Below are 62,327 nucleotides of genomic sequence, written 5' to 3'. Positions count from 1 at the left end.
AGGGAGAGGGAGAGGGAGAGGGAGAGGGAGAGGGAGAGAACGAATATGGGAAGTCTGATGTCTCCTTTGTAAGAGTTTGGGACACTGGAGTGGAGTGGGAAGTAGGTAGGGAGGCCACTGTAGTACAAAGAATCACAGAAAATGGCAAAAACAAACAAAGCCAAAATAGGTACAAGGTGAATGGTCTGAGTGCAAAGTGTAGCTGGTGCTCAGCCCCTACGCTTGTCTTGCATGTGGAACCCCAGTGCCTGGGGCAACCTGAATAAAGTCCCATTTCAAGAGATGCTGGAGGGAAGGCAGGACCGTGTCCCTTGAGGGGGAGGGGAGGGGCTAGGCAGGGCTGGGCTTGTAGACTGGCTGAGACTTAGGAGATCATACAGCACAAAGGTCAGAACAAGTAAGCAGAAAACTACAGGATTCGGGGAGGTCACGGAAAGGCTGGCTCCTCAGGGTAAATGGAGCAAGACTCTGACTCACACTGGGGCTAGCTGGGAAGGTGGTCGCAGTCCCAGGGATGAGGCTTCTTCTAGTCACTAGAGCCACAGCTCTGTGAAGCCTCAGGAAGCCAGACAAAGAAACTGAAACATGAGAAGCCATGGTCCAGAAGAGGGAGGGTGGCAGTGTGCCTGCAGGCACAGTGGAGTGGGCCGACAGGACAACTCCTGTCTCCAGCCCCAACATGTCATCGGCAGTGACACCTCTCAGTTTTCCTATCTGAAAAATGGCTATATAATCACACACCTTCGCAAGGCTTCAGACAGAACGAGGCCATTGTGATGATTTTGGGGTACACGCATCCACATAGGTGAATCTATTCTATGATAATTCACCCCTGGGTGGGCATCAGAAGCATTCCAGGAAGTCTGTGGGAAAAGCCTGTTCCTTGTAAGAAAGGGGAAAAAAAATCACAAAGGCTGTGACAAGACAGAAACTCCATTCGAGTTCTTCCTCCGCCACAGCCTATATGTGAGTCCTTCAGCCCTGTTTCCTCTCCTGCCCAGGGGAGCTGTTGATAGTAGACTTTCAGGGTGGCTCTGATGATTCAGTCAGAAGGCTAGGCACTGTCCCATCCAGGAAGTGCTTAGGCAATTGCTACTGCCATGGCCTAGGTGGAACCATGGGGTACCGGAGAATAAATGGAGCCCAGGGCTCACCTCCTGCTCTCCTGATTGAAGAGCACTAGCAATGGGAATATTTCTCCTCCTTGCAGAAATGGAGGTAACAACAACCAAGCTGGGGGCATATAAAAGGTCCCCCAAAAGCTCACCCACATGCTCTCTGACAGACCCCTCCAGCATGTAGGAGTTGACTCAGAAACCAGGTGAGCCACATCTGGAGGTGAAGAAGAGCAGTGACCTCCAGCTGGGAGGAGCTAAAGGAGGGAGGGAGGAGAGGGGAGGAGGTACTTGCATTGGCTGTGAAAACAAACAAGTGATTGGAGTCTTAGTCAGGGTTACTACTGCTGTGATAAAAACATCGTGACCAAAAGCTTGGGGGAGGAAAGGGTTTATCAGACTTATGCTTCCCTATATTAGTCTGTCATAAAAGGAAGTCGGGATTGGAACTCACACAGGGCAGGAATAGAGGCAGGAGCTGATGCAGAGGCCACAGAGGAGTGCTGCTCACTGGCTTGCTCCCCATGGCTTGCTCAGTCTGTTTTCTTGTAGAGCCCAGGACCACCGGCCCAGTGATGGCACCACCCACAATGGGTTGGCCTTCTCATATCACTCAGTAACTAAGAAAATACCCTAAGGGCTTGCCTAGAGCCCAGTCTTAGGGAGGTATCAAGTTGAGTCTCCCTTCTCTCTGAAGACTCTAGCTTGTGTGAAGTTGACCTAAAACTAGCCAGCACAACTGTCATGTGCACTTTCTATGTAAGAGGCTCAGTAGATGGCACTCAGTAGAAACAAAGGCTTTTACATCTTCAACACAGACTGGTAGGGCAGCAAAGGGAGCCATGGGAAGATCATCCCATGGCCAGGTGCTGCTTGAAGGAAGCAGGGAGGAAGTGGGGTCGAAGCCTGTGCAAGGAGATTGAAGGCAGGGTGCTGGCCGCCAGGATAAACCTGTACCCCGGGGTGAGATCCTTCCGACTGATCTAGCAGGTTAATTTTCAGGGTCTCTAATTTCCTCCTTCTGTAAGATGGAATTAATGGTGTGTGCCATGTGGGGCTGTCAGTGACTGTCGGGTGATACATGGGGGTTTGTCCATTCCTTTTCCTTTTCCTTTTCTTTTTCTTTCTCTCTCTCTCTCTCTTTCTCTTTTTTCTTTTTCTTTTGGTTTCTCTGTATAGCCCTGGCTGTCCTGGAACTCACTCTGTAGACCAGGCTGGCCTCAAACTAAGAAATCTGCCTGCCTCTGCCTCCCAAGTGCTGGCGCCACCACTGCCTGGCTAATTGTCCTATACATGATAGCTGTCACTAATAAGGGTATTCACCGCTGAGAGTTGGAAGGAATGATGGGATTTGGGAAAGATCTGACTTGATGTGTACTGCTAGCATGATTGAGTGAATCTTCTGGGGGTCTTAGCTAGAAGCTGCACTGGAGGTGGACACCATATCACCTGAGCAAGATGCAGCTCAGAGTAGGGCAGCCTTTGAGGCTGTTACTAGGTTAAATGTTTTCACCTTATTTTCTCCAATTGCTTTCCAGACAGAAGTTGTATGGGCTCCTAGAATTCCACAGTCTTAGCCAGAGATGGGCTTGCCCTAGTCCTTGGCTGTCATGACAGGTCTCCAGTAGGAACACACACAAAAAGAAAACATCATCACCAGTTCTTTTGATGGAAAAAGAAGAAAAAGAAGAAGGAGGAGGAGGAGGAAGAGAAGGAGGAGGAGAAGGAGAAGAAGAAGGAGAAGGAGAAGAAGAAAAAAAAGAAGAAAGAAAGAAAGAAAAAGAAAAAAAGAAGAAGAAAAAAGAAGAAGAAGAAAAAGAAGAAGAGAAGAGCTGAAAAGAAGAGTGAAAGTCTCAAGAAGCCTGGGAGGACGCAGGAAATGCTGTGTGCCACCGCCAGCCTGAGAATCGACCCCCAAAGCTGTGCCCACTACATCTTAATGAGGCGAACTCAAAAGCAGCTTTTTCTGTAATCTGACAGTGGAGAGGAGATGATGCTAAGAAGACCTCACTCCACCCCGTGAGTTGCCATGACGACCCAACTTCTTAAAACAAGCAGGAACTACCTCACTCAGCATTTCCTTGTAGTACAAAATAAAATTAGTGCAGGCTTATAGGCAGAGAGCTACAAGGAAGGAAACCTGTTACCATAGCAGGTTCTTTCTAGAGGCTGAAATCTGAGCCTGGGTGGGTGGGCCTTGTGCACCCCACCCCCTCTGCCTGCCGGAGCCCTGCCCACACTCTTTCCTCAGCTGGTCTTCATTTGCTCCTGAAATGATGAGCAGTAAAAGAAAACACATCCCAGGTCGGTATGAGAGGACCAGGGGTCTAGGTTTCAACGTAGTAGAGCCCCCAAAGGAAGCAGAGGCAACTAACTGCCCACGGGGAAACCTACTGAGGCCAAAGATCCACGTGGCACGCTGCACCTGCCCTTTATGCTTGTGGATAGGAACTGGTGATCCTAAAGCAGAGACTCTGTCAAGTAACAGAGCAAGTGCTGAAGCAATGGTTCTCAACCCATGACCTCCTAGAGGCCTACTGACTCACGGGATTGCAATTCAGATATCCTGCATATCAGATATCTATACCATGATTCACCACAGTAATAACATTACAGTTATGAAGTAGCAGCAAAAGGATTTTATGGTTGGGGGAGCCATCACAAGCTGGGGAACCACATTAAAGGGTCACAGCATGAGGAAGGCTGAGAGCCATTGCACTGTCATCTCGGAGAACCTCCTCTTGCAGAGCCCAGGCCTATGCTGCCAATAGTGGCTGGCACACAGTGAACAGCGAACAGTGGCCATAACACAATGATCATCACATTACGGCCATCACAAAATGTCCATCACACTGCGGCCACTTCACTGTGACAATCACACTATGGCCATTACCCATTTGTCTTCAAATTGACGCCACTACACAGTGATCACCATCTGGTAGACATCACACAGTGATCATCATCCCACAGTGACCATCACATACTCAGCCATCATTCAGTGTCCATCACAAAATTACTAACACACAATGACCACCATTCAGTGGTCATCTGACAGTGATCATCACTGAGTGGCCATCGCATACTGATCAACAGTGGCCATAACCCAGTGATTATCACACTGTAGCAATCACAAAATGGCCATCATACAGGGACCATATACAGTGTCCGTTCCACTTCTTTTTTCCAGAGCTCTGCTTTCTGGACAGAAGGGGCCACCTTCCTTTAGTTAAGGGGGGAAGACAATGGAAGGGGCCCACCTTGAGCTTCAACCCTGGCAAACACACTCATTTATTGAAACAACATTGAAAGTCCAGGAGCTGTTCCAAAGGACACTCAATGCCCTACCAAATCAACTATTCATTCACACATCTACATTTATTTGGGGTCTGTTCTGTGCAAAGAACTTCTCTTTGATTTATTCTATTGAAATTCTGTCTGAAAGGAAATGGCTATTTCCCTCTTTCCAAGCTGTGTTCCCTAGAAACCAGGTAGAAAAATGGAGAGTCTTCCAAGAGAAAGGCCCCGGGCCACTGGGCAAGTTTTGGAGATGGGCATACAGATGCTTTAGTTAGGTTTCTATTGCTGTGATAGTGTAGGACTCTGATGAGCCTTAGCTACTGGGGACCCTCTGAGTGAGCCACAAGGAGCTGGGAATTGATGCAAAAGCAAGAGGAATTTATTGTTCCAGCATGCTGGGGTCGTCCCAGACCCAAAGGAGAGGCGGCGACCCCTGGCAGCTCATTCAGCAAGTTTTTTATACAGTTTTCAGGGATAGAAAAGAGCAACAGCCACTAGGCACAACGTGATTGGCAGAACAATGTGACTTTTAAATTGATTGATCCTTAGGGAATGAGGTAGCAAGGGGTTCCTTTATGAGTGGCTAACGGTTGGTCCCCTCTGTGGTCTAAGGAATGTAATTAGCCTCTCTTCCCATATTTATTCATTCTCTCTCTCTCTCTCTCTCTCTCTCTCTCTCTCTCTCTTTCTAGGGGAGGGGTGCCTATGTGCTCTATGACCTTTCTCTTCCAGGAGGAGAGGGGTCTGGTGAAATTTTCCCAAGTTTCTGTGCTGACCTCTTCAATAGAGCACCATGATCAAAAGCAACTTGGGGAGAAAAGGGCTTATTTTGCTTATACTGCCATATCATTGTCTACCATCGAAGGAAGTCAGGGCAGAAACTAAAGCAGGAACCTGGAGGTAGGGACTGAAGCAGAGGCCATCGGGGGAACACTGCTTGCTCTCCTGGCTTGCTCAGCCTGCTTTCTGATGGCACTCAGGACCAACAGCCCAGAATGGAGCCAGGGCCTCTCATGTCAATCACCAATCAAGGAAATTCAGCACAGGCCAATATGGTGGGGGCATTTTCTCAGTTGAAGTTTCCTCTTTCAAAATGACTACATCTTGGGTGTCAAATTGACAAAAAAACTAATCAGCACAGCAGGCATACATGATGGTGGGAAACAGAGTCACAGACTAGTGGAGCGACGGGGTTCCAGAGAATGCCGGCTTCATTCTTTTCTACATGTGGACACTTATGCAGGTTGCAAAACAATTGAGACTCGGTTTCCTTCTTTGAAAAAAAAAATGCTAGTGAAACCAGGACAAGCGTGGGGAGTTGTAAAAATAAATGAAACAAAATCTCCTCTAGGAAGTCACCTAGAGAACTGTGTGCCAACCTCGCTGGACCAGTGAACCCTTTATACAGGACCTCCTTTTCTTCAGAACGTTTCGTAAGATTGTCTTTACTAGGTAGAAATGAAATATATAGGTAGCATAACATATGCTTAAAAATCAATATACTATCACAACTGGAAGAGAGATAACTCAAGGGCACTAAGAGAGTGAAATGACACATACTGTAGCTTGTGAGCGAGTGTTTCTCTACCAGAAAAGCTATCAAGGCAACCAGGCAAGGTGGCCACCCCTTCCTTCAAGCAATATATTTGAATGAAAGAATAAAGTGATATTTATTGTATGAGTCTTTGTATTTGACGTTCTGACAAAAGACTAAATAAACACCATATATTTGGAAAGATAGTTAAATTACTACTATCTACTCACATGGGGGGATAGAGGTGTAATTACTGTCTATGTGCACCCATGGAGGAATTGAGGTGCGCTGCTTGGGTAAACCAAAAACTGTGATCGATTTGCTTTGGAAGTTTTGTTTTCTGAAATGAAGAACAACCCCTGGTAAAGACAAGATTTATAAGATAGTTCCAGTCATAAAAAGTCAGTGTACTCTAAAACTATGAATAGTATGTTGTATTTACATACAAACCAGAATTAGGTTCTAGGTACAGACCAATATAAATAAGTCACTTAGTCAAACAACTGGTGTGGTACCAAGATGCCACATGAACTACAAGACAAGACTGGACCTACTTATTTTATTTTAAGATATGTGTGTGTGTGTGTGTGTGTGTGTGTGTGTACACTATTGCTCTCTTCAGTCATACCAGAAGAGGGCATCAGGTCCCATTGCAGATGGTTGTAAGCCACCATGTGGTTGTTGGGAACTGAACTCAGGACCTCTGGAAAAGCAGTCGGTGCTCTTAATCGCTGAGCCATCTCTCCAGCCCCCTTGTTTTGGTTTTTTGAGACAAGGTCTCACCATGAAGACTTGACTGGCCTGAAACTCACTATGTAGACCAAGCTGACCCCAAACCCATAAAGATCCTCCTGCCTCTGCCTCCAGAGTGCTGGAATTAAAAGTATGTGTCACACAGCCAGCTAAAGGCTGCCCCATTTATGACATCACTCTGTACCTCCCTTCAGTGGCACCTCAACCAGACACAAACATAAATATGTCACACGCAGCTAAACTGCCTTTAGGGGGCAGTAGAGCTTCCCCTGTAATCAGCAGGACAGCATGTTCAAGTGGTTTCCCATGGGTAGAATACTAAGGGTGGTACTCACACAACCTCCAAGAACACAGCCTAGGCAGCATTAGGGACTCTATCAGCATGTCACTCCAAGTTCCCACTCTTTGTTGTATCTTGATACATTTCCATTTGTTTGGTGACACCATGGGCAAAAGCTATATTCTAAAGTGAGGTCTCTGGAAGAGGGGAAGGGCAGAACATAACAAAATAGTGTGTCCAAGAGCATCCTGGGCGGCAAAGCTGGGACCCATCCCTCTACACATACAAAAAAATGTCACCTGAACCTCCAGCAGGTCTTCTGTAAATCCTCTGGACAGTTACTGACCTCTTTAAGAGGAGGACCAACAGCATTCTTTACATATTAATCTTTGATTTGCTTGCCTTGATTCAATTGTAAATCCATGCTACCAACTATCTCACAAGGTTGAAACATCTAGCTTCTCAACTGAATGCATCTTGAGAAGGAGTTTGTCTTCTGTGGAAATAGAGTACACTTCTGACAGGACCAGTCAAGGCACTGGGTTGAGAGGTCAACTGGTGTGCATCCAGCCCAATAATCAACTAAATCTTGCTTCAATCTCATATCTTATTTCCCACAAAAAAGAGCAATCATTTCTAATGACTCCAGAAAAGCACACATGCTTGTCAGGAAACGAAGGCTAATACCCACACCACAAAGGAACTCTAGCCTCTACTGTTTGATTCCTTTACTGAAGTGGGCCCATTTGAGCTTCAAGGTTGCAGCTTCTGCTGCTGCAAGCCTTTGGTTGCTGCTGTCCTGACCACACAGGAGCAGCCGCCATCCAGGCAAGGCAGTCCTGAGCGTGCAAACCCAGCCATAGCTTGCAAAGGAGATCTGATAAGACTGTATTTCTCTTTCGGTCTGTTGCTTGTTTATTCTCCCCAGCAGAGGTAAAAGGGTAGTCTGACGCTGCCTGGTGTGGGGGGTGTGGATGATGGGTGAGAAATCCAACCATATCTTTCACACAGATTTGCCTTCTCTGCTTTGCTTGGTATAGGCAGTTTAATTCTTTAGGTAAAATTAGGTGACTTTGCCCTCAATGGTAAACCAGGGAGGTTGTATCTTAGACAAATCAGGAAAGACATGGGGAAGAAGTCTGAGGCTTGCGGATTAACTCCCTCGAGAGAAATGTGAGAGCCGATCTTGTAGATCTTGTAGGAGATTTGCGGTTCACACACAGCCCCACAGAGCACATTTTGTATCCGTTTTGTTAAGAGACAAAGCAGTCCACCAACAGCTGGTACCTGCAAGCCTGTCTCTAAGCAAGTGGCTCCATCCATGTATCAGGCTAGTCTGGACACAAAGCAGACTTGACATTTGTCACCTGCTTGTGTCTAGGGGGGTGAGAAGGGGCCAAAGAGAAAGAAAAAGGAGATACAGAAACAAAACAGGAAAGTCAAGACAAGTTCTCTGGGTCACTTCTCATCTCTTCTCAAAGGAGTCAACATCAAGTCCCTGGAGTCAGGAAGAACTGCATCATGGGAGTGTCTGGGACTGTTGTAGCTTTTAAAGAGGAGCTGACCTTTCCAAATGTACAGGAATGTACCTTTCAGAGGTATATGAAGTTGCTTTCTTTAGCAAAGACAGCCACAGCCACAATGTCCCCGATACCTCTACCAGCTGGCCTTGGGCTCTGCACAACCTTCCCAACATGGGGCACACTTCAGGAGAGGCCCAGAGAGGCAGACCTCTCTGCAGTGAATCAAACTCACAAAGCCAGGGTGCTCATGGGTGGCTATAGGTCCTATGTGCACGTGAGAATCACCTGCCAAGGATTTAAACACCCACACAGGGTCGCACAGCCAGAGAGTTTGGTTTAATTGCTCTGGGCCAGGCCCCAGGCACAGGTGTGCTTTAAAGGACCCCAGGAAATCCTAATCCAAGCTAGAGCTGAGAATCCCTTGATTACAATAGGAGAGGGTCTCAGCCACGCATTCACCTCTCAGCTACCTTTCATTTAAACATATTCCTAACTGTCCAGTTGTCTGGCTTTCTGGCTGGTGTGAGATTGAAAGCTGTGTATTCAGAGGGAGACAGGACACAACACATCCGATCTGATCACAAGGTAAAGGCAGAAAATCCATCAAAAGGGAAACAGAGCATTCAGCCCACACACCACACACACACACACACACACACACACACGCACACATACACACACCACACACACACACCCCACATACACGCACGCACACGTACACACCAGTATATCCTATTTACAGTAAGGCCTGAAGAAATCATTTCAAAGGGAGTCTGGAGAGTGAGGGCTATAGTGTTCCATGGGAGTGACACACATTGTCCATGATCTGTAAGGCATATGCAGACAGGTGCTACCAAGATGCCTTCACTGGCTTACCACAGCCCTCCTAGACGCATATTAGCCCATTTTACAGGTGAAGAAACTAAGGAGGATCCTTAACTTGATCAACTTTGAACCGGCAGTGAACTTTAAAGCCAGAATCTGTTGTTTTGTTGATTGTCAAACAGGGTTTCAAGCTGCTGTCCCCAAACCCTAGTCACACTTCTTCAGCTTCTCAAACGCTGGGCTTCTAGGCATGTCCCATCATGGAGGACACAGATATGAGATTAAATGTCAACTGTGGGTCCATTTGATTCGAAAGCCTGTCTGTTTGATCCAGGGCTCACACGTGTTTGAATGTGCCATATCTGTTTTGTACTCTTCATGATGACCCAGTGTCTAGCACTGAATCATGCTGGAAGTCCATCTGCTTAAGATATTCACTCAGAGAGCAGCCACACACGTGCACGTGAGCAAACACATACAAATACGCTCTCCTTCACAGTGATGAAAGAACTGGCCATCCATTTGGGAAATAAATAAATAATACAAGTTATTTCCCAACTCACACCATCCATCAAAATGGATACCAGATGGCTAAAGGCGGAAATGAAACCATCAAGGTACTAGAAGAAAATATAAGTGAATATTTTATAATCTTAGGATGGGGAAGGACTTTCTAAACATGTCAACAAAAGCAGAAACCATAGAGGGAAAGATTGATAGATTTGACTACATAAAAAATTAAAAACTTATGTACATCAAAAACCAGCATAAATTGAAAAAATACTCAACCTCACTAACATTCAAAGAAAGGCAAATTAAAACAGCAACGAGGGGCTCTTTTTTTTTTCTTTGCTGATCAGATCGGCAGTGATTAAAAAGAATGATAATGCTGAGCGCTGGGGAGGGAAATCCGAGTTCCCACATGGGTGGAGGCAGCGGGAATCTCTCCATGTTTCTGGAAGACATTTTGACTCAATGTATAAAAAGAGCCCAAGAAGGCACACACTTCTGACCTAGTAATAGAAACATATTCCATAGACAACTCTGATTCACTACACATGCGCGCATACTCAAAATGGTACACTGAGGCCAGACGGTCCAAAAAGAAAAAAAAAAGTTGGGAGGGGGGATGCTGAGAATCTGGAAGCTAAATGTTTGACAAAACTGAATTAGTCAGATAAATTGTGATATACCACCCAGTAGAGCACAGCAATCAACCATGATGCTGACAAGAAGGACAGACCAATGCTATAGAACAGAAAGCCCCCAACCTAAACACAGGTGAGACTCAGTGTCAGTAAATATCAAACCAGTGAGGCAAAAGTGGGTCTTTAAATAAATGGAGCTTGGCTAACTGGGGTAAAAAAACTGAATCAATATTTCAAACAGTACAAAGGCTAACCTGCAACTAAATCAAAGATATAAATACAGAAAATAACCAGAAGAGTCATAGAATTCCTTTATAGTCTCAGAGTAATGAAGACATTTCTAAGTGATTCAACATCTACATGATGAAAAAAATTAGATACATGTACAGACAGATTAAAATAAATTAAATATATTTTAATTATTTAATTAAATATAATTTTAAAATGCATAAAAATACAAAATCTATAATTAAAATATATTTAGAAATATTAAAATTCTTGCTTGGGAAAAACACCAAAGAACAACTAATCCTGTGATCTAGCTCTTGGGATGCAGAGGCAAGACGGATGTGAGTTTGGGGCAACTTAGTGAAACCCTGACTCGTAAAATAAAATAAAATAAAACTCACCAGCTGGGAATATATGAGATCCTGTCAGAAAGGAAGGGAGGAAAGAGGGAGGGAGAGAAGAAGGGGTAAGGGAAGAAGGAAGGGAGGGAGGGAGAAAAGAAGGGAGGGAGAGAGAAGAAGAGAGAAAGGAGGGAGGGAGGGAGGGACACAGACGCAGCTCTGCTCCCTTGTAAGTGATTGCTGTACACAGGTATTTGTCTCCTCATCCATCCATCCCCACTCTGGCCTCTGACAGCCAGACCTGGAGGTGGGACTCAGTCAGGACACATTTGCATTTGACTCTATTGTTCAAAGGGAGCAGTGGAGCCTTGGAGAGCAACTGCCTAAGAGAGGAACAGTCAGAGAACCTGGTGACATGGACAGGAGGCAATGATTTTCAAGGCGTGCTATTTTCTTTCTCTTTTCTTTTTGAGTTTTACTTTTTGAACTATGTGAAAGTAGTTTGTCTTTTTAGAGTGAAATCAATTTAATATATACCTGCAACTTCTTTTGTGTTATCACAAGAAGCTTTCAAGATTCTGTCTCGTGCAGAAAGTAGGTCACAGGAACAGAAGTATATGTCAAACGATCCCAATTTTGTCTTTTGCAATTTTGCATTTAGGATTGAGGATGTAGCTGAGTTGGGACAATGTCCATGGCTCCACCACCCATCACCTCATGAAACCAGGCATGGAGACACACCCTGTAATCCTAGCACTTGGGACACTCAAGGCAGGGGGATCAAAAGCTCAGGTCATCCTTGGTTGCACAAGTCTCAGGCCAGCATGGGTATCAATAGAGCCTGTCTCAAGACACCAAAAAAATTTAGAATACCATATTTTTGTGGTCCTACTCACATATATTAGAAATAGCAAACTAGCTGGGTGGTGGTGATGCACAACTTTAATCCCAGCTCTCAGAAGATAGAGACAGATGGATCTCCATGAACTCATGGCCAGCCTGGTCTACAGAGTAAGTTCCGGGACAGCCAGGGCTACGCAGAGAAACCTTGTTTCAAAAAAGAAAAAAAAAAGAGTATCTATAAGAAGATTCAGGAAGTATGGTATGAACTATTAGTTCTCTGTGAGTGAGAGACTATCAGTGGCCCCATGTGGATCTCTCTCTCTCCTCAACAATAAACAATATGTTCTTTAAACAATTAAAAGACAAAAACAAAACACAGATCCTCAAGAAACATTCTGACTTTTTGATAATTTCCCCATGCTAGGTTGCTGCATGTGTATGGGGTACTGGCTAGCTGGATCAGCGCTCTGCACCCACTATTCTAGGGCCTCAGTAAGCATGACCATGGGCCTCAGCAGAGGTATTCAGCCTCTCCTTTGTTCCCTTGAGCACCCGAGTGCTAGGGTATCAGTTGCCATGTTGACTATATCATAAGTACCTATATATAAAAGCCAGATGCTGAGGCAAGGCCAGCTCCCTAGGAACAAATGGTTTAACCATTTGCCTTGAAGCAGGAAGGTTACAGACCTGTTGGACCAGCAGTTGGTTCAAGGACATCATGTATAACCAGGGCAGCAAAGTTGTCTATAAGGACCTGTTCCTTGCCCAGGAGCCCCCCCCCTTCCTCCGCACCCCTACCTGCTTCCCCCACCCCTGCAACTTCTGCTACAGCCTGCTTGGTCATCCTAGTCTTGTAAAAAGACTTGTTAAAAGAAAGCTTGGAGGGAGGGGGTGGTTAGCCTGTGAGATGGCTCAGAGGGTAAAGGCAGTTGCCACCAAGCCTGGTGAACTCATTCTTGGGACCCACAAGGAAAGAGGGAGTCAGTTCTCAAAACCTGTCCTCTGGGGCTGGGGCTCAGTGGTTAAGAGCACTGGATGTTCTTCCAGAGGTCCTGACTTCAATTCCCAGCAACTACATGGTGGCTCACAACCATCTGTAATGGGATCTGACGTCCTTTTCTGGCACGCAGATGTACAATTTGTTAGAGGACTCATAAATAAATAAATAAATAAATAAATAAATAAATAAATAAATAAATAAATTTTAAAACAAACAAACAAACCTGTCCTCTGATCTCAAATCATGAGATTTTTGCATACATTCATCCTTCTCCCACACAAATCAATAAATTAAAAGGTGGAAAATTAAGTTCAAAGTAAGACCCTCTCATGCAAAAAGGCCAGGCCAGGGGTGAGTCCTGAGGTCCACGAAACTCCCAGGTTCTTCATTGTTTGTGAGAATTTATGGCAATACCCTCCACCTTGGCCTCTTGCCCTTCAGCTCTGCCCTGTCCAGCTCATTCTCCAAGTCTCCCAGCCTCCTGAAAATACAGCTAATTATTTTATTCCTGGATCAAACATATTGTCCAAAACAGTATTTCTATAACTCTACCACTAAAAGGCCACGACACAGTGGACAACAGGAAGAAATGTCTTCAGTATTCCCAGAGGACTTTGTAGCCTGAAGCCCTGGACAGCAGGCCCATGCTCTCTTGGAAGACTCCTGTGTTCTCTTAAAAGATTCATGAGATTTTTGCATTCTGTTACACAGTATATCTGAATTTCTTTTCTTATATGAAATTGTTTGAAATGATTCACCTACAGGAAAACTGATGTTGCTGAAGGAAAATTGTGTTTATGAGGCTTCAAGTGTCCCCTTGGGAGACCACCAGTGGGGTGAATGCAAGCTCTGCTGAGCAAGTTTTTATGGTTTGACCCTCATACGCTTCCTGCACTTGTCCACATCACTCATCACTGGGCCACCCAGACTCCTGTCCTTGCTTCTTCCTCCCAGTCCTAAGGGGACACTGCCTACTTGTTGACAACCAACCCTCTACCCACTACCCCAAAGCCCTTGGGGGAGACGGAAGACCCCACTGATGTGCTCCGCCTGTGCTCCAGAAACAGTAGCTCGGTGATCAAATCCTGACTCCATTCTTCACACCAGACATCTTTACCTAACTTCCCCATCACATCTACAAACTTCTCAAAGGGTTGTTATAGAAGTGATGTAAGGTTCAAGCTGCCCAGTGTGCAAATCAGGCTGCTCTACCTTTCTCTAGTTCCTACTGCAGGTTATGTACAGTACGCATGCTTTACACGGATTCACTACACCACGCATGCTTTGCATGTATTCACTACATCATGCATGCTTTGCATGTATTCACTACACCATGCATGCTTTATATGTGTTCACTACATCATGCATGCTTTGCATGTATTCACTACACGATGCATGCTTTACACATATTCACTACACCACGCATGCTTTGCACGTGTTCACTTGGCCACTCTTCTATAACTGCCAAATGTTTCTCCAAATAGATCATTGATTTCTCACATCTCAGAACTTTATTATATTTTTACCTATGATCTCTTGATTTAGCTATTATGAAATAAACAGATATATCTGGATTTTTGAATTTGTTTTTGTTTGTTTTGAGATAGGGCCTCTCTGTTATGTAGCCCTGGTTGTCCTAGAATGTGCTATATAGACCAGGCTGGCCTGGAACTCACCTGCTTCTGCCTCCTGAGTGCTGGGATTACAAGTGTGCACTACCATGTCAGGTTATAAAATATACTTTAAATAATAGTTCCCCTTACTAACGTTTCATTCCTTTAAAAAATTAATTAGTTTAGGGGGCTGGAGATATGTTCTATTGGTTAAGAGCACTTCCTGCTCTTCCAGAGTTCAGTTCTAGCACCTGGTGGGGATTGGTTTTAATGCTTTGACTTTGTCAGGAATCTGTGTGTCCAAATGCTGAAGGCCCTTGTCTCCAACTGGTTTTTGATCGATCAATAAAGAGCCAACAGCCAACAGCTGGGTGGAGAGAGAGGAGCAGAACTTTTATATTGTGAGGGCTAGGAACTGGGAGAAAGGAAGACAGAGGATCGATCCCCTTGCCTGGGGTGAGAAGGATGGGATGTAGGAGCTGCAGGAGAGAAAGCCTGGCCACTTCCGCTATTGGGCCTAGGGTAGCAGGGGGGAGGTTTAGGAGTGACCAGCCTTTGAGCTAGTCACAGCATATCATAAATTAACTGACATGTGTCTTTCATTCCAGAATCCAGATTGTTCCTAGGTGGGTGTGTGACCCTCTGGGAGCCAAAGCAATGTGGCTTAGCTAAACTTGCAGCTACAAGCCTACCTGGGGCTACTTACCACTGCCTGTAACTCCGGCTCCAAGTGATCTGAAGGCCCCTTTTGGGTACTGAAGTCCCCCTTCCCCACAAATGTACAAATAAAGTAAAAATTGAATTTAAAAAAAATTAATTTAGCGTGTGTGCATACACCTATGCAGGTCCACTTGCCTTTGCATGTGTGTAGAGGCCAGAGGTCAGCTTCAGGAGTCTTCCTCTATCACGCTCTACCTTATTTATTTATTTATTCATTCATTCATTCATTTATTTTTGGAGATGGGCACTCCAGGTTGGCCAGCACTGGAGTGTGTGCTACTCCTTGCACAGGGGTGTTGGGGATCTGAACTCAGATCCTTGTGTATTCTCTTTGAATACCCAGAGTGTTCTCTGCCATGCCTTTGCCTCAAAGTTCTGCAGAAGCTAGCTGGGAGCCACCCACCAAGACCGTAAACACCTTGGGAGTGCAGCCCCGCCTCCCTGCCTCCCTGAGCTCCTTACTCAGCCTCATGCTTAGAACACACCTGGTAACTGCTTGTGGCATAAACAAAAACTTCACATATGCGATGTGGGCGGGGAGGGGTGGAAGGTGCCGGGAGAAGCCCTCTCCAAATGAGCCGTTATGCAGAAAGGGTCATTGTTACAGGAGGCAGAGCTGGAGGCAAGCCCTTCTATCCACGAGGACCAGCGCCCCCAATTACTCCAGCTGGCCTCAACTTCTGTGTGAGCCCGATTAAAAAGCACCCTCTCTACAGTGTCTGGAAACCCCTGCAAGGAAAGTTTGCTGCCCAAAGTTGGCTTTTGACTAGAGTCTTAATAAGAGGCTTCAGCAGGCTGCGTGGAGAGACAATGTCACTTTAGAGGAGCAGCTGGAAGCGGCAGTTAGAAGAATTATTTTAATGAATACATTTCCTTTCAATTGTATGGGAATATCAAGATCCCATTAGAATGGGGAAGCAATTAGAACTAATAAAGATGAATGCGCAGTGCTCAGTGCATGTGGAATAACAAGCAGCCAACAAAGGGACTCCCTGAGCAGGCTCTAATCCAAGTGAGGCCAAAGCCAGCAGAGGGGGAGAGGCTCTGCTCAGCCACTCAAAGCCACCTTGTCCCCGCACATTCTGATCACGGCCTGGCCCACAAATGGTGTGAGTTGTGGCCTCCGAGATGGGGGGCGGCCCCCACCCCATCCTGGGTCAGTCTCTTGGGGGTTGAGATGGACTGTTGGCAGCCCCTTAGCAACAGCCATTCAAACCGGGTCTCTGGCTCCCAGCCAGCTTCTGGCTTGTCCCTCCAACGAGGCCTCATTGTGTCCAGGTGGCAAACGCCTTCTCGTGAACGTTCCTTAGAGGTTTGGAGAGGGACTGGGACAGTGAGGAGGGAAGAAAGGGTGAATGAGAAGGGGCCTCTGCCCTGCATCCCTCCTCTCCCCTCCTCCACGCCCACAGCCTGTGCCTCCTCTGAGTTTGGGGTTATGTTACAGTCAGTGGTGAGTCACAGGCAGCCAAACACAGAAGTACTGTTGCTTACACAATTGCTCTTCAAACAGCAACAAACAATTTTCATTACCCAAGTCAGATCAAATCATTCGCTTGGCCATCCTGCCTCTTCATAGCCACGCAAACAGGCCCAGAGCCTCATGCTTTGCCCATTCCACTCTGACAGCACTGGGCTACGGTCTGCATTGGGCTCTGAGGACAGACAGAGCTCTTTCTCTCCTTCATTTGAGCTGGATCTGCTGCATGGCTGTCAAGAAAGGAACAAGGGAGACACAGTCACCTCTGCAGTGAGGCCCTGCTCAGTTGTGGGTCAGCCTGCTACTACCATCTGTGTAAAGCAAGGGCTGCCGGACTCCTGCGTCTGAGTTTAGAAGGTGTCCAACAAGATAAGTCTGGCTCGCTACCAAAGTATTCACTGGCCCCTAATGCAGTGTCTGTACTTGACATTTCTTTGTTTAATTTCTTTTGGCCAGACATTTTTTTGAACCAGGAATGTGTAAACTCATTCCGAAATGTCTGTATGAGAGGCCAGTTGCACGCTCATTACTAGTTTTTTTTCTATTCCTTCTCTTAAAAAAAAAAAATCTTCACAATCCCTTTAGGACCTTGAAATAACCCCATGGGATAGACAACCAGGATTCACTGAGCCCCATGATGAGGAAAACACAGGCCCCACACAAGGTCCTACACAAGGTCACAGATCCACCAGTGGATAAGAACCTGGCTCAGTACAGACTGACACCTTTCCCACACCTCCACAAAGTACAGACGTTCCAGGAGACGTCACCCTGAGATTCTTTGCTTCCACTGTAACTCCTTATCCCTACCCATCCCTACCCACCCCCACCACACTGCACTAAGCACCAAGGGCTAGAAAGGGTACCTAGAGGATTTGTATCCACAGTCACCAAAGGGCTTGCTTTGCCACCAGCCCCTTTCCTCCCTTTCCATAGCTCAGATAAAGAGTGTCTGAAAGGTTTTCAGGACATGGTACATATGGTAAGAACTGGGAAAGATTGCCGAGTCTGCCTCCTTCAGTACGACACTGGCAAGGATAAAACCGCGTCTGTGCACCTGCCACGCCCCTGGCCTCCCACACCCGAAGGCCTATTCCTTGAACTTTTGATGTATAATTTTGGAGTGTAATTTATATGCTATGAGGTGCATGGATATATAGTTTGGCAAGTCGTAACCATTGTAGTCCTATACTGGAGAAACAGAGAATGTACATCGACACAAAGTTCCTGCTAATCCTTTCCAGTCAGACCCACCACGGCTCTCCAGGGTCCCAATCATATCACATCGGTCAGTTCACCTGCCTTAAATACACAGGACCCTGTCACAGGTGTCACCCTGAACAGGTGAGATCCTATCGCTGGTACCTTTTGTGTCTCTCGGTTGGTGTAACGGCTGCGAGGGTCACCCATATGCTTCCAGTACTTTGTTCTTTTTCAAAAAGTATGTATTGAAAAGTGAAATCATGAAAATTTCTGGTTAAGGGGATGGAGCTGGAAAAAATTATACTGAATGAGGTCACCAAGGCCCGGGAAGACAAACCAAACACTGCACATTCTCTCCCATCGGCTGATCCCAGTCTCGAGTCATCTGTTGTGGAGTTTAACTTGGAACACAAGCGGAAGCCAGGAAACTGGAAGGAGACACTGGGGTGCTTTAGGGAAAGGGGAGATTATAAATAAAACAAAAGTAGACGAGTGGACCAGAGGGGGGCAGGAAGGCTTAGGCAGGGAGGGAATCGGAGGGTAAGGAGGGGGTAACCCAAAGGAAAGGGCCACAGCCAACTAAAAATGGTAATTGGAGGGACTGGTAGAACACATGAAATATGAAAAAAGACGGGGAGGGGGGACACTAGAGGTTAAGATTTGGCCTGGGACAGGGCTTGGGGGGAGGGTGAGGACAGGCACTAACTAAAACTAAGGGTAGATGGAAAAACTTTGTGGAAACCCATTAGTAAGTTAATTTCAAATTTCATTTTTAAAAAGGTGTTCAAACGTAAATACCATAGATGGACGGACAATGTCACTCTCAGAATCCATGGGCTGTTAAATAAAAATCGTAGTACATGGGCATGGAGTACTCCCTAGGAGTGAATGTCAGGCAGGCCCCAGAGGTCTCAAGCTACTGCCTTCATCTTGGTTAGCTATCATAACTCCATGGTGAGATCCTATTGCTGAAGACACAACACACTTAGCTGCAGGGCAGAAAACCAATCCTAAACCAACCAGGAATGATCCTCCTTCCTGAGCAACACTGCTGGAAGATGCTGTGCAGGCTGCTGGGGAGAAAAGGCAGCAACAGTTCCAGCCAGCACCAGATCCACGCTTTGTTTGTTTAGTTAATTAATTAATTAATTAAATTTTGGATTGTCTCTTTATGTGGCATCGGCTGTCCTAGAACTCACTATGTAGACCAGACTGGCCTCAAACTCGGAGACCCAACTGCCTTTGCCTCTGGGATTAAAGGTATGCATCACCACGCCCAGCCTAACTAACTGTTTTTATTAGACTTGAGGCCTGTTCTGCAGTAGAGAATTCATACCTGCTTCTGTAGTTCTGATCAGAAACCCATGGCTAGAGGGACAGTAGTAGGCTGTGGAGTAAAACTTGCTATTAAATTGTCTTGCTGTTAAATTGACTGCTGAATACTTATGTTTACATCCACAGACCTGGGCTGCTCTCAACCATGGTCAGAGAATCTTCTTTTGGCAGTGGACAGCAGTCAATAGAGAGTAGCATTACTGGTTAAAGATCTGGAAATAAATGACTGAGTTCTCAGCCCTAAAGGAGATGTCTGTATCATTGCCTGACTCTGAAGGCTCAGGGTATCACAGAAGAGGGGGTGGAAAGAGGAGCTCTGTGAAGAGCACACATCTGAACATGACTTCTACTTCCTGTACATCTTTCAACCCAACGGCCGCCATCTTCGGTAGTTCGGATCACCACAGCTGGTCTTGTTCACTGTTGACCTCTCATAGAAGAAGTGGTGGGAAGGGGTGGGGGACCCTCACCTCAGTAACTAGCCACTCCTCCAACAAGTCTGTACTGATTGAATGTGGCCTCAGGGGAAGCCTAGAAGCTCATAGGCTAGGAAGAGGTGGAGAGAGCCCCACTCTGGTGCCGTGGGGGGGAGCCCTCATCCTAGTAGCATGCACATACTCCATGCTCCGGTGCAGCATTGCTCTGTCAGTAAGCCTAATAGACTCACAGGATTCCCAGAACAAACTTTGGTGGAATTGCACCTCCGGTCACCGCTGAGATCTTGGGAGAAAGAGCAGAGTGTGTTTACCTCTCCCTACAGGTAAGGAATTTCAACAATACTGGAACACTCAGCAACTGACAGCATTTGTGGTTTGTGTGCCCAAGGCCAAGCCAAGAAAAATTCCAGCATGGATGAAGGAGATACTCAAGAGCCCCCACCTCTCCAAGTTACTATTGACAGCTGTGAACTGCTGCAGAAGGGGAAGTCATCCTTTTTTTGGGATATGGGCAGTGATAGGTTGTCCATGTTCTAGTGAATAACCCTATTCCCATGTACACATGGCAACACTAATTGGACTAAATGGTTATATAAAAGAAGAAGGAGGGGAGAGGGAAGAGGAGCGGGAGGGGGAGGAAAAGGGGAAGAGGAGGAAGAAGAAATTAAATAGGGAAATTAGTGTTTTGAGGGGGATCCAGAGGGAGACAGAAGGAGTAAATAGGAGGTGGGTATGCCCATATTTCACTGTATATAAATGTGAAATTCCCAAACAATAAATAAAAATTGAAAAGGGATTTTTGTTTCTCAAATGACTTGAGAGATACAGCAAGGACTCACAGTGACACTGTACATTCGTTTGGAAAGTGGACAGGAAACTTTGAATTAAGTAGATTTAAACTAGCTGATATTTTAATAAAAATAATAGTTCAGTTAAAATATTTTTAAAAGCCACCTAAATTATTGCTAATTAGTCTCTTAAAGTGCTTTCCATTCATCTTATCTCCTGTGTACTTCTTTCTGCAGCTCTCTCCTGACTCTTTCCTTGACCAATCTTGCTGTAACAGGTGGATTATTTTATCTTCATTACTGGCCCCAACCCCTTACCCTCTTTCGAGATGGGGTTTCTCTGTGTCACCCTGGCTGTCCTGGAACTCACTTTGTAGACCAGGCTGGTCTCAAACTCACAGCGATCTGCCTGCCTCTGCCTCTTGAATACTGGAATCAAAGTTGTGCGCCACCATGCCCAGCTTCAGCAACTGTCCTTCTACAAAGGGCACTAGCAGGGCAATTCGGGCGATGATCATGGAGACTGCAAAGCTTCAGAGATCTGGGTTTGCATTTCCAGTCTAGCACATGACAGATGAGTGGTTTGAGGCAGGTAATTTAACCTCTCTGTGACTGTCTTCCCATTTGTAAAATGAGGATAATAATACTTTTGCTAATAAGGATTTGGGAGGACTAAATTATATTGTACATAAAACGTTTGGCACAATGCTAACTAACAATTGCCTCAAGCTAGACTATAATAAACATCCTCCTGCCTCATTTACACACCTCAGTGTTCCTAAGTCATATGATATTAACGACTAAATATTTTTCAAAGATAATTTTCGAAGCAGGGTCACACTAAGTAACCCAGGCTAGATATAAACCCTTAATCCTCCTGCCTCAAATGTAGGGATTATACATAAGGCATCACAGAGGACTTCATTTCTGAAAAATTTTAGAATATTTCATATTTAAGCCTAGAAAAGACTGGCTGCTGTCTACTTTAAATGAGTAACTGTTATTTCCTAAGGGGCAGGGGGAGCCTTCCATCATTCACTAGATGTGGACTGTGAGCCCTGAGAGACTTCAAAACTAAAGTCACCCCTCCTTTAGGGTGTTTCCTTAGGGAGACTAAAGAGGACAAAACTGAAAATAATCTTAATATAAAGCAAAATATATGTCAGTGCATCTATCAATTCAGTAAAGAGTGTGGTCTCTAAACTTGTGGTATGCAAGTTCAAATCTCAGCTGTGCAACGTTTGGCAAGTTATTTAACTCTTCTGTGTGTTACCTCACTTTTAAAATGGGGACATTTACCCAGCAGGGCGCTGTATCAGTGATTAATAGCTAAAGTGCTAGATAGTCAGTGTGTGCCAAGCACAACGGTAAGTGTTCATCTGAATTACATAATCTCCACAATGCTGCTCCTACTGTTATACCCATTTTTATCACTAATGTCACTAAAGGGTAAAAGCTTTTGTTAACTTGTCCATGATTATGTAGTTGGAAAATAGCAAACGCCACAGGAAAAAGTCAACCATTTGTAAAATGTACGTGAGAATCAAATATAGGAGAAAAACGCTTTTACAACAAAGCCTAGCACATGGATGTTAAATAAACGTAATTGCTGGGGTGATTCAGAAATAACAGTAAACATCGAGCACTTGAATGTTAAATAAGCATAGTAGCTGTGATGATTCAGAAATAACAGTATATAAATTCTGTGCATGACCTCCAAGGGAAGACTTTTGAAAGGTGACCTTTAAGCTTAGCCCTGAAGAGTGAAGATGATTTTAAAAGATGGGGATATTGGTAGGAGAGAGAACTTCAGAGTGGGGAGGAGGAGGGATACGAAGCGCGAGGCAAAAGGGGTTAAAAGGTGGTATGAGAGTAATTCTGATTGGAGGGAAATGTTTCCTTCCCTCCAGCCAGTCACCACCGGCTCCTGTGATGCGAGCGTGGTATGTGCTCCCTCAGTGCATCTCTTAATGCGCTGTCCTCACCTTGCAATTAACCACTGAATAGCATTTCACACTGACTCCAAGAACCTGTTACGCACTGTAATAAGCATCCTCTCCACATGCCTCTGAGGCCGCAGACAAAGACTGCAGTCTTTTCTTCATTGTCCAGAAAATTTTTATTTTCCCTAGTCTCCTGTTGGGGCCCTTCTCTTCTAACTCACCCTCCCAGCCTTGTCTCTGTGCAGGCATAAGCACTTACTAAAAGAATATACCCGAACTCGGTTCTGTGCTATTTCTTGAACAGAGGAGCTTCCTCACCCGGAATGGCTGCTTGCAGCGTTTACCCCGAGGTGCACGCACACACTCTCCGCGGCGCCTGCACCTGCAGGAGCCTTTGCACGCCGCCAGTCTAGGAGGAAGCGGAAGGGCTGCGAGCGACACTGCCCCTGCCATCTTGGCCGAGCAAGCCGGAAGTGGCGAGCCCAGACTGCGGCTGCGCGATCGTGGGCGGGTGTGGGACTCGCCGCGACCTCATGATGCTCCCGCCGCTGTCTTCCCGGGCCTGTTCGCGCAGTCTCAGGGGTGGCATGCCGGGCACCGCCTGCCCGAAGGCATGGGGCAGAAGCCTGAGAGTGGGACAGTCCTGCCGCCTCCTGCCGAGGGCGAGCTGGAAGGCGAGCCCAGGTCCTGGCGGCTTCCCTATGCCATCTGATAGGACTGCCGCCGGCTCAGTGCAGTTTCTGCTGGTGAAGGGCAGGAAGAAGGGCCTAATCGCATGCTCCAAGACGGTGAAATATGTTATCGGAGACTTGAAGGGTCTGCACCGGAAGATCAGCTCAAGGGTCGCAGAACATCGCTGTACGTTTTTGCTTTCCAGCTGAAACAGCTCCATCGCAAGCACCACACTTATATCCTGACCAACAGGTTAAAAACCTCTTGAGGGGTTGGAGGAGGATCTGGGAAGAGATGGCCCCAGATTAGGTCTCTTAGTGATGATCATGGGTCTTATCTACATGAAAGGTAATAGCACAGTTCTAGGAGATGCTGAGTTGCTTGTAGGGTGCTTCCATCAAAATATCTTCTTTGGTTACCCCAAAAGGCTTATTATGGAAGGTTCTGTTCAGCAGCGATGCCTTAGTTACAGACAGGTGCCTCAATCCAAACCATCAGAATATGAATTCTCTTGTACTTCCCGAAGCAACCTGGAAAATCACCAAGGTGGAAGAAGTGGGGCTCGTGTCCAGGTTTCAGAAGAATGAACCGCTTATTGGCCGGAGCCGTAGGAGCCAGAGCCGAGGCTACATAGGGCCCATTTTATGGCCACCCTCCACGGCTGGTGAGGGTGGGGGAAAAGATGGCCAACGAGGGCCTAGTATCCACTGTCTTTGAGTTGTAAGTAATGTCATTTCTGAGAAAATGGTGAAGCTTTAGTTTTTAGATCTTATCTATTGTTATCTTTTGTTACTTTTAATATATTAAATTGCTATTTATAAGTGAGGCCGTTCTTTTTCTTATAGAATTTTGTTGTAGTTTTGCTGATTTTTGTAAATCGAGTAGTAAAACTTTGTATTTTATTCTGTGGTTCTGAATGCATTGTGCAGCATTGTAATTCTGGTCCTTGATTGGCATGAAGGGACTCAGCATATTGATCAGGTACCTCTGTGTGTGTGTGTGTTTGTGTATGTGTGTATATTTGTAAGCTTATTTGATGCCGAGCCTCTGACTTTTTTTTGTTTTATTACAAAAAAAAAAAAAAAAAACCAAAAAAACCCAGTAGGTACTTCTATTTTACTTTTATTATAGTGATCTAAAAAAAGTTAAAATGCAGTAAATGAGTAATATATCCTGGTACACTTAATAAACTTGTTGAGCACCTTAAAATTTGTTGCACAGTTAGTCATTATTTGGGAATAGAATACATCCTATGTTTGGTGGGAATAGTAAATAAACCGGAAATTACGGTACAATGAATGAAATGTCACAAAGGGATATGTGATCTAGCTGAGGTGGTTGAATGAGGCTCGCTTAAGGTTACCTTTAATCCGCTCAGTCTTTGGGGGAGCTCGGGGGAAGGAATAAAAAGAGACGGAGGAGTTGGGAGTGATACTAAAGAACACCGATCACTTTCAGTCACAGAATCTTCTTTGGGAACTCTTACTCTATGGGTAGTGTGTTAGAGTGCACAGTGACTGTGGCTGTGCTCAGTTTGGCTCTCACTACCTTCCTTCTCATGACCCCTATAAGGATCTCGATCTTCTATCATGGCCTTCAGAAGCGAAATAGTGCCTGAAATAAATAAATAGTGGAAATACATCTTCCCACCAAGAAGCTCTACTTCAAGATCCATCCCTGGCACCAGGAAGCCCAGGGCTTGTGTCCCGTGGTTCAGTCTGCTGCTTTCCTACTTAGTGGAGATATGTAGACACCCACATCTTCTCAGTACCCATGGAGATTAGCTCATGGCCTCTGCAGTGCAGACCACCTCCCTTCACTCTGGGAAATTACCAGCAGGGGACCAAGAAGGAGTGGAATGCACTAGAGATGGGCATCAGGGAGCCGTGTTCTTAGGGTGGCCATAATAGAAAGGCTGTTTTCTATTTATCAACGACTTTTTCTGCTACTTTTATGCTCAAATAGTATTTTTTTGAGTATAGTAAGGTTGTCAAGGAACATATTTTAGGACAGGAGCTCAGGGATTCAATGATTCAGATCAAAGAAATCAGAACAAAATCTTTCAGTTAATAGGCAGTTTAGTAATGATTAAAAATGGCTCTTGGGTAGTTTGTAATTCATATGAAGATGACCTTATGGGTAGCAAGTTAATTAAAATGGGAATAATACTTTTGCCTTTAAGAGCAATGCCTTCTCTCAGGCAGTGGTCAGAAGTGTGAGCATCAAGGATCGGATTACCTGATTTTGACTCAGTCACTCAGTTAAATTATCAAGACAGAGCCCAGGTCTCTTCCACCCACACCAGGGTGTTCCATTCTAGCACCACGTCCCCATTCCTGACTGAGTATACTGTGTGTGATTTCAGTTATCACGTCTCCAAGAACAAGTGAGTCTCGAGGAATGACCTTCAGTTGCCTCTCTGTCTTTAAAGGAAGGTAGAGAACACTCTGAATTTTACTGGTGACAAAAACCGTCTTTGCTCAGGGTCACACATGTAAAGACACGGCGGAGACAAGATATTCATTAAACATTTATTACAAGCCAAAGGCATTTTCCACTACTTTTTACAAGCACACTGAGAAGTATTACTAAGTATCTACCTTTTAGGTATACTAATGACAGTAATGCCACTTACTTAATGCCCCAAATGAGCCAGCTCTTCATGTTTTCACATTTGTAACCATCTTAGAGGGAAGATAGGATCTTCCATTTTTACTAAGCCAACAAGTGCAACGACTCGCTCTTGCAGCCAGACAGAATGGGATTAGAGCTGAACTCTTCCTGAGTTTACACTTTGTGTTATTATAGCTGTTCTTAGAGCTCCTTCCAGCCTTGGGGTGTCTGTCACAGACTCATCTTTCTTCAAATACAGCAGCATTTCTCAAGATACAAATGAAGACTCTGTAGCTAATGTAATTACAAATAAGACAGTGACCCACAGAAATACAAGAGCAGGCAGCATAAGGTTGGGGTATTATTGGTGAACTTTGATCCCAACTATGGATATTTTCAGGGCTCTCGGAGTGTTGGTTACACATCACATATGTAGTTTGTTCAGACTTAGCTTTACTGTTGAAGGCCATATCTCCTCAGTCTTCAGTCTCCCATTTCTAGTAAGTCCAAATTAGTCTCCTGTGCCACTGAAAAACAGAGGAATATTTTTGACCTGGAAATGTGATTCCAAAGTGTGTTGTAGATCCCCAAGTGGTAGTAGAAAGGGTAGCAGAACTTGAAGCCTTTCCCTCAGGATGAAAGACGTCCCATGTCACAGGTGCCATCATTAACAGGAGAAGGACCGAGAGTGTGGACTCCAGGTACATGTGTGCAGCAGACACTGACCGTGGTAAGGGCGAGACAAAACCCCCTGTTGTTCATGGCATTCACGTGAGTGGGAGGACAGGCCTGCCAAGTATGGCTAGAAAGCATAGGCAGTGGAGGAAATGGTAAAGATAGTGACTTTCATGTTGGACAATGGGAAGATATCTCAGCTATAAGAACTCTTAACAAGGATTTATTTAGTGATGCCAGCGATTGAACCCAGTATCTTAGGCTTGCCAGGTAAGTACACTATCGCTACATCTACAGTCCACAGAACTACATCTCCAGTCCACAGAGACAATATCCCACGATGCAGCCCAGCCTGGCCTGGAATGCTACATAGCTGTGCTAGCTTCAAACTCCTCTTCCCTGTTGGGATTACAGATGTGAGGCAACACCCGGCTCTTCAGGGATTTTGATGCTAGAGTCGGGACTCGTGACCTGCTGGCATGTGGATAGCAGGTGTTTGGAAACAGCCTTGGGTTGCAGCCTTCCCAAGATCCAGCAGGCACACGGTGCTCCAGAGGTGGCAGCTCATTTGTAGCTCATACAAATCAGGCCCAACTCCATGGGCCCAGCCCCAGTTTCCACTTGAGGTAATTATTTTTCATGCCTTGGTCATGGTGGCAATTGATACTTATGTAAATTATACCTCAAATTGTGCAACCCAGCAAAGATGGCAACAATTACCTCCTGGCAGAATCCAGCATAATAAGGAAGTTGGGCATCCTGAAAAGTATCCTGATCAAAGCCTTTTAGAAGTCATGGCTATGTGACCTTGAACAAGGATTCCTAGTCTCAGTGCAGGTCCAGGAAACAGCTTAGTGGGTGACTGAAGTAGGGGTCAGTGAAATCCATACCCCACACCCAGGTCTACCAACTAAAGTCAGACTTTGACCACCTCCCAACCAATAACTACAGCAGCTAGCGATTGCCCAGCCTCTGTGCCATGCACAGGGCTGAGAATGATAACCACACGGCCTCCTGCGTCTGCACAGCAGTCCTGTGAGGCAGATTCCACAGGTCAACATTGAGGTCCCATAAGAAAACCCCGGGAAACACTATTTCTACTGTTCTCTCAATATTCAAGTTGAATGCCTGGGCTTTTTAGCGAGACCCTGCCTAAAGAAGGAATAGAAAAACAAAATGGGGCTGAGAGGGAAGGAAGAGAATGCTGAGGCACTGCCCATCTTATTCCACCCTGAGACATCTCCAGGGGGCCTTGTGTCCATGTGGTGGGGGAGGAGCATCCAGTACCTGAGCCATCCCTGAAATTAAAGTAAAAGGCAGACCTGGCTCCCAGAACACTTACATCGATCCCCAACCCTGCATTGTCTGTGGATAACAAGATGGCCTCAACTGGGATTTTAACCTCTCCGATGTTGGGGTCTTTGACACAGACAGTGCTGAAAAACACCTGCAAGACTAGACTTAGGAAGAGATCTACCAAAGCTCCTCCCACTGTATCTGCTACATAGCGAACACTGTTATCATGACATGTATCACTCACTCAACAGATATGTGTTGAGCAACTTCTAGATGGCCAGCGTGCACCCAGGTGATAAGGTTACAACAGAGAACAAAGTGGATAAACATCCTTGTCCTCAAAAAGCCCATGAGCCAGAGCAAGGAGGATAAGCTGGGTTTACACAGCATGCAGGACAATGACCTATGTTGTAAGCCGGGAGGAGGTAAGGACTGGGGAGAGTGTGGGAGAGAACTCACAGAGAATTCCTAAGAGCTCTAAGAAGTAGCATTTGAGTCACAAATGAAGTAGGAAGTACAGATGCTGACTACAGGTGAGGGTGGGGATCCTTGGCAGAGGGACTGCCAAGGTTGAAGGCCCAGGAGGCAGCAGGCCAGGTGTATCCAGAAACAGCTCCAGCAGGAGTCAGTAGGAGGGCTGGGTGGGAGAGGTTTCTTAGCTAAGGGGGCAGCAAGGCTGGCATTTCTTGGTCTGCACTGACTGCTGGTCCAAGCCTGAACCCCAGAGCTCCTGTAGGACCCACCTTAGTTAGGGGCACAGCTTTGGCTGAACCTGGAGCAGACAGATGATGAATAGCTCTCTATAGCTTTGGCTTTTCCAATTCTGGATGCTTAATGATGGGGAAATTGGAAAGTTTCATAAAAATACAAAAAAGGGGGTTGATAGTGGTATGTGTGTGTTATTTGTAGTAAATTGCCTCAATTGGTAGCAGTGGGAAGCAGCCATGATTAGCAGTGTGTAATGTTTCTCCATGTCCAGCATGCTTAATTTTCACTTACCTGAGTATAAATGACCTGTACGTTTTGTTGTTGTTTTGTTAGATTTACTTATTTTTTAAGCCTTTTTAAAAAAGATTTTTATTTATTTGAGTTTTGGGGGGGCTTATTAGATATTTTCTTTATATACATTTCAAATGCTATCCCGAAAGTTCCCTATACCCTCCCCAAGCTCTGCTCCCCTACCCACCCATTCCCATTTCTTGGCCCTGGCATTCCCCTGTACTGGGGCATATAAAGTTTGCAAGACCAAGGGGCCTCTCTTCCCAGTGATGGCAGATTAGGCCATCTTCTGCTACATATGCAGCTAGAGACACGAGTTCTGGGGATACTGGTTAGTTCATATTGTTGTTCCACCTATAGGGTTGCAGACCCCTTCAGCTCCTTGGGTGCTTTCTCAAACTTCTCCATTGGGGGCCCTGTGTTCCATCTTATAGATGACTGTGAGCATCCACTTCTGTATTTGCCAGGCACTGGCATAGCCTCATGTGAGACAGCTATACCAGGGTCCCTTCAGCAAAATCTTGCTGGCATATGCAATAGTGTCTGGGTTTGGTGGCTGATTATGGGATGGATCCACAGGTGGGGTAGTCTCTGGATAGTCCATCCTTTTGTCTTAGCTCCAAACTTTGTCTCTGTAACTCCTTTCATGGATATTTTGTTCCCTATTCTAAGGAGGAATGAAGTATCCACCCATTGGTCTTCCCTCTTCTTGATTTTCTTGTGTTTTGCAAATTGTTATCTTAGGTGTTCTATGTTTCTGGGCTAATATCCACTTATCAGTGAGTGCATATCTAATGACTTCTTTTGTGACAGCAGATGCTGGTGAGGATGTAGAGAAAGAGGAACACCCCTCCATTGCTGGTGGGATTGCAAGCTTGTACAACCACTCTGGAAGTCAGTCTGGAGGTTCCTCAAAAAATCCAGCAATACCTCTCCTGGGCATATACCCAGAAGAAGTTCCAACTGGTAATAAGAACACATACTCCACTATGTTCATAGCAGCCTTATTTATAATAGCCAGAAGCTGGAAAGAACCCAGATGTCTCTCAACAGAAGAATGGATACAGAAAATGTGGTACATTTACACAATGGAGTACTACTCAGCTATTAAAAACAATGGATTTATGAAATTCTTGGACAAATGGATGTATCTGGAAGATATCATCCTTAGTGAGGTAACTCAATCACAAAAGAAGTCATTAGATATGCACTCACTGATAAGTGGATATTTATTTGTTTTATGTGAATACATTGTCTCTGTCTTCAGTAGAAGGAATCAGACCCCATTATAGATGGTTGTGAGCCACCACGTGGTTGCTGAGAATTGAATTCAGGACCTCTGGAAGAGCAGTCAGTGCTCTTAACCTGTGAGCCATCTCTCCAGCCCCTGGCTTACTTATTTTTAATTTTATGTGTATGAGTGCTTTGCCTGCATGTATGTCTACCATATGCATGGCGTGTCCCCAGTGGCCAGAAGAGGGCATTGGATCCCCTGGGACTGGAGTCACAGGCCATTGTAAGATGTGGGCTCAGGGTGCTGGGAATCAAACCCAGGTCCTCTTCAAGAGCAACAAATGCTCTTTCTCCTTTTCTTTTTTCAACACAAGATTTCTCTATGTAGACCAGTGTTGGCATTGAATGCAGAGAGCCAGCTGCCTCTGCCTCCTGAGTGCTGGGATTAAAGGCATGGGGCCACCACCACCCAGCAACAAATGCTGCTAACTGCTGGTCATCTCTCCAGCCCTTGACTCGAGGTATTAATTGTGAACTCCAATTCACAGTGTCATCATATGGAATATTCTCTCAAGATTTCTGGAGGCTTGCTGTTGCGTTCTGTTGCATTTGTTTGTTTAGGTTTTGAGACAGGATCCATGTATCCTAGCCCAGCCTCAAACATGTATGTATCTAAGGATGATCTTGACTCCTGATCTCCCTATCTCAACTTCCTACATGCTGATTTTAGCATGCCTGGTGATTCTATTTCGGACAGACCCCCGAATGGAGTAGCTTGCATGGTGGCACAAAGTCATCTGTACGCTGCACTTCTGACTTGGGATGATCAGGAGATGCCACTTGGGTCTCCAGCTTTCATGAATGATGTCTCCCGGGTGGTATGACATCAGTTTTCTAGGATTTGGGTGCCAGATTCAAGAGCTTCAAAGACATGTTAGGTACTATGCAGTGATGGACACAGTATCCTCAACACCCTCTCTCCATGTCACAATATGTTACCTAGACCCCAAGGTAATGGCGCTGGGGTCCTTCCACCCTCCTCAGAAAGGCACTCATCTCTGCTTGCTGTCTCTTAGAACAACTCACCTGATTTCTGCAGAAAACAGCCGTTTTCATGGAAACAGAGTTAGGTTCTCTTCTACTTCTCAAACTTCAGGGAAGGGAAAGAGAAGAGAAGGCAGTGTCTTCTCCCAAGGCATGGCTGTGTGCTTTGCTGAACCAGAAGTTAGCATCAGGCCAACAGTGACAATTCAGTCATAGTCAGCTTGTGATGATTTCCCCAAAACAGAGCAATCCACCTCAGAGTTGGATTTAGTAGTAATTGAACTTACTAGTCCTAGCAGACTGCTAGCAACTTGGAGCAGCTCTCCATCCTAAAAAAAAAGCTAAAGCTGTAAAAGCCACAGGATGTGATGCAGCCAGAACTGACACACAGCTTAAAGACTGGAAATTTAGATAAAAGGCTGGGATGGGAGAAAGGGATTCCAGGCAAGAGCAGCAACGTCATTTATTACAGTTAGGGTGCAGGGTGTCTGGTGTCCTGGAAACAATGAGGACACCCCTCAGGATTGAGCCTCAAGTCTGTGGCTGGAGAGAGCAGCTGGGAGACAGTGGAGGAAGAGAGCACTGGGTGTTTGATGGTGCTGGAGGGAAACTGATGGGCTAATGGCTGGGCTGAGAGGTAGGGAGGTCAAGTAGAGAACTTTGCAACTGTCCAAAGGAAAATAGGTGAGAGCATTACCGGGGTGACCATGGTGACAGAAACTCTGTGGGAAAGGGCTGTTGGGGGCAAATAACTTGAGATGACCTGACAGTTGGTTAAGTGTAGGAAATGTAGGCTGTGAAGTTGCAGCCCAACGTTTTCCAGCCAGGGCGAACACAAGGTTGCAGCTGTTACAAGCATAAGAGTCCACGCTTATGAAGAGCTATCTGGGGAGCGAGGAGATGGGTATAGTTGTTTGGCACATTGACTCTCTTGCTCGGTTGGACATTTAGCGAGTACTTAGAAATAAGACAGAGGAGGGATACTGAGCCCTGGAGAATGCTCAGAGGCATCTTATCAGGGCACATAGTCCAAACCATGGCTCTGTCTTAGGGAGAGTCTGGAGGATGGTGAGCAGGAAGTGGGCCCATTCTCTTTGTTGCTCTTAAAGGAAGAAAGGGTCTTGGGGAATACCAGCATGCTTGTCAAGCAGTGTGGTCCTGCCCCCTGCCCACTGGGGGCTGGTCCTGGATTTCCCTCCAGACCCACTTCTACAAATGATCCGGGGTTAGAAGGTCTCAGAAAGAGGCAGTGTGGCCAGGGCTTTGCAGAACTGGGCAAAGAGAGGCTGCGTTGTTTTAGCAGGGTGTCAACAAGGGAGTGGTCAAGGATTATTTAAGGAATGAAAGACAGAACTGGTAGCCAGAGTGTCATTGCAGCTGGATGGATGTCCAAGGCCTGCCAGGGCTTAAATGGGTCAATTCTGAGAAGTCTCTGTAAGCAGCATTTCCTTCCCACAATTAGTCACCATTGTCACTTGGAGTGGAACTGTTAGCCAGATCTTGGTTATTACCACAACATGAGATATATATCCTGAGCAGAGGAAGTTCTCACTGGAGAATAATGCACACGTCCCCACCCCTTGGACACGTGTGGCACCTTACCCAGACACAGATCAGAATTCTCTCCAATTCTGGGGGAAAGTTGAAGAAAACTGGTCCTTTGGCAATGACTGCAGCCATGTACTTTGCTCAGAGATGTTGAAGTGTTTGCACATTTTTAGTCTAGCAACAGTGATATAAGTAGAGTTTGTTTTCCGATTTTATGGATTACTGAATTTCAGCAAAGGCTTTGCCTAAGATCACCTGGCTGGAAGATGGCAGGTGGCTCCTAACCCAGGTCTGCGTGTTCATGTCCATGCCTCTCTTCATCCTGTGTGTAGAGCGGACTCACACATGTCTACATGTCTGTCCCTCCAGATACAAAATCTCTGTAGAACAGAAGGCCCTGCGGAATTTTGGTTTCTTCGTGGGTGTATCTCAAACCACTAGAACAGGGTCTGGCATATGGTACACACTCAGAAAATCAATTCTTGTGGTTGGACAGAGTAAGTAAATGCATGCAGAGAGACACTCATCTGTACCCATGGACACCTGCATGTGCTCATGTGTAGATCTAACCTGCCTGCCAGCTGGGGGGTGGGGGTGTGCCTGCTAGGGGATGACCTGGTGCCATTAGCCCCATGTGATCTCTCACTCTGCTCCCCAAGCAGGCTGGACTGGCCCACCAGCCTTTTTCCAAACCTTTGCATAGCATGCTTCCTTATTTCTTTTGCTCAGTCAAAACAAAGAAAGTTTCTAGAAGATCTTTACTGAGAGAGAAAGCAGCAAGCGATTCCCAGCTCCTGCTTGGCCGTGTTTACAGAATCAGCTCCCCATCCCTGAATCTGGCCAGGCCAGGCTTTGAATCTGGTCCTGTGGGGCCTGGCACAGCTGCCCTAACTGGGAGTGGCTTTCTTTTCTTCCAGATTCTGATTTTGCTGCCAATCTCAGGGCTAACTGCCAGTTCATACATCCTCACCATCTACTGAGCCTTCGGATTGGGCACCTTGCTGCTCCAACCCAGGCCACTCCGGTTCTGCTGTGCCCATTGTTTCTTAGTTAGAGCAAGCCTTCACTGTCACCCAGCCCCAGACTATGCCTGGAACAGCTCCTGCCCCACCCCTTGGCCTTACATCACTCCACCCTTTAGGTCTCCAGTCTATTTGTAAAGCCATACTGAAGGATATGCCTGAGCCCAGGAAATAACTCAGTCCTTCCCAGCTCTGGTCATTCAAATGCTTACCACCTTCTCCTCCAGACCACACACACCACTGCCGCCACCATTAACTCTGATGACTGCATATCAGACTCTGGACTAGTCTGTCAATATCCCTATGGACTCTGTCTTCAAATGGCAATCCCTAAGACCACCCACGACATGCTGAATCGTAATTTCTGTGGGTGAGGTTCAGAAACCAGCACTTTCAACAAACGTTCCAGAGTCCAAGAAGTACCACCCCAAATTGAGATTTCCACACCTTCATGCACATATAAGAGTTAAAACATTTACTGAGCACTTACTATGTGCCAGGAAGTACTTTCTCATACTCACTTGTTTAACTCTTAAAACAGCATCCATCCGTGAAGGAATGGTGGGAAAGTCAGGAATAGAACCTTGGAACTTCTGAACCTGCCACACTCTCTCTAGGACAAAAGTGTATACTGGCTCTACTCCCTACCACACACAGCACCCCCAATATAACCTCTCACCAATGAGGAGACGGAGACAGTGTTTGGGGAGGGGCTTGGCATCTCCTATGCCCATAGTCTGTCCTAGACACATGTGAGCTAAGAGCCAGTAGCCACAACCAGCAAGACCAGGAACTTGGCAAATAGCAGTACTGGGGCTCTGGCAACCTTCAGGCCTCTGTGGTCTAGCCCTGGCTGCTACGGTGAGGATGTCATGGCAGACCTCACCACCAAAAGCACTGGACCCTGCCCATAGCCTCTACAGCCCAGCACGTGCAGCCCTGGGACCTAAGACCCCTGACAGGACCCTCCTGGAATGCCACAGTCAGAGAACAGATGTGCTCAAAGCCTGCTCCAAAAACTAGTCTTCTTAGGAATCTGCCGCGGGGGATGGGAGGGATGGAAAAACAACCCAAATACCATAACACAGAAAAGTGATCCAAATAAAAAGCAGCGACTGTGTATCTGGAAGGAATAAACTGAGGAGGAGAGGCGCAGAGTTGTGCAGCGTGGCCATAAGGCTGCCAACCTTGGCGGCCTGAGGCAGGGGCTGGGTGGCGCCACCAACTGGCCACAGGGCTGCCCCAGCCAGGGCTGGGCTGCGGGAAGAGCAGACCCTGGCTGGCTCTCTGCCATCCTCCTTCCTGGGAATCCACACACAGGGCATTCGGCAGCACCTGAAAGGCTTTGGAAGAAGTGGGGTTCAGCAAGGGCTTTGGAGCCTCAGCCTCTGAGCAGCCTGCCGGGAGGGTTCTCCCCGCAGTTCATTTAAAGGTCTGCGGATTTCTGAGTTCGAGGCCAGCCTGGTCTACAAAGTGAGTTCCAGGACAGCCAGGGCTATACAGAGAAACCCTGTCTCGAAAAACCAAAAAAAAAAAAAAAAAAAAAAAAAAGGTTCTTAAAAAAAAGAGAAAAAAAAAAAAAAAAAAAAAAAAAAAGGTCTGCTGGGACCTGACGCTTGCTTGTGTTTACCAGCACATGGGTCATAGATAGGATGCATTTTCAGATCCGAGTCAGGGAAACATGGAGAAGATAGGACAGATTGACTCTGTGCTTTTCCTGGGTACTTCAGGGTCACAGAGCTGGTGTCAGCTGTGGGAAAGTTGTAGTTTGGACTTCCCCTTCTCTTCAGAGCCAGGCCTCCCATGCAGGACAGGGTGTCTGCTCACACTGGCGAGCCTACCTCAGGTGCTTAGCATTGTTGCCATTTCACAGAAGAGCAAAGTAAGGAGAAGGGAGTCAAGGAATCCTGAGAGGACTTGAGCCATGTTGCTATGGGATATAGTCAAATGGACATTTTATCCCAGTGGACAGGGATGGGCAGCATTATGGTGGGTTAGCCCAGTATGGGTGTGATGTCTAGACATCCTATCAGGGAAGACTATACAGAGACACTGGCTGCAGGTGGCAGGGACTCTACTTAGGCCCCAGGTGGAGCAAGAGGTTCAGAGTGAGCTGGCCTAGTCCTGAAAGAACTGAAGCCCTCAGGGTCTGTGACAGCCTAGAGGAGACTAGAATAATCAAGAGCCTGGGGGTGCACCGGCTTGTAATCCACCCTAGGGTCATAAAGGGAACCAGGCAGAAGCTCAGCAGAGCAAAGAGATAAACTTGGGAGGAAGCTGGGCTGAGAGGCCTAGGCCTCTAGATTAGTCCAAAGATAAACCTACAGTTATGTCTGAGTCCTCCTCATCTATGGCCCAAATGCTCCCTGATGCTCAAAGGGCTTCTAAAAGGCTTGACTGGGGCAAGAGAGTTAACTCAGGCTAAGAGCATTTGATGCTCTTCCAAAGGACCAGGGGTTTAGTCCCCAGCACCCACATGGCGACTCACAACTGTCTGTAACTCCAGTTCCAGGGCATGTGACACACAGAGATACACGCTGGCAAAACACCAATGCATATTGAATAAATAAATAAATAAAAGTTTGACTCAGGTTTAGAAAGAGAGCTGGGGAATGGGGTCCTGGGGTCTATTACTAGCTATGTGACCTCAAGGTAGACACTTACCCTTGCTCTGTTCAAGAACCAAACTTAGGAGGAGGGCAGAGGGCCACTCCCATGTCAGCCCTGTTCAGCCCTGTCCTGGCACTGCCTCTGTAAAGCCTAGGTCTATGTGGGTGAGCCGCTCGCTGGAGTGTGCTGAGCCCTCATAATACCTTGCTTTAAAGACCAGCAGGAGTGGGTGTTGCCCTGTCTGGGTTGTGGGCTTCTTCAGGGGCTCACAGAAGGGCCGGTGAGTGAGAAATGAAGACCTAAAAGAACAAACCTCACCAAGACGGCTTCCTAAAGTGTCACCTGGCCATCTGGGTCTTAAGGAGGGCATGTCTTTATTGTATTTTTTTCTTTAAATAAATTGAAGCTTTTCTTTTTAAAAATTTTTCAGTGTGAAGGGTGTCAGATCCCCTGGAACAGGAGTTACAGACGGTTGTGAGTTGCCACATGGGTGTTCTTAACCACTGAGCCATCTCTCTATCCCTTGATGCTTTTCTTGGCTCCTAATGCTTGGGGCTAGCCCTGACAGTCTCCAACAGAACTGAAAGAACTCTCTCAACAGCCTCTGCTCATTCACTCGTTTAAACAACACGGCATGCTGGGCTGGAAAGCAAAGGCTATGAACTGTGAAGTGGCCAGACTTGGGCATTGATAAGCACATTGCTATTCTGAGACCATCAAGAGAATTCTGCCGATGTCATTGAGAAGGCACCAGCTCAATCCAGGAAGGAACAAGGAAACACACAGTTGCCACATTTGACTCTGCTCACACACTACACTACCAGTGTGCCTAGCCCTCTAGGCCAGCAGTATCTGTAAGCCTCGTGGCAGTCTGCTTGCCAGCTCCAGTCCACCTAACTTGTCCCAGAGAATCTTTGTCCTCTGGCTCCTTTCCTACCCACAAATTCCTTTGTCCAGCATTTCCAGAGGTTTCTTCAGGAAAAGCTCCCCACGAGTTCTAGCTGTCCCCCTCCCTGCTGCCAGTTCTATAAAGCAAGCTGACTCCTGTGGGAGGTTTACATTTTGGGGAAGTGTGATTCATGGGGAAAGAACTCTTTCTAACCTCTGCTGTGACCCCCAAAACCTGTGGCTAATCCCGAGTGATCTAAATCTCACAAAGCTCATAAGTAGAGGAGCCACCCGGCATTGAGCTGTGAAGAAGGGCCTCTGGCCAGCCAGCCCCTGCCTTCCCACTGGCACCAACGGCCTTCCCCTGAAACCCTGCACTCTGTTGGCAGCTCCTTCTAGGACCCGCAGCCCAGAGCCCCTGGCTGGAAGGGATGTTTGCCAGACCTCGGGTGGCCAGCCAGTCCATAGCTAGTCCCAGAATCCCTGCCTCTCTGGTCCTGGCAAGAAACACCTCGGTTGAACAAGCAAGAGAAAAGCTGAGAAACAGGCATCTAAAAGACTGCATTCTTGATGGGAGAAACAGTGGGACAGAAACACACTTGTGAGTTAAGATGGGCAGTCTGAAGAAGTTATGTCCACTGTAGACATGACTGCCACGGGCCTGACTCAGACTGAGACTGAGACATCTGGAAGTTTCCCTGCAAAATATAGAAGTCAAATTCATTTCTCCTCCCCATGCAAACAATGTTTTGAGGAACTAATGTTATGAGCAACAGGTATGATTTGATTGTTCCCTACACAGCACGCCTCTCCCATAGTAACCAAGGAGGCGATGTCTGTACAATGCCTTGCACGGTGCCTGACATTTCATTTTATAACTACAGTCACACTAGGATAGGAAGCAGCAGGGAGAGAACTGTACTCAGTCCAGAACCTTGTCTGAGAGGTCTGCCTGTTGCACCCCGGGGCCTGGGAGACCAGGCACTAGGGTTTCATGCCAGGAAGTTGACTGGCTGTGCCGGACATTTGTGTTGCTGCTGCTGAAAATAGAGCCTCTGTGCAGCTGGTCCCTGGGCGAAGGGAAGGGCAGTGGCAAAATTTAACTGATGGTGGCTTCAGAACACACAGATGGGTATATCCCCCATCCCCCACACATCCCCATGCCCGCCTCTGCCACTGCTTCCCATGACAATTTGGAAATCAGAGGCTCTTAAAACAAGTTTTCAGCGCCCTCCCCCCTCACTTCTACTCCATTGATAGGTAGGCAGCCCTGAGCCATTTCTCCCTGAGTCAGTAGCGTAATGAAATAGACTAGGGGCCATCGGGTCCTCTGATTTTAGCCAGTCTGCACTGGGCCACACATTCTATCAGGGTGCTAACAAGGCCCCTTGGTTTAGACTCAAGACAGAAGTGGGAGAGTGGGAACTCTCCCACTGTGTGCTCAAGAGTGTAGGTGGTAAACTACTTCCTGGTAAACCTTTCCTGAGATTTCCCCCTCCCTCCTCCCACCCCCACTCCCATGACTGGGCTACACAGAAGAGAGATGAGGCAGGGGACTTTGTTTTCTGTTCTGAAGGTTGAGTTTAGCTTTTGGAGAGGAGTGAGCTGTGTCCTGCCAAAGGCCACCTAATGGTGCAGGTGCAGAGCTAGCAAAGCGCAGCACTCTTGAGCCAACTCCCTTAGCACCAAGGCCTCTCCAACTCACACCCAGCACATGTGAAATGACCTATTTCTGTCTTTTATCAAGTGTTCTCTTTCTCCAGTAAAAGAGTCAAGGGAAGCTGCCTTCAGTGTGTACAAGGGCTTCGGGCTTCAGGCGCCAGGGACTTTACACTGCTGGGCCTTCCTATGCCTTCACATTTTGGCTAATTTTATTTTGGTGCTGAAGATGGAACCTGTGGCTTCACACACACTGGACAAGCATTCTGTTGCTGAGTTATATCCTTGCACACTTCATTTCAGGACTGGGGTTAGGTGACAAGGTTTAACCACTGATTGTGTCATCGTTTATCCTTCTGAAACTAAGTGGTCTCATTTGTCAACTAGAGATATTATCACTCAAAGGCTTGCTGTGCTTTCCAAACTGTGGAGTGCCACATGACAAAAATTATTATCATCAGTATGTTGTTCAAGTCTATAAAAATAGCCATTATACCTGGAAGTACGCTGCCAAACTCGTGTGTGTGTGTGTGTGTGTTTCAGAGAAATGCCACCAGGATCTCCAGCCTGGGGTCTGGCTCCTAGATCTGATGTGAAGCAAAATGGCTAATGTACTTTTTTTGACCTTCAGAGGCCAAGAGAGAGGGCCAGTGGGATGCGATTACAACCCTCACCCAGGAAAGAACTAGTTTCCCTTCCCAGGGAATGATGCACCTCACTCCTGAGGGATTAGAAAATGTCCCTCTGAGGCAGGCTTTGAATTCTTGGTCCCCAGCTTCCTGTCCTTTTTCTCTGCTGTCTTCTTGGACACACAGTACCACATAGTCTTATCATGATGTTCTACCCAAGCACATGAGGCCAAGTGACCATGGGCTGAACTCTCTAAAGTTTAGAGTCTAAAACCATAAAGCCAAGCAATTTCTTCCTTTCTTGTTTCTGTCAGCCACTTGATCACAGTGTAACACACCCCCACAAAGACACACAAAATTCTGAAAGGTGGGAATGGCCAAGTAGCCAGAATGAATCATCATGGCCCTCCCAAAAGAGGCCAGTTCCGAAAGTTGAGTCCAGAGTCTTCCTCTGCCCAAAAGGTCAGAGGGCCCTGAAGACCAAAGCCCAAGGAGTAGCTATTGTTTGTTGAGCTTGTGCAAGGCTCTTTACAACTGTTGTCTTTCACAGGTTGCTTATCACAGCCCTGTGAGATGGGATGTTAAGCTCTCTGTTGGCTGAGACACATTTCTGATGTGATTTTCTCAAGAGCCCTAATTTAGTAAGTAGTAAAGTTGGACAGGACTCGAACCAGGGTGTAAGTCCAAAGCTTATAAGCACTCTACCTTGTTGTCTGCTTTATCTGGAGACTGGCCCACTTGGCAGATTAGGCTGGGTAGCTTCGAGGTGGAGTCCCCAACCACCCCCAAGGGGAGAGAGAACCACAGAGGAAAGGCATGTTTACTCTGGACAGCTGTAGCTCTGGACATCTGCCAGTCATACATACAACAGAGGAGGCTTATAGGGCTGCCCTGTCCCTGGGCCCACTGAAGAAGTGTCGGGGTGCTGTGCACTAGCACTTCCGTGGGGCCCCCAGGAGGGCGCTGTCATCTGCAGCCTTGGCTTCCTATCTCCCTTTCTGCTGCATGCAGAGTGACAGGGGGCTGATTATGAAGTTCACAGATGCCTGGCCCTGGGCAGAGCTTAAGGACAAGGAGGATGCTTGAGTCATCACCACAGGGCAGCCTCTGTATCTCTTCAGCAGCTCCATCAGGCCCGCCACCTCTTCCCTCCTCATCACTTAGGAAAGCGTAGCACACAAGGAAAGCCGAATACTCTCAGAGAACACAATATGGGCCAAACTTTGTTGTTGTTGTTTTTTAGAACGGGCCCCAGAGGAATGTCTTCTTATATTGCAGAAGTTGGTATAGAAAATTTGGCAAATGGAAAAATAATTCTGGCAAGACGATGGGAGGACACAGTTACTTGTCGCCAAGCCTGACGTCAATGCCTGGGACCTGCAGGGTGGACTGGGAGACCTGATTCCCATGAGCTATCCTCTGACATCCACATGTTCCAGGGTGCACATGTGCCTACACATAAGAGTACTTAGATAATTAATTAGTCAATCAACTTATTTTAAACAAGAAAGGATTGGCTGTAGTTTCATGACATCCTGGTGACATTCTCATGTCCCTCCCTTGTCTCTCCTACTTCCTTTTCTTCTCTCTCTCCCCCTTCTTTATTTTTAAAAACTGTTCTAATAATTGTAATAATTCTACTTCTGAAAAGGAGGTCCAGAGTTCCCACTCCTTTGAGTCTCTCTCTGTCTCTCTCTCTCTCTGTCTCTCTCTCTCTCTCTCTCTCTCTCTCTATCTCTGTCTCTCTCTCTATCTCTGTCTCTCTCTCCTCTCTGTGGTCTAGGATGACCTGAAGCTCACTCTGTGGCCTAGGGTGACTTTGAATTTCTGACCTTTAGGCCTCCACCTCCTTAATTCTGAGTTTACAAAGCATGCGCCACCCCAGCAGACTTCAGTGATGCTGGGGAGTGAGTCCAGGGCTTTGCACATGCTATGCAAACCACTAACTAAGCTCCATCCTCAGCTTCGAATCCTGCAGGTAACTCCAGTGATGGCAGGGGTAAGTGCGGTCCCATTTAAGAGCATTTGCTAATGGCATTGACAGTAGAACATTGAATCCCATTTACCAAGCATATAATAGAACCCCCCTTTTGTTTTGGTTTGAGATGGGGATCTCATTTTGTGGTCCAGTTTGGCCTGTCAATCCTCCTACCTCAGCCTCCTAACTGCTGGGATTACAGGCATTCAACACCATCTATTTTGACAAGAATAAAATTACACGGACTCAGAGCTGGTCCAGAAAATCCAGACAGCTCTTGGTTGCAACAGCTTAGGAGTGAAGCCTGTGGGAGGGGTGGGCACAATTAATGTGTGGCTTAGGCACCTGCCACCCACCCAGGAGCCAGGAGCCCCCAGAAGCGTATCCATTTGCCTATATGTTCCTACAGAACCTGGGCTGCCAACAGAGCTCATCCCATCCAGGGCACTGTCAGGAGCCCCTTCTGAGAGGATGTTAGGTTAGAAGCTGTGGAGGCTTGACCATCTGTCTGCTGTCCTTCTGAGAACAGTCCTGCATCTGAGAGAAAACTGGAGGAGAGGCAGCCTCAGGTCCTGGCCACTGCTTGAAGAGTGGTCTCCATCCCCCGGGAGCCTGCCATGCCCACTGGCCTGCTCAGCAATCTTATCAACAGATGAAGTGTGATGAGGTTTGCTCACTCCTTAACCAAAGTCTACTGACCGGATCTGAGACTTGCTGCAAACAAGAAGGCTCCAGATTTGTCCCCAGAAGTTTATATTTTGTTTACTCAAGAGTTTGAAGCCAGTACCACCGGGTCTGGGACCGATAGCTCTCATTCTGGGGTCAGACTCACCTGAGGTCCGTTCTTCCTTGACTCTGTTCCACTTATTGACGTCAGCCCCTCCTACCTCTCTAAGCTTGGCTTTGTCTCTAAGCTTAGCCCTCACAGAGCTGGTGAGGTGTACTCTGCAGAGCTGTGGAACAGAAAAGAACAGAGATGTAGGGCTGGAGAGATGGCTTAGCAGGTAAGAGCACTGACTGCTCTTCCTAAGGCCCTGGGTTCAAATCCCAATCACCGGTAATGAGATCTGACGCCCTCTTCTGGTGCGTCTGAAGTCAGCTACAGTGCACTTATTTACAATAATAAATAAGTCTTTGGGCCTGAGCGAGCAGAAGTCCTAAAAATTCAATTCCCAACAACCACATGAAGGCTCACAACCATCTGTACAGCTACAGTGTACTCACATAAATAAATAAATAAACAAATAAAATCTTAAAAAGAAAGAAAGGAAGGAAGATGTATTAAGAGCCATACTTTGGGCAGCTTTCACAAATTCTGGCTATCAGTAAAGTGGTACAAAAACGGAAATACGAAGGGCCTTGCACAGTACATCAGAGCACTGAGGGGTGATGGTGAACAGCGTGCCGAGGGCAGTGAGTTTCCTGCTTAGCTGTACTCAGAGTGTTAGAGTTTGGAGCTGCCCAGGCCTACCGTGACCAGAAGGATCCTAGGCATGGGCAATTTAAAACCCTACCCAGATGACACACTGTCCTCGGGCTCAGGAGCTACTGTGTCAGGACATGTTTTGAATGTCATTCGAGAGGAAGGACATGAATCTGTGTTATAATGGGCTTATGCTGTTCCCTTTCAACCCTCAGCTCCCCTGGTACTCACAGTGACCAAAGCCACTTTCACCTGAGATGAAAGGAAAGGAAACAGGTTTGCCAGGGGATTCACAAAGTATTACTGAAAGGGATCCATCCCCCCGGCCCAGGCTCACAGGGCTGCATGGAGCCCCAGAGCACACCGTCTACTAGAAACACAATGCAAGTCACCAGTGGGAACCACATTATAGAGCTGCTGCACATAGATAGATAGATAGATAGATAGATAGATAGATAGATAGATAGATAGATAGATAGATAGATGAAACAAATAATTTTAAATTATGTATTCAGATGATATATTTTATTTAAGCCAATCTCTCCATAACATTACCACTTTAACATGAAAAAATATGTACATACACACACACACTTTATTTTGGGTTTTGAGTCAGGTTTCCTTATGTTACTTGGGCTGGACTTGAGCTTACTAGCCCTGCCTGGCCTTGAACACAAGATCCTTCTGCTTTAGACCCTAAGTGTTACCATTGCAGACAACATAAAAATCAACAAGCTAACTTACGTTACTTTTTAAAATACCAGATCTTCAAAATCTGGTATGTATTTTACACAGCGTATCTCAATTGAGAGTCGCTCTAAGTGCCTAGTGGCTATCATATTGAACTCATAGGGTAGCTGAGCTGGTACATGGCTGGATAGACCATAAGAAGAGCTGGGAAGGACCCATGCATAGGGACTGAAAGGTTTCAGTGGCAGCGGCAAGTAACCACAGCTTCTTGAGAACGCCCTGTAGCATGTGAGGGGGCACTCCTGGCTGAACAGTTTGGAGGCTGCCCACAAGCTAGACCAAAACATCTCAGAATACTGGAGACCTAAGAAGGAACCCCTGTCAGGAAGGACTGGGAGGGTTGGCCTCCCGCCTCACTTGAGACTACAGGTCACATAAAGTAGGGTCTACAGTGTGAATTTCCCTCACCAGAGAGGTGGACAGGTCATCCCAGTTTTGGTTGAAAGAAAGCTGGGGGACCCTGAGGCTGTTTTATGGGTTCTTCTGGCTCCTCTCTCTGTGGCAGTCACACCAGATTCTTCCTCTGCTCCCCCACCACTCCCTCAGCCCATAAAGGGTAATGAAGCTGATGTTAAAATAGTTACATGAAACCCACTCATTTGAAAGGGCACCTGCTTTAAAGGCCAAATTTCCTGAGCCCAGGTTTAGACATTAAGCTACAGAAACCCCTAATTAATTCAGACCCCACTCACTTCTGACTTTGCCTCTAGCTGGTCTGAAGTCTTTCCTTTCCCTCTATCTATGAAGAAACAGTTTGCTAAGCAAATAAATAGTTCAGGCAGGATCACAGAGGCAGGTCTGGCACACTTCACTGTTTTCAAGAACTTTAAAAAGTTGCTTGAGCAGTCCTCTTCCCAGAAAGTTAATGAGGTCATTACAGCTGGTCCCTATCTTTAAACATTTCTATTCCCAAACTACCTATGAACTGATGTGGCCTTTGGAGGGGGAAGTCCCACTGCGTTCAAACAAGAACTGAATATATAACTGAGCACATAGTAGGTGCTCATTGTTTGCTGAATGAATGGAAGTAGACACAAAAAAATACTTTCTCTCTCTCTCTCTCTCTCTCTCTCTCTCTCTCTCTCTCTCTCTCTTTCTCTCTCTCTCTCTCTCTCTTTTCAGGTGAGAAAGCTAAGGCTCAGAGAGGTCATTTGTAAGGCACTCTCAGAGTCAAAGGGCTTAGGGCATCCCTAGAGCTGGACCAGCCAGGCTGCCAGTAAAAAATGAGTCCAGGATTTGAGGCCATGCTTGGTGCAGGGGACCCTTCTACTCTGTTGTACTATTATAGTGTTAACCCAGCAACAATGGATCAGCTGAATTCTTGAGGAGCAACACCACCGAAACCCCTGATTGTCCTTTTATAATAGCCTTTCCCCTGGTTACAGGTATCAGCTCTGAAGCCCATCTCTGAAATCCCTGACTGTGACCCCGATCTCCAGCCAAGGGTGGACTTTAGGATGTCAGGGACAGAGTAGATCAGTTGTCCCCTTGTGGGAGAAGGGCTGAGAAAGGAAGGCTGCTCCAGACAGATCTGGACCGAGTTGCTCCTGGGTCCTCGTTCCCCAGGAAGGATGGGTTTTGTTCTCCAAGCGTTCCCTGGCTCCAGATCAGGGCGGGGTGGAGGGGGGGCGCAAATTTTGTCCACTGAGTCCTTTCCCTTGATGAGGGTCGGGTGGAAGCGAAGGAAAAAGGGGAAGACAGCCTTCGTGCTCTCTCTGCCCTTTGTTCTGACGGCTCTGCCCGCCTGGAACACCGCACAGGGAAAATTCCCTGACCGTGAGATCTGCAGGCTGCAGGGTCCCCGGGGAGGGCCGGGCCCCAGGCTCTTTGGAGCTGCAGCTGGAAAGAGGGGTTGGGTTTCAAGGAGTGGGGCTGGGGGAAGGCAGCCTGCCTTCCCGGCGGTGAAGGAGTTGGCCCTGGGAGCCAGCGGTGCCGACAGCTTCCTGTCGAGAGCTGGCGGCCCACGTGACCGCTCCCCACTCAGTGGATTAGGGGGTGAAAGGCCCAAGAGGGAGGGGACGGGAGGGGTGCCCAGGCGCTATCTGCTCGTCTCGGGGAGTGCTTGCAGGGCAGAGCACCAAATCCGCTTTTGCTAAATGAATTCGGCTGGCTCCTTGTCACACGGTCCAGCGAGCTGCCTCTGCCTAAAGAGGGAAGGAGGAGAGTCTGGGCTCTGACTGGGACTACGGGCCGCTAGTTTAAAGTCCCCTCCTCCCAACCTGGCCACACACATCCCCACAGTGCTTGTCAGGGAGGAAATGTAATAGTTACAGACCTGCTGGTGTTGAGGAGATGGGATCCGGCTGCAACACAGAGAAGACTATGTGGCAAGCTTGAAAAGCTATCTAAGTGTGTAGCTCTGATCTCCTGACCTCCTGACCTCCTGAACCCCCACTCTACCCCCACCTCTGACAGGTTCTTCCTCTAGGTCAAGTGCAGCCGTCCTGACAAGGACATCTGGCCTAATCTTAGAGCCGTTTTCTGTTTAGGGAGTTCTGTTATTGAACTCCTACTGTGTGTGGAACTGGGCACAGAAATATGCTGGGTACTGATCTGCCTTAAGGAGAGAGACTTAGGATGAAGTTTGAGCATAGCAGGGTAACCCAGGGTGCAGGCTTAGAGTTCAGAGAGAAATTAGGGCCCAGTCTAGTAGACAGTTTGCAAGGACAATTGCCATTCAGCCTGATTGATAGTGCTCCTCCCCTGTGCCACCTCTTTCTTGTTCCCAAAGCAAAGAGGTGACCCAGGACCCCACAGATCTGTGGAGGTTTCTGAGTCAGCTGAGTTCACTCTCTGGTTTGCCACACTCTTTTCATTCTTTCTGGATGTCATAGAGTGGGTGGGGGGGAACGGAAGATGCCACACAGTGCTGGCCTTCTCAAAGGAGGACTCACAGTCCCAGGCAAAATTTCGCCTGACCCAAGAACACTTGATCCACCAGCCCTCCGTTAAATGCTGCCTTAGGCTGGAGCAGTGGCAGCCTCCCCTTGGGGACCTCTGGGATGGCTTCACATGTCCTGTGGGTGGTTTCTGTTCCTGATTCCATCTCTATGGTTGATATAGCTCAGAGTAATGTGAAGTCAGAAAACCATGCTTTCCCTTCCACTAACGGTGATAGGAAAAGCAGCTGGGCCCCCTGGAGCCAGGAATGGTTGAAGATGGGGACTTGCCTGTCAACTTCATTTTGATGAGCATCTGCTTTATAGAGATTGACCTCTCACCCAGGATCCTGATAGGATTATGGAGTGGCAACTGGGTGAACTGTCTAGGATTTGAGTTGTCCTGGAGGGGAGGAGCCTTCAGACCTAGGAGGCTTCTTTAAAATCAGCTGCCAGTCCTGTCCTGTCCAGAACCCATCCCTCCAGTACACCTAACATTTCTCACTGGCTTCATTTAAGATGTGCTCAGGTACCATGACCGAGATCTGGATGAGGACGCTGATGGCTATCCTTCAGGATCTTCTATTAAGAATTTGCTCAATGCTGGGCATAGAGGCACACAGTTTTTAATCCCAACACTTGGGATGCAGAGGCAAAGACAGGCAAACTCTGTGAGTTTGAGGCCAACTTCAGTTACATAGTGAGCTCCAAGGCAGCCAGAGCTCCACAGTCTTCTCCACTCCCTGTCGGATACTCTTGCCCATCCATCAGCCAACAAGCAATAATAGGTCAATAATAGGTCGCTTCACTTCTCCTGCACTCAGTTTCCTTGCCTATGAAATGGTGATTGTAGCAGACAAGTGTGGTTGCCTGGCAGTCTTGAGAGCCCCTACCAAAGACCAGAAGTGCCTTCTTATGGGTGCCCTGGTAAGCCCCATTCACCCAAGCCAGCCTGCAGAGAGAAGGCTTGATAGTTCAACTGTTGCAGGTCAAATATGGGGCGGGGCACAGCAGGGGGTGGGGTGGGGGAAACCCCAGTGGAAAGGGGAGCATTCTCAGGACTGAACAGACTGAACCTCTGGCTCCACCTCCCTGCCTTAACTAGTCCAAATAGTCTTGAGTGCTGAAAAATCCCCCAAATGTTTCTAAGCAAAGAATCCCCCAAAGGAGTGGTTTTGTGTCTGGGGTTACAAAGACTTTGTTACTTCAGCAAAGCACACTACAAGCCATTTACTGGTTTAATTTAATTATTTATGATAACACTTCAGAGTAAAAACTACACTTGTCAAAATAAAGGGGACTTTGTGCTGCAGTGACCCAGATTTTATTGTTGCACTGCCTAATGCCCCGAAACGTGGTAATCGGCACCAGAGCTCCCTTCCGCTCCGCTCCGGCAAACGAGCTCTGATGGAGGCGGCTGACACAGACCTCCACACCTTCCTGGAGGGATTTCAGACTATCCTAGCGAGGCATTGCAGTTCTGTCCTCCTAGCTAGCTGCCTCTCCTCCTCCTCTTCTTCCTCTTCCTCCCTCCTCCTCCTCCTCTTCCTTCTCCCTCTCCTCCTCCCTTCCCCTCCTTCTCCTTCCCTCCTCCTCCTCCTTCTTCCTCTCTCTCTCTCTCTCTCTCTCTCTCTCTCTCTCTCTCCTCTCTCTCTCCCCCTCCCTCCCTCTCTCCCTTCACTTGACCCTTAGCCTTTCCCTGTGTGCTCAAGGGGTCACTGTCTTTCCTCGCACATGCAGGCCCTCCTGGTAGTATGTTTTCTCCATATTACCTACCACACTAAGGATTCCTAAACCAGTCTGCAGGGCAGACTATCAGATAATCTAAGAACTCATTTGGATGCCTGGGATAGTCTGAGGAACCCCCACTAAGCTTAAAAGTCACTGTCCCTCCAGAGCCACCTCAAGGTCTCCACCTGGTTGGGCATGGATCCCTTTGCGGGCCTCACAGCCTTGGATCCTTTCCTAACATTGTAACCCAGTGAATTCTTGTAGAAAGTTTGCCTCCAACCTCAGCCATGAGGAGGGTCTGCTCAGTTAGAGCTCCGTGAAGGAAGGGCAGTTTGGTCAGTGCCGGGTGGGACTTGGAAGAATAAAGTTTGCTTAGTTATGCAGACACCAGTTCCTAACCTCGTCAGTCCTCATTCCTAGGGAGCACGTTCTTCCTTTAACAAAAAATTGTCCTTTTGGATGAAAGCCTTTTGAAGATGAAGCCTTTTCAGTCACACTGTGTGATGGGCCACCGAGAGTTGAGAGAGCACAGTTAAACACAATGAGCTTGGAATCTGGCCTGCCTGTGCACAACGAGGTGGCCAGGCCCAGTCTCGGGTGGTTTTTCTGCATTAATGGGCCTCCTCCCTAGGATCCCAAGGCTAACAGGCTCTGAGTACCCAACTGTGACACCTCAGCCACTGCCTTCTGTTATTCATGATAGTGACAGAGGTAAAGGCAGCCTAGAACACCCACAGCCAAATCAAGTGAATAGTACCCAAGATAAAGAAAGGTAGAAGACTGTAATCTATACAGTATATATATATATATATATATATATATATATATATATATATATATATATACTGTATATATACATATATATATGCACATACACACACATGTACACACATGCACACACAATACACATATATACACATGCATGCATAATACACATACACTCATGTCTGTACACACATACATGGATATTCACACATGCATATACACACATGCACATGCATATATATATATATATATATACGCACACATATGTACACACATACTTACATATGCACACATATACACATGCACACAAACATACACATACACACATGTGGGCACACACACATATACACATGCTTACACATACATGCATGCACATACACATACATACATATACACATACACATACTCACACATGCATACACACATACACATGCATGCACACATATACATACACATACTCATACATGCATGCACATATGCACATATTTACTATCAAAAAAAGAAGAAAAGACCTGGTTCTTGCCCATAAAGGGCTTGAAAACTAATTAGAGAGACAGAGAACAGTTATAATTCTGGTCTTGTCTTATACTTTGTCCTCAACTGACCATCTGTAGTAAGAATACTTTCTTATCAGGAGAGCTGGCCCTGCCCCTTGCCTACTGCAGCACTCAGGAGAGCAAGCCCTGCACCTCACCTAGGCAACACAGTAGAGTTGGCTCTGGAGGCATGGGTGCAGGTGAGCCATTCCGAGGACACCAGAATAGGAGAGCTGACCCTGCCTCCCTCCAGTGGCAGCATTAGGTGCCCTAGCTAGAGCAGTGCTGGAGAGCTCGCCCTGGTGCAGATAAGGGAGAGCTGGGGGGCTGACCACCTCAGCTACCACCCAGGCAAGTGAAGATATGTGGACAGAGAGGTGTACTGTGGGACACACTGTGACACACTGCAGCTTCCAGGATGAGATGTTTTCTATGCTTGTTTGTGTGTGTGTTTTATGTGTGGTGGAGGCTGAAAGAGCAGAGCATGAATATGAGGAGAGGGATATGATTGGGCCTGGGGTGTTGTGAAACTCACAAAGAACCAATTAAAAGGTTAAAACAATACTTTCTCATACTAGTCCTCAGTTTTACTGTCCACACCAAGTTGGATCAGGTGAGCCAGGGACACTGCCTGCTGTACCCAGGTGGGTGTGCTTAGCAAGGAATTTCTAGTAGAGAAATGCCAGGGACCCACAGCCTGATGATTGACCCAAAGCCACTTCCTGGAGGTGTTTCTAGGGACCCAGGCATTTTTCAAGGCTGGTTAATGAGGCACAGAGTCAGAAAGACTTTGGGAACCACCAAATCTGTGACTCCCAGACCTGGGTACATATTACAACCACCTGAGGGCTTTAGGGATGGAATGGAGGTGCTGGAAACTCAACTGGATCTGTTTTTCTTAAAAGCACTTCCGGTACCCATTTGGATTGAGAGCCACTGGGCTAACAACCAGGGTATTATGTGCTAGACAGATCTGGGGCCAGACACAGCAGAACCTGAGCTGAGACTCACACAGAAAATGGCAGCGACAGATGCCACATAGCCGAAGCCCACACTTTCCCATGATGCCAGCTGTTCTCCGTGCCTTCAGAGGCGATTAGTTCTTTTCCACTCAATGTCAAAGACATGGAAGTCCTGTTGTCTCAGGAGATCCTATTGATGCCCTACGCCCTGAGGGGTCCTTCCCTACTGTTTAGAGGCAGGGGGACAGTCTGGTGGCAGGCGAAACCAGGACTTCAGCTTTTCTCAGAATAACGTGTGTTTGTCCTAACAAACAGAACTCGTTCCAGGAAAGCATTTGTCGGCTTGGGGTAGGAGCCCCATTCATCATGATGGCTTAGGGACCAAGAGCAAGAAGTCAGACTTTCAGGGTCCTGAGCCACAGTGGAGAACTTTGGGGGCAGCTCCCCTAGGACCTGCCAGGAGGAGATGTCAGGAAAGTTAATGAGCGACCAGACAGCTGCAGCTTGTTAAAAAGAGTGCTCGGGGCCCATTGTAACTGAGACCTTTAAATATACATCCTAGTCAAATAAACAGCATCCTCCCGCCCACTGGCTGGTCCCTCCAGGGCCATCCAGGGTTGGGCTGGTCCAACACAACCCAGTCCAACATAGCCCACCCAGCTCCTCTCCTGCCTCCTGTGTACATTCCCATCCCCATATGGAGGGGAAGCGCAACCTCCCGGCTAACATCTCTCGTTGGCTGGAAGTGAGAAGTTCCTGGAAGAGGTGGACACAGTCAGATTCCCAACCTCCTTCCTCCAGCCTCCTCTAAAGAGTAAAACACCACAGACCCCATGTTTCAGAAAATCAGGACAGCAGCTGTTGGTTATTGGAGGTCCCACCTCTACAAAACACATAGCACATCACATTCAAAACTATAAGAACCACCGAGAGCCATCCTAGAACACCTTGCCAGTTGCCTCGCCTCCCTACACAGAGTAACACCTTGTCATTGGTTTCTTACCCACACACACTGTACCCCTTGACAGTGGTCCTGAACCTTTATACACTGTACTCCAGCTTTCATTAGTCCCTCACCTGCACATACTGTACTCTCTATCTTGGCACTGATAGCTCAGTTCCTGTGGTGGTTTGAATGAGAATGGTCCACATATGTTTGAATACTTGGTCCTCAGTTGGTCAAACTATTTAGAGTGGATTAAGGGGTGTGGCCTTATTAGAGGAGGTTTGTTACTGGGGACCAGATTTGTCTTTTCAAAAATCCTTCACTGCTTCATGCTTGTGGATCAAGATGTAAGCTCTCAGCCATGTTCCAGAGCCATGTCTACTGTGCTTCCTACCATAACTCTAACCCTGGGAAACTGTAAGTCTCAAATAAACTCTTTCTTCTATAAATTGCCTTGGTCGTGGTGTCTTATCACAATAATAACAACAAAAGTAGTTTGGGAGAGGGAAGTTGGTACCAGGAGTGGGGTATCACTGGGCCAGGCCTGATCATAATGGATTTTTGGAGAGATGTGGAAGGTTTTGAGATTTTACACTAGGAAGGTGGTCAAACACTCTAAGTAGTCCTCAACAGGCCATCTTAGTGGGAGCTTGAAAGACAGTAATGCTGAGAGCAGTGTGGATTATGGGGAGCCCAGCTAAAAAGGTTTCAGATGGGAACAATATCAGCAACTGGGCTAGAGCCCACTTATGATACGTTGACAAAATATGTGGCTGTTTTCTGCCCTTGTCTTAAGAATTTTCTTGAAGCTAAATTGAAAAATATTGTATTAATTTCCTGAGGAGATTTCCAGTCAGACTAATATTGACTCTGCTGTATAATTATTAGTAATCATCTTTTTAAAAGAAGATTTATTTATTTATTTTATGTATGTGAGTACACTGTCACTACCTTCGAACAGCACCAGGACAGGGCATCAGATCACATTACAGATGGTTGTGAGCCACCATGTGGTGGCTGGGAATTGAACTCAGGACCTCCGGAGTCAGCGCTCCTAAGTACTGAACCATCTTTCCAGCCCTAGTAATCATTCTTATACAGGTCTACAATGCAAAAGAACAAGTGGAGCAAAAAGAAATATAAAATGTACAGTCTGAGGAGAAAAAGAATACCAGAATATGCATTGTTGAAGCCAAAGTGTGTGCTGAAAAAGATGAGAGGTCTGATCTGAAATAAAGGGGGAGTGCCCCAGGGACAAGGCCCCACCCATATGTGCTCTAATCTGTGAAAGGTAATGCCTGAAGAATCTTCTTCCCTAAATATCAACCACAAGGAAAGCTGCTGGAAACATAACTCAAGGATCGGGGTCGGGGAAGGGTCAGACTCCATCTCCAGTGGACAACCAACCTTGGTAGCATTGTCCACATAGCTGGCTCTAGAGTCATGAAATCTACAGTAGTAAAGGGGATGTATAACATTCCTTTGCAGTTAAGAAATGCTGCCGAGGCCAGGCTGTGGTAGGACAGTCCCTGTACCCAGGCTCTGAGAGCCCACTGAAGCTGTGAAAGTGGATCCTGGATTGTGTTGGAGATGCCCAAGTCCTGGGCTATCTGTCAGGGAGAGCGCACATAGGGAGTAGAACCAGGACATTTTACAGCCATTACAGTTAAGAGATTGCCTTACCACCCAGCAGATGACTCCGACAGACACCGACACCCACAGCCAAACAGTGGATGGAGCTTGGGGACTCTTATGGAAGAACAGGAGGAAGGATCATGGGTCCCAGAGCAGATAGGAACTCCACTGGAAGACCAACAGAGTCAACTCACCTGGACCCTTGGGGCTCTCAGAGTCAGAATCGCCAACCAAAGAACATACACAGGGCTGGACCTAGCCTCCCCCCTCCTATGTAGCAGATGTGCAGCCTTGACCTTCATGTGGGTCCTGAACAACTGGAGCGGGGGTTGAGGGTTATCCCATAGACTCGTATGCTTGAATACTTCAGTTGATGGAACTGTTTGGGAAGGATTAAGAGGTGTGGTCTGGTTGGAGGAGGTGTGTCACAGAGGGGCTGGCTTTGAGGTTTTAAAAGACTCACACCATCTCCATTTAGCCCTCTTCGTCTCAAACTTGTGGATCAAGAAGTAAGCTCCAGGACCATGTCTGCTGTGTTTCCCACCATGACAGTCATAACCTCACCCTCTGAAACAGTAAATCCCAATAACTCTTTCTCCTATAAGTTGCTTGTTATGGTGTCTTATCCCAGCAATAAAAAAGCAGCTAAGACACCTCCTGGCCCTGTAATTCCCCTGTCTCTGGTGTCTCACCTCCTGTACTGCCCTGGTCCTGTAATTCACCTGTCTCTGGTGTCTCACCTCCTGTACTGCTCACCTTCTTGTCACAGCTGTTTCTCTCCACACTGTGCTTTTACTCAGTGCAGGTGTCTCACCTTCCTTCCCCGCACCATGAGGCTATACCACCACACTTCACCAAACCTATAAATATGTAGATATTTGAAAGCTCTGTGAGGTCCTCTCAAGGTCAGCAGAAGCAGTCTGTCTATCTCTAAGAGAAACAAGAAGGAAGAAGCTCCAGGACAAGGAGCATATAGCAGCCTCGAAGTCCTATGTCTTGGTAGCAGCTCTATGCGATGGGCCAGATGTTGAACCTACTGATATTGACATTCCAAACACTATGGTGCCTGTGAATTGACATCTGCTGCACAACAATGGTCTTGTGTGACATTTCCCTGTGCTCTCCATCTATTGACATGTTTATTCTTCATGGGAATAGCATCCTTGAGTTCATCTTACAGGTAAAGAAACTCAAAAGTTATCCAGGCATTAGATCTTGTCATTTATATAGCTGGATTTTTTTCTTTTTTCCCCCCTTTTTTTTTTTTTTTTTGAGACAGTGTTTTTCTGTGTATCCCTGTCTGTCCTGGAACTCACTCTGTAGACCAGGCTGGCCTCGAACTCAGAAATCCACCTGCCTCTGCCTCCCAAGTGCTGGGATTAAAGGCGTGTGCCATCACACCCGGTTTTACAGCTGGATTTTGAACTCTCCTCAACCTGCCCCATCCCAACCATTACTTCAGTCCTCAGATAGCCCAAAGCTTATTGTCTCACGTCAACAGTCAAGCAGACAGAATATTCCAGAAACAGTAACAGACCAGAAAAGCCTCTGGTTAGAACTGTAAAGTTTATGGTTGACAACAAATAACTCTACATTTTGAAGGAGATTGTAGAATGTGTTTTAGATGTTCCCAACAGAAGGACACGGAGACCAATTTGAGAAGTGATGAACATTTCTTCTTGCTGATCTGTCTACCCAGGATGGATGCAAGCACTCAAATATCACAGTATACCTCATAAATACGTGCAACTATTTTGTGTAGTTAAAAACGCTTTTAAAAACATATAGGATTTACGCCAGGGGAGTCTAGAGATAGTCAGCCTCTGTGTGCCCAGTATATACAGAGAGCCTTTCCTGCCTAAGGTACCAACCAGGTAAGCCTTCCTAAGGACCCTACCCAAAGCTGCTTCCCTCTGACCGCCTTCTTAGCCAGAACATGCTCCCTCCATTCCTGGAGTAGAGGCTAAGCACAGCCACATGGCCATTCCTCCCCATGCCCTGACTCCTTGACTCCTTGACCTACCATTGGGCTTGCAATGCCAGGATCCCAATCATTCCTGCCATGTTTAGAGCTTGGCAGAAGTGAAATACACAAGTTTTAGGCTCTTGCTGTCCAGTGGGATGCTTCTGCTCACTCAGCTCTGGAAGCATCGGCTACTTCAAGCCAGAGACGAGTTGTTGTAGCTCAAAAAATTTGCACGTGGGGTTGGGGTGGGGCGGGGGTGCAGCACAGTGCTTGTCTGAAGGACTGATGAGAAGTACCATTTAGGAAATTCCTTACAAGGTAGACATGCCCCCACCAAGTGACCAGGTAGGAGTTGCACCTCCACTGCACTCCTGCCTGTCAAAGATCCTTTCTGAACCTTACAGCCCTGAGGCCATAGCTGCCCAGGAAGGAGTGGGCAGAGCCAATCCCCTAATTCACACAAAGGTGCTGATGCCCACCCTCCCCCCACTGGCACCAAAGTACTAAACCTCACTGAACAAAGGACTGAGTGAAGAGAAGCCCATTCCTGGGAGCAGCTACAGCCACCACAGGAAGTGGACTCATAGACTCCCATCCCTCCCAGAACCTTCTGTCTCTGGCCACGATTCCCAAGCACTCTTCTCTCCCCACTGGCCCAAAGCCATCCCCATGGACCCCTGTTTGTGTCCTGCCCTCCAGGGTCTTTGCTCTCCCCTTCCCTTACTGGGAGTAAAATTCTACTTGTTTATTTTTAAATTATGATAAAATACAACTGAAGAGATTAAGATTAAGAAGGTTCAGCAGGGCTGGAAAGATGGTTCAGTGGTTAAGAGCACTGATTGCTCTTCCAGAGGTCCTGAGTTCAATTCCCAGCACCCACATGGTGGCTCACAACCATCTGTAACAGACTCTGATGTCCTCTTCTGGTGTGTCTGAAGACAGCTACAGTGTACTCACAAGCTTAAAATAAATCATTCTTTAAAAAAAAAAGAAGGTTCAGCAATTAAGACTGTCTGATGTAAGCCTGGCTGTTGTAGTGCACGCCTTTAATCTCAACACTTGGGAAGCAGAGGCAGGTGGATCTCAGTGGGTCTGTGGCCAGCCTGGTCTACAGAGTCAGTTCCAGGACAGCCAGGACTACATGAGGACACCTTGTCTTGAAAAACAGAAACAAAACAAAGCAAATAAAAGACCGCCTGAAGCTCTTCGAAGCTCTTTCAGAGGACCCAAATTAGGTTCCCCGCTCTTGAATTAGATGGTTCATACTGATCAGTAGCTCCAGCTCCAGGAAGTGCAGAACCTCCTCTTGTCTCCATCAGCATGTGCGCACACAGCAGACATGTGCACAGACACTCACAAACAAAAATAAACAAATACATAAATGTCAGCATAAGTTTTACTGCTTTGAAAAATGCAGCACTTTAAGCAATTTCTTTTTTGCTTTTTCGGTTTTTGCAGAATAGAGCCATGGCTTTTAGTGTATGGCATTAAATACCATCCCAGTGCTCTGTAGCCTCCAGACAGCACTGATCGCCTCCAGAACCGAGCATGTTCTGAAACTGAACTCAGTTACCATTAAACAGAGACCTCTACTCCCCGCTGCCTGCTTCTGGCAACCTTGACTCTTTTTACAATCTCTATGCATTAACTACTTGGGCACCGTATGCAGGTGGAGTCACACAGTCTTGGTGTCCCCTCCTAAAATGTGTGCTTTTGCGCCTGGCTTACTTTACTTGGCATAACATCCTTGAAGTGCATCTGTATAGTGCAGCATGTGTCAGAATTTTCTCACTTTTTATGGCTAAACAGGATTCTGTGATCTGTCCATACTACATGCTTACATTCATCCTTTTATTGTACTTGTATTTGTCTCCTAGTATGAATTTGGGTACCACTTGCTTTTTTATTTGCATTTTTAAGTTGGAGTAATGCTATGTTGCACAGATTGTCCTTCAATTCCTGAGCTCAAGCAAACCTCCTGCCTCAGCTGCTTGAGTAGCTAGAATTCAGAGGTGTGCCATCAAACTCAGTTCCTGTTTTCAAACACCTTTCCTACCTGCTCTTTCACCCTGGACTAAAAACCCACACACATACTCACCCTGGATCCCTAGAAACTCACATACAAACTCACCCTGGATCCCTAGAAACACAAATACATACTCATCCTGGATCCACAAAGCAGTTTTCCAGAACCATTCTAGTATCAAAAATCCTTTCCCTGTGGTTCCCACAAAATATATAAAGCTCCCAAAAATTCCAATAAAATTTATTTCTCTTCAGTCTAGAAAACACACACAACCTTTATAAGAGCTTGCTTTTTATACTCAGAAGTGGCATCACTTTAAGAGGCTCTCCCATGGTCCATCAAAAAGAAGGTCTTTGCTCAGCCTGTGGCCTTCCAGGTGCCATCTCTGTCCTTCCGTTTCCTGCCAGTGTTCTCGGAGTCTTCCAATCTCTCCTGCTCCCGCACCCCCTGCCACTTTCTTAATGCCCTGCAATCTGGCTTCCAAAACAACTCAGCTCAATCTGCTCCTGCAAGGTCACCGGTGGCTTCTGTCTTAGCTGTTCCGCTTGCTGTATGTCTTAGCTGTTCCGCTTGCTGTATGTCTGTATCATCAAATAGAAGCTTCTTTCTGCAGGAAGGTGGGCAAGCCCAGTGTGCAGGAGCAGTGGGTAGGCCACTCACTGCAGCACAGCACCAGGTCCGCCACCCTTAGCATTTTGGCATATTGACTCCCAGCCATTCCTCCTCCTTCTTAAAGCGTTCCCACTTCAGTCATTTTCATCTTCTCTTTTCTTTTTAGCATTTATTTATTTATTCACTTTACATACCAATCCTGGGCCCCGTCCCTCCCCTCCTCCCAGTCCCACCCTTACAAATCCCCCCTCCACTATGCTCTCCCCTCTCCTCAGAGAAGAGGAAGCCCCCCTTGAGAACCACCCAGTCCTGAGTCAGCCAGACTCAGTGAACCTTAGCACATCCTCTCCCACTGAGGCCCCACCAAGCAGTCCAAGTAGGGGAAGGAGATCCAATGGCAGGGAACAGAGTCAGAGACAGTCCTGCTCCAACTTATAGGGGACCCACATGAAGACCAAACTGCACCTCTGCTACATATGTGCAGGAGGCCTAGGTCCAATCCCTGCACGTTTTTTGGTTGGTGCTTCAGTCTCTGTGAGCCCCCTGGGCCTGGGTTAGTTGACTCTGTAGGTCTTTCTGTGGTGCCCTTGACCCATCCTCATCTTTTCTATTCTTCTGGTCCCCAGTGAGACTGAACATTTTCTCCTCTGCAGTGTCTGCCAGTCCCTTTCCCAGTGACTTCCTCCCTGACCCACGCCAGCAAACCTTGAAGCACACAGTCAGGGTATCTCTCGCATCGTCTCCACCCTCATTCAGACATGAGTCTCTTCTGCACCCTTTGCAGGCTGTCTTCCATCACCCTGTTATTTTAGCCTCTCATTCCTCCTGGGTTGCCCCCTGTGTGCTATCTATCCTAAGAGTATACCACTCACTGCCTAAGTCACAATGATTCCTTTGCTTGGCTGTGTTGTATCCCTGTCTAGGCTGTTTCTTAGGGGCAAAGCCCAGTAGAAAACTCAGTAGCTAGTTTAGGCCTAGAAGGAAGAGCTGATCTCAGACTCCCCACCAGATGGAGAGGCCACGCAACCATAGGCCTGGAGGACCCTGACTATGGTGAGACCACAACTCCCCAGCAGTGATGCAATTATTTACAGTGCACAGACCTGGAGAGTGAAGACCTCTAAGCACAAAGAAGCAACTCAGAACTGGCAGGGAAGGTGAGGGAGGCAGAGGAGTGGCTAGGGTTGCTTCTGGGTCTGACACCTTTGTAGGTGAGCTTCTCTGCTGTGTCACCCAACTCACTGGCAGAAACACTACCCTGTGACTCACTCAACCTTCCTAGTTGTAACTTTACAATCCCTGCTCTGAAACTTCACGTAGGAATGAATCCCTTCCTTAAACACAACGCAGTCTGTCTCCTCCAGACATTTGAACTAGATAAACAGGAGAAGCGTAGTGTTCCCGGCTGCTACACAAAGGGCAGACAGAGAGTTCAAAGAGGGAGGCACATTGTGATTAGATCAGAGAAGACTAGGTGTCTAAGCTCAGTCCTAACATAAATAGGCTTCAAAGCAGGGGAAAAATTCGAAAAAGGAAACAGTAGAGACAGAGTTACTATGCAGCACAGGAAAGTAGCTAACCTGCCGTAGCCTTCTGGTTTACACCTCTTGGATTCTAAGGATGGCTTCAGGTTGACTAGAGATAATTCCCAGAATTCTCTCCTACAGAGGACTGGCTCTAGTAAGCACACATGGCACTGCTTGGGGGAGGGGAAATACGAGGGTCATGGGCTTTGAAGACAGAGCAAATTCTTGTGGAAATTCTTCCCCTGCTTCTTTTAAATGCTGTGCCTAACTAATACTGGCTCTAGAAGTCTGTTTCCCGAACTGTAAAATGGATCACAATAGCTTAGGAAATTGTTGTGTATGTTAGAGTGGTGTATGTGTGTGTGTGTTTGTGAATATACGTGTGTATGTGTAAGTATGTGTATCTGTGTGTATGTGTTTGTGAATATGTGTGTGTATGTGTATCTCTGTGTGTGTGTATGTGTTTGTGAATATGTGTGTGTGTATGTGTTTGTGAATATGTGTGTATGTATCTGTGTGTGTGTGTGTTTGTGAATGTGTGTGTGTGTGTGTGTTATCTGCTATATACATAAATGCTCAATACACAGCCCCAGCCCCATTATTAGCTCCGCTTTGGCAACTACCACTTCCACATAAATAGCCCCAGGGAAAAAGACCAAGTGGCACTCTGTCAGATTTCTCCATCCTCATATTCTGGCTCCAGCCTTCCACCATCATCTGCTTTGGATGTGATGAGGTAGAATCAGACAATCCAGGTTCTCATTCCACTTGGTCGAGTGTGAGCAAAGAATTTCAATTCAGTGTCCTTATCTGGAAGGCAGGGCTGGTAACTTGTATCCTGTGAGGCTTCTGGGATAAAGCTTTATGATGCCCAAGTGTTGAAGCTCCTGCTGGCACACCTAGGGTGAGTAGTGTCCTTGCCTTTCCTCCCACTGTTCCAAGATCCCATGTGGGGTCCAGGGCTGGGCTGTGGGTCTGGGTTGCTGGGTGGTGGGGTGGAGTGTGTAGAGGTAAGAACCAAGAGATGAATGCATAAATAACTAGCCATCCTGGTCTCGCTTCAGAAGTCCAAGTCTCCAACCCTTTAATCATGGAGCTGCTCTTCCCTGGCCACCTTCCAGGGTGCCGCCCACTCACTTCCCGGAGGAGCACGGTGCAGGGAGCCTGTCTGCTTCACATGGCATGCTTCTAATGGATCCCAGGAACCCAGGGGGGCTGCCTTCCTCAGCTGACTCACCCTGCATCCAACACCCCCCACCCCACGCAGCTTCCCAATCCTAGAATTGTCTTTACTCTCTCTACCGCCACTGGGCTCTCCAACCTGCCTTGCCCCTAAGTCCTGCAATGCTGGAAAGGGGGGTCTGACAGGATACTGTCCTCTCTATAGTGACCATTTGTATGGCCAGTCCCCAAGGCCTGATCGTTCCAAGAGTTCTCATGGGACAATGGAAACCTAATATTAGAAAGTGAGCCAGTCTCAGAAAATCCAGGACATGTGTTTGCCATGTTGGTTAGCAGTCTCCCCCACCCCCAGGCGAACCTCTCTTTATTCAAGGCGGAGTATTCCTTAGGGATCAAGAGTGAGAAGTATGTTGGGGGCGGGGAGAGGGATTGCATATGAAATCACATTTGGCAACTTGAGTCGTATTTTAATGCACTAATGGAGTTGGCTTCTTGAAGAAAAGAGCCAGTGAGTCTTTCTCATATGGGAATGAATTCATATGGGAAAGCATTCCAATAGAAGGAGTTATTTTTAGATTTGGATATACTGGGTTTGCTTAAACTGAGGCACACCGGTGTTCAGTTTATAACCCTCTTTGTTTGAGGTCTCCCTCCCTGAGTTTCAGAGGTACTGGGGTTCAACCTCCTGTTCTGTCCTTGGCATTCTTGGTGAAGGTGAGGCGGGTGGTGTAGGAGACAACAGCTTCTCTGAGCGCTTCCCATCACATGACCTCAGTTACAACTCTGTGAGTGGCAGAAAGAGTTGGAAAGATGTGAGTTGAGGGGGGAAGCGGGGGGCAGCGGGGGGCAGCAATGTTTTCCTGAGAGCATCAAATCAGGTTGCAGGAGCAATGGATTCATGAGATCCACTTTCCCCAAGACTCTACCCCTAGAAGTTCTTCAAAGCAACATTTGCCTGCTTAGGACAAGCATGTGCCCACTCCCAGTTCTCTGTTAGGTCTGCAAACCTAAACACAACGTGCTTTTGTAAACTGTCTTCCCCCCAGGGCTCCCCATGTCCTGAATGAGTTCCTCTCCTGAGCTTTATACACTGAGCTCTGGCAGACAGCCAAGCTGGAAGGTAAGGGTTAGCAAATCACCTTTGCCAGAGAGTTGTCCAAGCACGGCTAGCCTGTACCACTCTCGGAGAGTCATATGGTCCTAGGCTAGGAAGTCCTTAGCAAGCCCCATGCCTCCAGTCCCTTCTAGACATGTGAAGAAACTGAGGTCAAGAGAGAGGTACCTCTTAGTCAGGGTCACATGGCTCCATCAAGAATCAGTGGGGGCCCGCTCCCCCACTCCCTCTGGAGTGCTGCATCTCTGGCTGCCTGAAAAGCCTCCAGTCTGTCTGGGCAAGGATCGTGTCCCTCATTAGTCCACGCCCAGAGTTCTGAGTAAGTGGTGTTGGCTGACGGCTGACAGCATTCTTCACAAAGAGACAATTTGAGAAGAGCTCTAGAAAGGCCTGGCGTTCCATCCTTGTCTTTGGGAGGCAGTGTGGTGCAGGGAAGGAGTCCACCTGTGGCCAAAAAGCTTGGGCTCTGGTGAAATCAGGGTGCTCTTGTATTCAGAGAGCCTGGCAGAGGGTTCAGCACACAGCAGGTGCCACAGTGGAGACATTTCTAGAATATTAGTGCTGATCCTGCTACTGTGTGTCCTTGAATAAGTCAACCTATGTCTCAGGGTCTCAGTTATCTGGGCCACAGGATAATCCTGCTTCTTATCCACATGGGAGACTCACAGGGCTTCAAAGATTTGTAAAAGATGAGTTTGCTCCAAGCTTAAGAAAAAGGAGAATGGGGAGGTTGAGGACATGGTTATGCAGTTAAGGATTTGTATCATGCCGGGCCATGGTGGCACACACCTTTAATCCAAGCACCCAGGAGGCAGAGGCAGGCAGATCTCTGAGTTCAAGGCCAGCCTGGTCTACATAACCAGTTTTAGGACAGTAAATGCTACATAGAGAAACCCTGTCCAGAAAAGAGAGAGAGAGAGAGAGAGAGAGAGAGAGAGAGAGAGAGAGAGAGAGAGAGAGGAGCTTGTATCACTCTTTCAGAGGATTGGAGGTTCTGTTTAGTGT

The 62,327-nt window shown here is 47.0% G+C and overlaps 1 protein-coding gene and 2 long non-coding RNA genes across 3 annotated transcripts in view; 2 read left to right on the top strand and 1 right to left on the bottom strand.

Annotated features, from left to right (window-relative positions):
• Positions 1-16,111: 16,111 nt before the first annotated feature.
• Positions 16,112-22,854, bottom strand: LOC115029580. Its single transcript, XR_003835149.1, has 3 exons — positions 22,722-22,854; positions 16,751-16,927; positions 16,112-16,545 (listed from the first exon to the last, which is right to left on the bottom strand). It is a non-coding gene; the product is annotated as an uncharacterized LOC115029580 (long non-coding RNA).
• A 62-nt stretch (positions 22,855-22,916) lies between these two features.
• On the top strand, positions 22,917-24,170 carry Magef1 (MAGE family member F1). Its single transcript, XM_029470736.1, is given in 3 exon segments — positions 22,917-23,255; positions 23,258-23,331; positions 23,333-24,170. Coding segments are annotated over 3 exon segments (723 nt in total). The 5' UTR covers positions 22,917-22,936; the 3' UTR covers positions 23,663-24,170.
• A 35,658-nt stretch (positions 24,171-59,828) lies between these two features.
• Positions 59,829-62,327, top strand: part of LOC110312099 — a 48,566-nt gene continuing 46,067 nt past the window's right edge. Inside the window, exon 1 of the long non-coding RNA XR_002380022.1 lies at positions 59,829-59,930. This is a non-coding gene — a long non-coding RNA (uncharacterized LOC110312099). The remainder of the gene's footprint in view (positions 59,931-62,327) is intronic.

Source organism: Mus caroli, chromosome 16 (genome assembly GCF_900094665.2).
Source record: "Mus caroli chromosome 16, CAROLI_EIJ_v1.1, whole genome shotgun sequence".
Taxonomy (NCBI): Eukaryota; Metazoa; Chordata; class Mammalia; order Rodentia; family Muridae; genus Mus; species Mus caroli.
Note: the sequence above shows the minus strand (reverse complement) of the source record. Positions and strands in the feature narration are given on the sequence as shown.